General features: G+C 46.4%; 3 protein-coding genes and 1 long non-coding RNA gene across 5 annotated transcripts; 2 read left to right on the top strand and 2 right to left on the bottom strand.

Moving 5' to 3' along the window:
• Positions 1-585: 585 nt before the first annotated feature.
• On the bottom strand, positions 586-17,703 carry VAMP7 (vesicle associated membrane protein 7). The gene is made up of 8 exons (XM_088527485.1): positions 17,616-17,703; positions 12,669-12,827; positions 9,763-9,820; positions 9,026-9,163; positions 4,846-4,936; positions 4,112-4,179; positions 1,258-1,350; positions 586-867 (listed from the first exon to the last, which is right to left on the bottom strand). The coding sequence occupies exons 2-8, from the start codon at positions 12,812-12,814 to the stop codon at positions 799-801; spliced, it is 663 nt and encodes a 220-aa protein (XP_088383611.1). The 5' UTR covers positions 12,815-12,827; positions 17,616-17,703; the 3' UTR covers positions 586-798.
• Positions 17,704-17,736: 33 nt separating this feature from the next.
• Positions 17,737-22,856, top strand: LOC104574260 (DNA-directed RNA polymerases I and III subunit RPAC2). The gene is made up of 5 exons (XM_088527484.1): positions 17,737-17,814; positions 20,028-20,125; positions 21,068-21,144; positions 21,758-21,840; positions 22,652-22,856. The coding sequence occupies exons 1-5, from the start codon at positions 17,776-17,778 to the stop codon at positions 22,697-22,699; spliced, it is 345 nt and encodes a 114-aa protein (XP_088383610.1). The 5' UTR covers positions 17,737-17,775; the 3' UTR covers positions 22,700-22,856.
• A 1,938-nt stretch (positions 22,857-24,794) lies between these two features.
• On the top strand, positions 24,795-29,284 carry LOC148594179 (uncharacterized). The gene is made up of 3 exons (XR_015913536.1): positions 24,795-25,249; positions 26,405-26,592; positions 29,211-29,284. It is a non-coding gene; the product is annotated as an uncharacterized LOC148594179 (long non-coding RNA).
• On the bottom strand, positions 26,933-37,433 carry LOC104574255 (endothelin receptor type B). Of its 2 annotated transcripts, XM_088527483.1 has the most exons (8): positions 37,401-37,433; positions 33,733-34,272; positions 31,583-31,695; positions 30,840-31,044; positions 29,967-30,116; positions 29,158-29,291; positions 28,471-28,579; positions 26,933-27,709 (listed from the first exon to the last, which is right to left on the bottom strand). In XM_088527483.1, the coding sequence occupies exons 2-8, from the start codon at positions 34,240-34,242 to the stop codon at positions 27,560-27,562; spliced, it is 1,371 nt and encodes a 456-aa protein (XP_088383609.1). In that variant the 5' UTR covers positions 34,243-34,272; positions 37,401-37,433; the 3' UTR covers positions 26,933-27,559. The 2 variants fall into 2 exon arrangements, with proteins under 2 accessions (XP_088383609.1, XP_010219807.2); XM_010221505.2 differs by lacking the exon at positions 37,401-37,433 and having other exon boundaries at positions 33,733-34,232.
• Between the last annotated feature and the right edge of the window lie 23,515 nt (positions 37,434-60,948).

Genomic DNA, 60,948 nt, shown 5'->3' with positions numbered 1-60,948 from the left:
GCCATATGCAGCCATCTCCTTTACTGTAAGGATTTAGCTACAAATTAAGGGCGGGGGGGGGTGGGGGAGAGGGGCAGTGAGGATGAAGGAAGCTATTTCAAAGTGTTGAGGTGATCCAATACCCTTTCCTGCTAACTCCAGGAAGATCTCCAGAAGAGACACTTCTTACAGAAGCAGTACTTACATCTTACCATGCATAAGCCTCTACCCCAAGCCTCTTTGTTATGGCCAATACTGCACTAGCACCTTTGAGCTCTCGAACGCTCCAGAAGGGCCACGTGCTTCCATGCACAGCCAGGTGTGCAGAGACACTTGGGTCTCTTATTTGTAAGAGACAGAAACCCACTCAACTCACATCTCATCCCTTCCCCTTGTTTGGCTCATCCCACCCTGAATTACTTTCCAAGGCCATCCTCAGGGGTAAGACAGCTGCTAGCAATACTGTTGTCCACTTAACACATTCACATGAAGTGCAAAGCTGCATGTACATATGGGCAAGCATGCACACACTTCAGAGCTGGCTGTACTCCCCAACCCAGCTGAGAAGGTTGTAGTTGGGACAGAAGAACAAAAAAATCCTTCAAGTAATTTAAAACAGCCCATTCTTGAGGTTACAGCTGCACAGAAGCAGGGACTGTTGGGCCTGTTTGGGTTGGTAAGGCAAAAAAAGTCTGAAGTCCAGGAGGGATGGAAGAATGAGAAGGTGTCAGTAGTGAAAGATTAAGAGTTATTCCGTAGGTTGATTCTTCACACTCCTGTGATTTTTATCTTCAACTGACCAGCACCAGTCACCTCCAATTACTTCTGTACACAGCTTGGCCATGCAAGCCCACCACAGGCAGCTGATACAATAATATAGATGATTACCTGGAGAAAGAAAACACTTTAGTAGGGAATTATACTTCTATTATTCAGTCAACTGCTCGTTTAATCTGGCAATTGAGACAGGTTTGGAAACCCCAAGCTACCACCACCAGTAGCGTACTGGATGCCCTACCACACAGCATACCAGTGCCTCTTCCTCCACCTCCCTGCAAGAATACAGGGATAAGAACTGACCTCCAGCAAAACAGGAGGGCCCAGTGCTGCCAAATATTTTATATACACACCTAGCCGACAATTGTGCTTCAGTACCCTAAGATGATTTTGCCATTCACATTTATTCCAGGTTGGAGGCACACCATCATGAAAAAGCTACTTCTGAAGCTACAAAACAAGACATGTTTTAAGACATATATTATCATAGTCCATACTTACAATTGATACAATGATGATTATGATGGTAAGCTTGAGGTTCTTCATACACATGGCTCTAGCAAGGTTCCTGCTGGTAGTTTTGAAGGTAACTGACTACAAGAAAAGACAAAACATCTATTTAATCCCTGAACCATCTGTAAAAGTTGTTGCATCCCAGGCAGCTAGAAAAGGAACAAACTCTTTGCCAGCCTCTACCTCCCAGTAGCCTAGACAGGCAATAATGGCACTAAGCAGGTCACTTCACCCAGTCAGATGGGCATTTGAGTCCCATTTTCTTTTAATACAAACATGCCTATCTGCTACGGTTCTCTCCTGCAACTACAATAATATAAAACAGAACAGGCATTTTCTGTGCTATTTCAGGGGCAAGATAAAGACAAAACATAAGAATAAGTCCAGCAGAAACCTGACTTTATACCTTCCTAGAGCCTTACACACCAAAAGTAAACACAAGACAGTTGAGCCTGCAGGCTGCTCATAAGGATTAGTCTAGTCTACCTTAAGCTACCTTTGGCTGCTCATTTAACTTGCAAAGCTTTGGAAATTGGAGTGTTTGGTAACATTTATTGAACTACCAATCTAACAACCAATGAAGAAAGCATTACAGACAACTTTAGTACTGTAAATATACTTGACAGGAGGCAACTCACATTTCTACCTTCTGACAACAGTTCCATTGAGGGTTAAGTGACGAGTCTCTTAAAACTAGAATTTATCTGCAGTATTGTGCTCATCCTGTTCCAAGGTCTGTTCTCTGTACCCTCTAATTTCACTCACTCAGAGCCAAAACAGGCTTTGGTCACCAAGTGACCTCAAACACTTATCAGGCTCTTGAGTATGAGTACAGCTGTTTTCCACAGGCTTTTCCCAAACAGCTCATGCAGTGAGGGATCTGCCCAGACAAAGGCTGCAAGATACAGGCCAAGCCAACTCAGCAGCACACTCTGCTGGTTACTTCCAAGTTTTATGGCATATTCTTCACCACGTCTCCAGACTTTGGACAAGGGTACAGCAAACAGAACTGCACCTCTGAGACTTGTATTTTTGACTTAAAGCAGACTCTCATGCTTAGTCTCTAACTTTGGAGAGATTTCTCTTTATTCAGCTGGGCAACTCCCTAGGCGTGGGGGCAGGCTGCTGGATATCTCCACTCCATTACCCCAGTTTGGACATCATAGAAGCAAACCTCATCTCTCCTCCGTGCTATTTCCTCCACAGGACAAGACTACTTCCAGCAAAATTAGCACCAGCATGCTCAGTTCTCCCCCCCAAAAGGAAGTCCTTGCTATTGTCCCTGGCAGAATCTCACTGCCTTGTTAATCTGGAGTAATAATATGGTAAAAGCTTACACAAGAGACAAGAGGAAACTGTTATGTTACTCTCCCAGGGTCAAAAGCTGCACCTCCTCAGATGTTCTTACCATCAGGTGATAAAATAATTCCCTCTAGGAGCATATTTACTTTCTGCACGATTTTCAAGGATCAAAATTCCCTGGGATGGCACATACATGGCCTCAGCCCTGTTGCTGAAAGGATTCCAGGCACTTTCTTTCCCTAAGGCATTAGCCTGGTGTCAGATTACTTGCCAACACCTGAGAAACTGCTAGGAACAGCCTGGCATGCTTCATGGACATGGTTTCACATCAAGAAGTGGTACCTCCTCTTTCAACTCCATTTTGGCAGAGAAAAAAGTAGACCTGTTCAGATTAACCTTCACCTCCTGCCTTAAGAATAGGTGTAGGCACATCCTTCAGGAAACAGCCTTCAAGCCCGAGTGAGCACACCTGCCTACATGAAGCCTTGCTGAAAAACCCAATAGCTGGGAGACAGTATTCCCTGCTGAGCAGCTGCAGGCATCTCTCCTACATCTCTCAAGCAGGATTACTTTCTGACAGCTCAAAGATGCTTTAAATCTCTAAGAGCCCCACAAATGGCATACGGGCAGTCCACTGGGCTCAAGACTGCCTTCTGAGGGCCAGGTGCCAAAGGACATAGGCACTACGCCAGGATTCTGCAAAGAAAGATGCAGAGTCAGTTCTAGGGGGTTCAAAATGAAAATGTAAAAATATAACTCTCTCTCTCTATATATATACATATATATATATATATGTATAGGCCATTTCACTGGACAGAATATACAAAACTTCATTTTCGTTATAACTAAAGCAAACTTTTTCAGCCTTTTGTTCCTTACAGAAAATGCTGGTTTGTTCCACCTAGACTCTCTAGCTTCTGGAGCTTCTTGGGAATTTATTTTTATTATTTTTATCATCTGCATTTGCTCTTCTTGGTTAATAAACCAAGACCAGTTCTTCAAGTTAAAAGTTCTGAAGCTGAGTTCAGAATAGGCTGAGAGAGAAGCTTTAGTTACCTTCCTTAGCTTCCTATAACTCCAGATGAAGGATAGGTTTTCCCTTTACTATGCCCCAAGAAAATCACCCAAACAAAAGCAACAAGAAACACCACAGTTTCTGCATGCAATGTGATAGAATAAGTTGGTTGTAGCAAACAGAAGCAAGCAGCAGGAGTCAGCTGAGCTGGTCCAGGGAAACAGAACATTTTGCCAGCTGCACATCCTCACATTCAGCACCAGCATTCGTAGAACAGGGAGCAAGATGCACAGGATGCTTTATCTCTTTGTTCTGTTAAGAAGCTGCAGAGCTAGGATGCAACTTGTTAAAACACCCCCATGGAAGGAGCAATAACAAAGAACTTGTGTTTGACATCTTTAGATCTAGGTGCTTCAGTGTCTGCTCTGTCTACAAGCAGCGCTAGGGCCTAGACTTGGCATCTCCTGCTCATCAATAAACATAACTGAGGCAGTGCTACTATTTCTAAGCTTCCCCCCAACTTACCGAATCCACAAGATTCTCTGTTTTATCAATCAGCAACTCCAGCTTCTCTCCTCTTTGTGCCACTAGGTCTGGGAAAAAAAAAAAAAAAATCCAAGTCAGTAAGTAGGTAGAATCCCAGTGCAAACAACTGCTTCCAACACCCAAGTCCAACTATAAGTCAGGAGCTTTTGGCAATAGCTTTTTTTACTTATTAGATATAAAGCAGTCCTCAGCCTGTCAGTTTACCAGGCAGCAGTGCTTAAGGAACTGCTGTCTCTTATCACCCAGAATATATTTTTCTAGGAAAGACTCCTCAAGCTTGATCAGCTCCAGATCTAGCCTTCCATTTTAGTTGATCAGACTTGTTCAAACATTAATTAAGGAGTCATTCTGATAAAGTGAGTTACTAAACAGCACTCTCCTCACAGCAGTTCTTATCCTGCAGGAAGGCCAAAGTGACAGACCAAGTCTGAAGCGTGCTGCATCTCAAAGGCTGTGGAAGTTCACAGACATCGCTCCTTACACTTGTGTGACACAAGTGAATGCAACACAAAGAACAGCTTGCAAACTTGGAGCTCTTTCGTGTGTACCAGGACATATATACAAGTCAGAAACCCCCTTAGCCCTCTTTTTTATTTTATTACATGAAGACAGCAGGCCAGACTACCATCAGCTGTGCTCATGATAAAGTCTCCCTGCAGGACTGCCATCCAAGCCTAAAGGAACTCCACATGTATGACAAAGCAGCCAGATACCTATGTTTCGAACCATGATTCCTTTAAGTTCGTCAACTTGGGCTTGTGTCTCTGCCACCTGGTCAGTACCCTTGCTCTCCGAGTGGTATTTCTGTAACAAACAAATAGTGAAAGCAGGGATCTCTGGCATAGGACTTTAAGAGGACAAAAAGGGGAACTCCTGGTCACTACAGAAGAGCACAGAGGACACAAGCTGGGGATCACAAGGTATGAGAAGTAGGTAGGAGACCCAGAAGGGAGTTCCAGGTCACCTGCTGGTCACACATGCCCATCTGCTCCTTCAGTGCTGGAGTTGCACATTTGCCAGGTGCCTGCAACTTCCAGATGACCCAGAACTTTTAAGTTTAAGCATTTGGCAGCATTGCACAGCAAAGAGGGATGTTGAAAACAGTTCACTAAAGCCCTGGGCTACAGTCACTCCTGTCCTCACACATCGCTGTGCTGCCTTCATAAAAGTTGACAGCTTTTTCACAATCAACTTAGCATTAAAACATGTCAAAAGAGCCCCACAATTCTGCAACAAAAACAGAAGTGAAGTAAGAGAAGGCTGAGAGGGGATCTGATCACTGTATATAAATACCTCAAGGGAGGGAGTGAGGAGGATGGAGCCAGCCTCTTTTCAGTGGTGGCCACTAATAGGACTAGACATAGGACATCCACAAACTGAAGCATCAAAAGTTCCACAGGAACTTAAGGAAAAAATTCTTAACAGTGAGGGTGACAGAGCACTGGAACAGGCTGCCCAGAAAGGTTGTGGAGTCTCCTTCTCTGGAGATCTTCAAAACCTGTTTGGATGCAGTCCTGTGCCACGTGCTCTAGGTGACCCTGCGTGTGCAGGGGGGTTGGACTAGATGACCTCTAGAGGTCCCTTCCAACCTTAAGCATTCTATGATCCACCATGGTAATGTTAGAGAGAGTCTTGGCATAGATGAGGAGAGCCCATGAACTGGAAACATCAACCAGGCAGTGTCAGAGACAGATTGATGCTGATGTACTCTACCAGTACAGGACTGGTTTTTAAGTTACTGCTCAACACAGGTTCTTTCTGGCCAAGGATTGCTAGTCACAGCTCCTATTGCCTTGCTCCCTTGAGGGAACCCTCAGTCAGAGATACAGGTCTCTATAGCCAGACTCAGAGTTAGGCTCTTGCCTCACCCTACCCATGTAGCCACTGCAGTCCCATCTGGTGGGGAGGCCCACGAGAACATCTGTATTTTATTAAAAATCAGAACAGGCTTGGTGAGCTAGAGACAAAAAGTAGATTAAGTGTTTGGACCTCAACCATCCATGGGGCTACTTGCACCACTTTTTTCCCCAAATAAGTGTTCAGTTTGCATCCATTGCATCTAACAGCTCCTTCAAACCATGTCCTCAGTGATTTTTCCCATTTTCCAAGGGAAAGTATGAGAACTGGCACGTTATCAAAGCTAGTCATTAGTTTTATTGGAAATGGAACCCCCTTTTTCAGGATTATCTGTGATACACAGTAGTAGCCTGATCTCAGGAGTGCTATATGATCTCTTCCTCCATGCTCATTGTCACACTAGTGACACTCCTTGAGTTACACGGATCACCCAGATAAGTCCCGTTCTTGCACCACATGAAATGTCTGCTCACTAGGGCTCTAATCTCAGCAAGTTTTAACACCACTTCAGAAAACAGCTTTCTGTCACCACTTGCTATTATTAGTTGATGCCTGGATTTCTATCAATATGCAAGAGCTAAGGGAGACAGCTCTACTCAGAGTGCTGAGAGATGGAAAGACTGGGATTTTTAGCAGAATATCATGGCTCTGAAGACTGCCTGGCTGTTCCGATAAGGCAATTCCTTAAGCTCACTCCTGCTCACATTTTGACGAGTCATCACTTAAACAGTTCCAGTTTCTACCTATCAAAGACTGGCAGAGGTAAAAAAGACTCAGCCCTATTACAGACAGGGAACTAATCTCATTTTTAGGCACAAACTGATGTTCTTTACCAATTTGCCAGCTGCATAAGCCCAGGAACAGTACCTGAAGTGAACTATGTGCAGCTCTGCTCCAAGCCACCCCTGCTCATCACCATTGCCTCTGACAGGAAGACTGAGCCAAGACGAGCAGCTCTGTTACAGGGGACAAATGCAAGTCCTATATTCTCTCCCCTGCCAAATCTCCTTCTGCCCCCAATCCCTGGCTTCACCCAACACCTCAAACACAATTATTGCTGCTGGCAACTGCTGTAAAGCTTGACCAGGTCCCTCACTTAGTAGAAGGAGCACCCTCAGTCACCAGCAGTAGAGGACCTCTCAACACACACCTGGTCCATTGGACCTGTCCTTTACAGCAGGACAGGTAAAAAGCCAAACCTGCAGAGGGGTAACAGTACTAAACATCCTCACCAGCCCCAATGGAGCAAATTAAGAACCAGCTGCATCATGTCTACAGCTTGGGTTGTAGCCACCTCAAATGCAGCCTGCATAAAAGCCCCCAAACCCATATTCCAAGGCCACCTTGCATTTAAAGGTGGGTTCAAAAAAATTGTTGCACAGGTAATTATGAAGTTAAGTTTGGAGTCAAACAAGGACTAAGAATGTGTCTCAGTTTAAACAGAGCATTCAAAGCACTTTCCTGACGACTAAAACAGCATCCCATCCTGCTGCTGGAGCAACTGCTCCCTGTCTTTCCTTCTCCTCTCCACCACAAAAAAAGAAACTTGCACTGAAGGAGGACAGCGTATTGCCTGCAGGTTCCTGAGGATACTCAGCTTACACATCAAGCCAACAGTCCATTAATGCCAATGTCTGCAGTACATCTCACCTCACTGTAGAGGGCAAAAGCTGCACACTAACCTACTTCAGAAGCTCTATACATGTATAGAGTCTTACGCATTGCTGGGAATAGAGCACCTAAACCAATACAACTCCATTTAAAATTTCTCTTGTCCGGCAGCTGTAGATGTTGTCACATCTCAAGCATAAGCAGTGAGCAAAGCAATTTTTGCAAAAATGTAATGCCAGCATCAGGGCAGTATCAGATTTCTGTGGTAAATGAAGTGAAATGCAGCTCCTCAACACTTCAAGTCTGATATCAATTCTAGCCTGGCCCATCTTTCTCCTTCAGTGATCTAAGGAATCTGCATCAGCTAAAGCATTCTGAAATCTGGAAAATTTCAGGAGATTTGCAGAATCCCAGATGTGCCATGATGGCAACATTCAGACCACAGTTTTAGGTGAGCTATTAGTGGTCTGCTAATGTCAGACAGCACAAGTCTGACCACAGCAGTCCCACTGTCCCACTTACTGAAAGCCAAAATGCCACGTTGTCGCATTGCTCGGGCTGACTGCTCCCTCCTGGCCCCACAGAACATGGCTGCTTGCTACAACTCAGCCACAACATCAGCCTGCTCCTGTACCAGCTCTCTACTACATCAGTGGGCAAGAAGTCACCTCATACTATCCCCCACTCCCTGCCCAATGGCACCTTTTTCCTCACTGCACTCGTGTTTGGAATGTGCAAGACAGCTGGGAGTCTATCATGGTATGTGGCACCTGCATGTAACAACCCTAGTTTTCTTCCCTCCTGAAGAGGCTGCAGTGCCTCAAGCATGTTCTCTATAAGCTTCCAGTTTGCCACTCAAAACACTATGAGGTAAGCGTAAAAGCAGCAGCAACGGGCAGTTTGTGATCACTAAATCCTCAACCTTGAAGGTTAGCTTGATTGAAATAACACTATGCTTTTCTCCAGCACTTCATGGCAGTGATGACTGGACTACGCAGTCAATGTGGAACTAGGTTTGAGACTTCAAATGTTCCTTTAACATCTAATCGCAGTTGAAAGGGAGCATGGCACCAAGTCTGAAGAAATTCTCTCTGAAAATAACCAAGTTCAGTAGCTCCACAAATAAAGGTTCCAGAAGCACAAGGAGTCTAGTTTGCTACATAGACGTGGCATGTGCTGTCTTCGATGCAGAAGTTCAGTTTTTGCAGCTACCTGATCTGAACAGGGAATGATTTCACTATTGACCCCAAATCCTTTACAACCAGCAGAGTGGCTCTGCTATAGGCAACATTTGGGAGAATACTACCAGACCCCCCTGCTTTATATCTAGGCTCTAGCCTGGCACTTTGTGTCTGAGTAAGGAACAAGGAGCATTTACAGGAAAAAGTTTTGGTTATTAGAGAAATCTTGTTTCACAGAGCTCACCAGTTGTGCAGCTAAGACACTCGAGAACTCGCTGTTCATAGCGTATGGAAGGGCTGTTTGTGCTCTTGAGCCATAGGTGGTCTGAAACCTCTTCTTTATTTCATTCAGGAAGGTGAAGGCTCTAGATCGTTCAAAGTCCTGGAAGGAAGAGAGCACATTCACACCCACTGCTGCAGATAGCCAGAGCTACATCAAGTCACAGGGCTGTTGGATAATGAAGCATACAGGGTATGTAGGCAATTTCAGAGATACTTATAATCAGCTCTCAACAGGCATGCTGTGTGTAACAAACTGAACTACTTATCTGATGGTTTTAATGGCAAACAGATTTTAATCTTGACTTCCTGGACATTCATTAGCAGCAGATATTATTGGAGTATACTTTGTACTAACCCTAGGCCTCCGCAGACAGAGAAGCTTTCAGCACCTCCAGAATTGAGAAATATTGCACATATTTCAGTGATGATTACAGACCAATTGCTATACCTAGATTTTCCTGTGCTGGGACTGCTGACAGACTATGCCAAAGTAAGAGCTTAAACTCAAAGCTAACTATTCAAAAGCATCTGAGGCTTAGATTTTGGAGGCTCTTGCTCATGTCAGTCAAATGCAGTAGCTCCAAAGGAAAAAGTAATTTCAGATTAGCACCTATTACTGATTTTCACTGACACAGACACAAGGAAAACTAGTTCTTGCAGACAGCCCCTGTGTGCAAGAGCCATAACCAAAGTACTTACATCATCTGTGATGCAGAGGTATATAATCCTGTCTTGACAAATGTAATGAAACAGGTAACTGCAAAGAGAAAGGACAAGTCATTTGGAGCTGCCACAGGACTGATCTTGCCAAAACACTGGTATCTGTGGAGCCTTAAAGACTAAAGAGTAGAAGACCAAATTCCAGGTGCCCTGCAAGAAATCATGCAGATGCCATGAGTGATGCCCAAATATCTTTGTTCAGATACATCTGGATTCCTGTGATCTACCCTGAAACAGAGACCACCTCCATGTCAAAGAACCACTGGCCTCAAGCCATTCACAGCATTGCAGAGCTTTGTGGGACAGAGTCCAAAGCTACTTCAGGTCCACATTTCCACCAACTACTTGTAGAAAAAACCCTTGATGGGATTCCAGGGATAACATTCACATCTAACCCTAGTCAGTAGGTACACAAACTTCCATACACTAGGCAACATTATCTGCATTTGCTGTGAGTGAAAATATTATTACTTTGATGAACCTTGTTCATACAGTAACTTGCTGCTTTAACCTTGTTTATGGGACTGCAGTATTGGACTGCCAATAGTTTTCATGACAGAGATGAAAAAAGAGCAACTAGACCACAAAATAAATTGGATTGATCACGCTAACTCAAAGTACATGGTTACATTAACTCTTCACAGGAAGAGAGGAAGAAAAAAAATAAAATAAACCACACACAAACATGCATCAACTCAGATGCAGATAAATCCAAATCCGAACTGAGTTGACTGATTTTAGCTATTGTGCTTTTTCTTATATTGTCCCTCTGTTATCTAACATGCCCTTGAGGTACTCTTCCAGCTATTATAGGGGGTCAGAATAGAAAGAGAATTACAAAAACGCCACATGCGTACTTTAAAAGCACCATGCATCTGCTCACCTTAAGATTTATAGGCCTTCAAAGTTTCCCAATAAGCAGCAAGACCCTTTTGCAAACTCCAAAATAAAGCCAAGCTAATGCACACACTGCAAGCAGTTGCCTTGCACAGGTCCGAGGGCTCTGTGCGGTAGTTTTCAAACTCAAGCTTAGTGTTATATAAGTAGCTGAACACGGGAATAAGGCTCACAGCATGTCAGGGGGCTCTGATAGTTCTCACGAGAAAGCCTCCACATCTACAACTATTGCCGCTCCTTCCTGGAAGGCGGGAAGCAAAGCTTATCAGATAGCACCTTAGAGAATACCTAGGGGTAAGAGGCAGAATATCCCCAAGAACTCTGGATGCAAGAAGGCTAATTTCCCTTGGAGATTATGTAAAGACTCAGGCAATCTTCCTAAAAACACTCCTTAAATGGAGTACAAACTCAAGTATTTTCCCTGTTGCAGAATTAAAGCAATAATCCTAGACAGGCAGGAAATCGGGCGATTTCCCCATGTTTAGGCTTCGGCTCTGGCAAAGCAGAAATATCCCTGCAATCATATAGGCAGGAAGAACTCTTTGAGCTCACTCAGCTTCTCCGTTTCAATGACTCCTCCAGATATCACAGCTGGGTGCAAGGAGGGAAAAGAGCATTTAATAAACTAAAATCTTGTATTCGCACAGCCGGAAGACATTTCCTGCTCCAAACTGTTCATGTACATGCATAAATATCTAGTCCTCACTCCACACAGATGACAGGAACTGTCTTCACCTCTCCCAGAGTGAATGCAGGATAGAGTTATTCTAACTGAAGTTGTTGTTCTCAAAATGCTTAGAAACTAATGCCAAAAAGGAGACTTGCCAAAAGAGGCTAGTTTTGGAAGAGGCCCTCTGGTGCCAAGCTTATGCCCAGAGCTGCAGAACAACATCAGTACATTCTAGGAACACAATGCAAATCAGAAAAATCACATCACCAACAGCAGTGAACTTTGTCACTTTTATTGAAGCCTGATTGAGGAAACACTCAGTAATGAGCAAAAGATGATACATTTCATCCACAGCTCACTTTGCAAGTATAAACACTCACTGCTGCCTCTCAGTGTTCCCAAAGCATAGCACTCCTAAAACTCAACTTTGTAACTGGCCAAAGAATGCCTTGCTCTTATAATTACACTAGAACAAAGATTCAGCATCCAGAAAAAACTTACCATGATGCAGGCATCACCTTCTTAAAACTTCTCTGGGATTTTTAGTGCTCTCAAACCAGGGAAATGTTCAGAAAGACCATCCATCAACAGTATTTTAAATCCAAGTTCTTACCAGTGAAGCAGGCAAGCAGAATTATGTTTTCAAATCTTAAAGCACTGAAAGCAATTTAACATAACAGCTTGGACAACATCTAGAACCCAACCACAATGTCAATTCCAAAGACAGAGCTTAAATGGGACTAAAAGCTTCTAAACTAGTCTTTCCTCTACAGTTCCTTCTCTGGTTTGTACACCAGCACACGATGCATTTACTTTTAGGTGGAGCAAGTTGGTACAGCCTCAAGAGATGTTACGTTTAAACCCTCATTCCATCAACTTTGATCAGGACCGTTCAGAGATCTGTAAAAGCCTGGGAAAAAAAAAAGTTTGTCTGACTGAGTTCGTGGTAGCTCAGAGTCACTCTGCAAGATACTGGCAACCTGATTTATCTTCAAAGAACCACAAGTAACTGGAGAGGAGCAAAATCTTTCTCTCACAGCCTAATGCCGTGTCCAAGTCTCAAAAGCCAGCAAAAGATTCCACAAGCCAAATTCCAAACACCAGCAAGAAAAACTCCAACAGCCATAGCAGAATGCTTTGGAAACTGTATCCAGTTAGAAAAGTTGATTTCAACTGCCTCCCTGCTTATACTTAAACAAAAGTCAGTGCATGTGCAGCCAGCATGCCAACGTTAAATATGTTGTAAAGAACTAAAGTGGGCTAGACCCTCACGATATGTTCAAGTTTCTCCTCCTGTTTCCAGAGGAGCACTACTCACTTCCCATGGGAGTAGGTCAGTTTGTTGTTTTCGGATGGTATCTTAGCCAGGATCTGCTCTGTCACCTCCAGGAAGTTTCCTCCACACCAGGCATGCTTGGCAAGTATGGTTGTGCCCCTTGCAACAACAGCAAACAGGATAGCCATGACTTCTTACTACCTGGAATTAATAAAAAAGAGAACATTAGATTTGCATTATTTGGCAGAAGATATGATCTTCTTATAACATTAACAGTATTCTCTCAGTTCTCAGCACAAAAGGATGGGGCATAAGCACATTCAATACATTCACCATTATCAACAAGCCCTCTTCCTATTCTCATTTCCTCTTCTAAGTCATGTACAGGATGACAGCAAGACTGCACTAATCTCTAGTTGTTTTTTATAGCTAGAAGGTGTCCTACAGCCAGTGATCGCATAGCCAGATTCATCTACAATCTACCTAAATTGCTAAACATTAGTATATTTTCAGCTCTCCCACTAACCCTGAATATTTTGCTTGTTCTCCTTTGAAGAAACTGCCTGCAGTCAGCAAGCTACAGCTCAGAAAGAAAGCAACTGTCTTGCAAATACGTTAACAGGAATTAATTGCACAGACAAGTGCAACATCCCCAACGTATGATTTCATCTTGATGGGCATCAGAACCAAGACACTCTTAAAACAGAAGTAGGTAAGTTACCACCTGCTTAGAGTCACACCACACACATTCAGTTTTTATGGTCTAGAAACACCAACTGTGTGTTTTCAAAGACTTCTGTAAAAGCACGTAATCTGCCTTTTTTCAAGGAAGACAGTGCATTTGTAAATGGATTATCCATAGTCGCACATTCTCTTCAAAAAGGTGACATTCTTGCTTATGTATTAGACTGCACAGATGATTGAATGCCTCTAGAGCTGGAAAAAATGCATGCTATCATACCAGAGGGCACATTTAATCAGCTTGGGCATCACCACATTAAACTGCTCACAAAGTCAAGACTTAAAATGCAGAACCATATGTTGGGTTGCAGTTGTGACATCCACTCAGCTGATTTCAGTACAACCATAAGCCTCTTTACTGCTTAGAAAAGACTTAGAGTTCTGACCTTGCAAAGAAATCTTATTTTTCACTTTGCACTTGATACCGCCCATCTTGTTGTGTACAGAAATGTCCACATTCCAGCTGGAAAGATTATACAGCTATTTCAATGCAACTGAGTAACTTGGAAGCTTCTCTACAAAACAACAACAGGAGTGAAGCACTGACTTATCTTTAGGATACAAAGACTGCTCCTAAAAAACCTATTAATACAGACTATACCCAGTCACTTTCCACCCACCCAGCATTGACTGAAATGACCTCTTGACTTCAGTGAGGCTCCCTGTATCAGCCATCAATCCTAGCGAGCCTGTGCAGCTCTTTCCTCAACATCGTGCAATTCAACTTGAGCTGAGGTATAACACAGCATCACAGAAGAGATTAAGTAAGAAGGGCAGAACTGTTAACAAGACCAGGAAGTTATCATATAGTCACCACTGCACAGTCCTCACTGCTGCAACACTCATGGTTCTCCTTTTACCAGCCAGAACAGCTTCAGGTTTAGCCATCAGTGGTCAGAACTTCCTAGAGGCATGAGAGCTCAACATCTGAGGGCAGGAGAATAAGCTTATGGACTTCCATGGATATGCCACAACCTTTAACTCAGCCACATGAGAGTACTCAGGTATTCAGAACTGGCATTACAAAAGGAAACAGAAAGCAAAGAATTAATCTGACAAGTAAAACAGCATAATAAAAGCTCTCCAAGGACACTGCTTCAGAGCAGAGCACCCAACTAAACACACGCCAGAAGGAACCAACAAGGGAAGTTCAGAGCATCAGGAAAGGGAAGAATGAACACACAACACAAAGCCTCATATCATTCAGACATGAGTTTTCAGATAGCGGTTCTGCTCCCCTCTGACCAGTCAGACAGCTAAAAAGCATCAAACCAGAGGGCAGAAGGAAGCCCCAGAGCACGCGGCAGCAGCAGTTGCCTGAAAACACATTTGCTTCTTTCGCTTCCTCCTGGCTTAGAGCTGGCACTCTTCAGACCTGCCATTGTGCTTTTCCTGTCAAGGACAGGGGACATCTCCCTCATGAGAGCACGAAGTAAAGTAATGCAAAGCAGCACAGCTACACCAACTCACAGCCTCAGACCTGCCCTCTGTCATTAAGTGTCTGTCACTGCAGGAGAAAGAACACGTTATTTTACAACTAAAGATCAGAATAAGAACTGTTCAGAATGATTATCCTTAAGAATTTGGACAGATATTGTTTAATTTGATATAATAAGCACAATTAGCGTCCACCTGAAGATCACAGAAGTTGCAGAATATGCAAGAGCAAAGATAAAACGGAAAGCATGTAAGCAAGAAAATAAAATTCAGCCTGGAAAAGAGATACCCACAGAGTTGCAATTATTCACTATTTTGAATACAAAACCTTGAGAACAGGTTCTACCAGAAGGAAGTATTTCTTCACATAGTTCTCCAACGTACTCAGAATTCACAAAAACTCTTCAGAAAGAACAACAAATTTATAGAAAAAGAATCACTACTAAACAAGTACCAGCCAAACAGCTGATCACTGGAGGTTTTTTTGTTTGTTTTTTAAATTAATTCTTCCACCCTTTCCGAGGCTTCCCACTAGTCACCATGGACAATACCAGGCAGGGTCAACCTTTGGGCTGACTCAGTGCAGCCATTCTTAACAAACCACCACTTACTCCAGAGAAGCTCTGTGGTTTTCCAGGGATAAATACTATGAAAAACAAGTAATTCAACCAGCAGTGTGGAAGGTCAGGGAAGTGAAATCCACAATCTAGCACCAACAGAGGTTGGCCTTGGATTGCCTTGGTTGGCCCTTGTAATGCCTTGGATTTTGTGCTGCTCACTCCCATCCATATGGTGAAGAGTCAGCAGCTACACAAAAGCTTAAGGTACCAACATTATCAGTTGAGAGCAGGAAAAGCAGTCAGACATCAGTGATTTTGATGCTTTTAGTCTCAACCTACTTGTAGCTCTCCAAAGCTTATTTCTTGGAACCTTCCTGAAGAAACAACTGCTTTCATGCAAATAAGCTGAAGCAGAACCGAAGCCAAACAGACTCAACAGGCCAAGTTTATAGGCAAATATGAAACCAAACTAGACCTTGGATAATTCAAGTTAAAGACCTACCATACCAGAGACAAAAGCAGCCCAACAAGCTGGCTCTGATCTTGCAAAAAATTCACGCCTTCTAAAACCACACAACTGCTGGTGCTGGTTTCTCCTGATGAAAGGGACAGCAGCTCCTTCTTCTGTCTAACGAGGGCAGTGGGAAGGAGAAGTATCTTCCCCATAGAAATAACCATGTGTGTGGGGGCGGGAAATAAAAAGGCTAAGTGCCAACAGGTATGCACAACTGATCCTACCCAGGCTTAAACTGTTCCCCTATAACTTACTTTTGTTTTGTGTAGTTCAAACTTCTAGCTATAGTTATTTACAGGAATTTAGACACTTTGTCCTGTTTTTTCACTTACTCAACACCTCTTCAGCATAGTACTTATCTCTTCAGAAGCTATCAACAGCAGTTCTTCTACCAGCAAGGACCTGTTGAGCAGCACAGTTCTAACTAAGTACCTGCGACAGGGATCATAACAGCTAAACAGGAAAAATGAATGTAATCATGTCTGATCAGAGCCCCCAAGGAAGTCTGCAATGCTCAGCCAGCCCAGCCACTAAACCAGAGTAGTGTCAGCATCCAGCGAAGGATAAACAAACACAACTACGCCTCTTGAGCAATCATGTGACTGCTAGTATCCAGAAAGCAGCCTTTTCGCACGGAAATGAAGGAACGAGATGGGCACAAAGGACCAGCTGTAAAACGAAACCAAAAACAGCACATGCACATCATCTGGGAAGCATCAGAAGTCTGCCACACAGCAGCTAACCTCAGAATTAGAGCTCGCAGAACACACCGCTATGTGCAAGCCCTCCAAGGACACCTGACAGGCTTGCCCATAAAAACCTGCAGCATCGTAAGAGTAAAACCACACAGGTCCAGTCTTCAAGGGGACTTTTACAGTTTCAGCCATCAAGACTCCAAACATAGCAGACTGCCTATTATTTTAATGTGACTTGCTTGCTTCTCTGACTTTGCAGACCACAAATAAACACCCCGATGGCAGCTAAGATCACTGGGGCAAGAGGCCAGCCGCGGGAAGCCACCCTCATCAGCAGTGCTCCCCTTACCATCCAGGGGGACTCACCTGGACTTCTGGACCAAAACACTCAAACCTCAGCACCCGGTGACAGAGCAATCACTGCTTTTACCTCCAGAAACACAGGCACAGAAAGCAGGGGGACCTCACATTACTCTAACGCTGTAACGAGCTTACACGTTGCAACCACAGGAGCTGCAAGAAGGTCATTTGAGCAGTGGTAGAGGGCAGCCAGGCTTCCCTTTAACCCTTCACTGCCTTCTCCGAGATGCTATTTCTTTGCTTATTTCTTGCTCCCAAACATCTCAGGAGGATGGAGGATACTCCAGCTGTTAGCCCACGAGCAAACTTGGGCACATTAAGCCCAGAACACGCGTATTTCAGGGCCCGTTTGGGGGATACTTAGCGCTCTCCTTGCACGTAGCTCTCTCTGGTCGCTCCTCAGGGTCATCACCGGAAACATGGGTCATTAGCCAACATTAATCCCGCTTCTCCCCAGGCCCGTCACCCTCCCGGGGAGGTGACACCGCGGCTCGCCAGTAGGGTGACGCTTAGCAACAGCCACAGAGGATAAGCGAGGGGAGCTGCCAAGGCCTCAGAGCCCTCCCCGCCTGCAGGCCCAAGCCAGGCCGCTCCCGGGAAGGCTCCGCGCCGGTTCCCGCGACCCCCCTCCCGCCGGTTCTCCCGAGACCCCGGCCCCCTCCTGGTGCCGGTGCCCGCTCACCGCCCGGCGCGGAGAGGCCGCCGCGCTCGCAGGCGCCGCCGCCGCCACCTGCCGCGCTCCTCTCCGCCCGCCGCACGCGCACTTCCGCCGCCGCGCGGCCCCCCGGGAGTTGTAGTCGCCGGCGCCGCGCTGCCTCCTGGGAGTTGTAGTCCGCGCCGCCATGTCGGAGGAGGACGAGCGGAGGGCTGCGCTGGAGGTGGTGGGTAGCGGGGCGGCCTCGTCGCGCGGCTCCCGGGCGGGCGGTGGGAGCGGGATTGGGTCGGTTTGAGGCGGCTGGAGCTGGAGCTAAGGGCGCTGGAGGCCGCGCGTGGGGTGGAGGAACCTTGTTGCCTCCTGGTGTGTGAGGGAGCCTGGGCCGCGGAGCTGCTCCCAGGGCACGTGGCTCTTTTCCCCTGAAGCGTCAGAGAGCGGCCGTGTCCGGTGCGAGACAGCGTGACTGCTGGGCCAGGGCCTTCATAAAGGAATCTGGGCAAGGAATTCCTTCCTAATAGAGGAATTCCCCAGGTTCCCCACTGCAAAATATGGAGTTAATGTGCTTTCCTCTTTTGTGCCTGGCTGCAGCGGGCAGTTAGAAGTGCTGTGTGGATCCCTTGCTCCACAGCGTTTTTTTTTTTTAATAATTATTTATTTTATTTTATTATCCCAAAGGAAGGATAATACAAATACAGCTGGCTGGGTCCACCTGCAGCACGGCTGAGTGCTGGATTCATCACTGCAGGTCATGCCTGTTGCCGCTCGACGCGGAGGTGCGGGGCAGTGGAGACCCTGGAGCAGCCCTGAGCAGTGCTGGGGTTGTCTGTGAGCTATGGAATATGGGACAGCTCTGTGCTTAGGCTTCTCACCCATCCTGTGACTGAATTAGAGGTGTGCTGCTCTCCCAGAGAGCTCAAATGCATCTGTCTTGTGGGGGTGCTTGAGATTTTGGCGCATGCTTGGGCACGCTCCTAATCCTGTGACTGGATGCAGGGAGCAAACTGGACTGGGTGAGCACTCGGTCTGTTCTTGCCTGAGACTGGAGAAAGAAAACAAGTTCTCAAGTACTAGTGGGAATATTGATCTTAATAAATACTTTCTTGGGGGCCTCATGGTAGGACAGAGTAAGGTTCTGTGAGAAAGAGGGAGGAAGGATACTGCGTCTAGAAACTGGAAGAGCAGCAAGGTGCCACATCCATGCCCAAGTGACCTTTGGCAAGTCACTTACGCGCTGTCTTTGTGCACCAGGGGAAGTGGTTTGGCTACTGCCTTATTCTCCCTGTCAGTGAGACTCACTTGATCGCAGGAGTGGAGTGCAAGATGCTGGGGGATGACAGGCCATATCAGTCCAACGCCTCCATTGTCACTATAAAGTTTCTGCGTCACCTCTACCCTTTTGGGATGGTTCAGTGTGGGGAGCCCACCCTTCCTGGTGCTGTGGGTCTGGCAGGAGGAGGAATGGGGTTGCTGTGGGGGGTTGCTGCGTGACGGGAAGCGGGAGGGCTTATAAATCTCCTGGAGCAGTCGGGACTGGCTGCAGGCAGGATGTGAAGAGTTCAGTGCTCGTCTGGGCCTGGCTCCAGGCTTAACCTTGAAACCTCTCTCTGCTGCTGAGAGAGGAAGTGGTTGGGGGCCGCGGGGGCACGACAGGCTCCATGGTGGCTGCGCTGAGCCTGGGGAAGGGTCAGGGCTCAGCAGCCCTCTGACAGCCCAGTGATTAATTAAGTGGCTTGCTGGCTTTGCAGAGGATCTCGAGCGAGCTGCTCAGGAAGCGCTCGCTCAGCGCGGTGCTCGCGGGCGCTTGAGGAGGCAGGTCAGTCACGGGCTTCTTTTGCTCTCCCTCGCATGAGCTGAGCTGTGGTTTCTCTTGGCCCTGGCACCAGTCTCTGCCACTCTGAACAACCCCCCAGTCATGTTCCTAATGAAGTGCTGTGGTAAGTAGGCTCTCCTTGGACGGCCTGGCCCTCTTAGGGCTCGTAGGCAGTTGTTCCTGTCTGGTGCAGTGGTGCTGGGGGAGCTCTTAGAGTGTGCAGGCTGCTACGTGCAATTTCAGTGCATTCCTGATTCTTCCCTGAGAGGACTGCCCTTCTCAGGGCATCGCCCGGCTGACTCCTTGAGAGACTTCTATGGCTTCCTGATAATGAATATTTATCTTTCATTAAATTGTGTTTTATGACTCCCTGCATCAAAGACAGATTCCTTGTCTGCAGGTAGCTAGCAGCATATGACCTGGGCTCACACACGGAGTGCCTCCAGAGCAGGCTCTGCCCTGAGAGCCCAGTTTGCTGAAACAGCATTGAATATTGTTTTCTCGGCCCATTTTTCTTTATCCTGATGCAGCTCGTTTAGTTGGACACAGTAATTTATTCTTCGCTCCAGGCTTGGCCTTTATTACCTCCAAGTACCTTACAGCATCTCCACTTTCCCAATTTGTGGCAGGTCCAGGCAGATGGGACAGACGGAAACTGTGTCACATTTGTGTTGCACGATGAGGATCACACACTTGGCAACTCTCTGCGATACATGGTCATGAAAAAGTAAGTGGAGTGGGGCCTGGCATTGTCAAGTGTCCCTCTCTCTTCTACCTTGGATTTTTCCTTACTAAACTGAATCTTAATTTTTGCTAGAGCAAAGTATTTGGTCAGAAACTGCCTCTATGCACATCTGTTAGGTTCTTTATCAGGCATGCAGCGTCAAAGGCCTTTCCAGTGCCTAATCCCAGTCTTGGACCAAATCCATGTAAGAGCATGTGGTCAGAGAGTCTCTCTGTCTCCTCCTGGGATGTGGCACCTCAGGAGCAAGGGCAGGACTAACTAGTATTAAGCAAATTGATAATCTTTCTTACTCACTTGGAGACCCAGAGCTAATGTTGGGAATTAAATACTTGTCTGCCTTCAACAAAATATGCAGATAAGGTCACACCGGTCATGTAATTTTATTGAAATGGACAGCACTGAGGGTTTGTGAAGAGTTCCTTTTAAGCCTCAGAAGAATTAGGGCAGAGAATTGAAAAGATCATCTCAAATGACAGCTAAATGGCAAGTGTCATATGAATTCCTGATACATTGTCATGATGAGAAAGGCAGCAAAATCCTTGCAAGGGGCTGTTCTCTCTGCTAAGTGCATAGATGTTCTCCCAAGTGGAGCCACCTCTGGGTGCAAAGGCAGGTGCCATGCAGCCTGCAAACCCGCTGAATAAATCCTTGTGGTGCTCTTGTCCCTTCAGCCACTTTTGCCCAGCCATATCCTTCACCTGCAAAGCTCCAGCCACAGCTTAGAAAGATGAGAAACATGAACGAGACTGCACAGGTAGTTAGTTTCCCTTCATGTACCCCTCCCATAAGACCCAGTCACCTATAAGACCCAGAAACGTCTTGAGACCCAGCAGGTTTGCTAGCTGTTGGGATTGCCTGAGCCTCAAATTCCTGAGATTTGCTTTGATCTTACATGCGTTTCACTGCTCTCTTTCTCTCCTGCAGCCCAGATGTGGAGTTCTGTGGCTACTGCATCACTCACCCCTCTGAAAGCAAGATTAACTTCCGGATTCAAACCAGGGGTATGCGCACGTGTTGCCTTTGTGCTGGGGAGCAGGATTCCCCCTGCTCGTGTCAGGCCTCAACCGTGGCTTGTAAAAAAGGAAGGAAAACACTATTTTCCTCCTCTACTGAACCTTTTTGTTACCGTTTTTCTGTTAGCCGACTATAAGGATGAGCAGTGTCCTAGCAGCTGAGGATGTGGGAATGCATGGCTTTCCTTGGTGCCAGATTGACTGGCAGCAATCACTGAACTATAGTGCAGGGGTGGAATAGATTTGCCAGTTACAGTCAGAAGTGATGGGTGCTGTGTTTCCCCCTAAGTAAGTTTGGGGTCTGGAAAGTAAAGCCAAGATGTACTGACTTACGTAGCTGCTATGACAATCCCACAGCTCATGAGCAAGTTTTTCTGCTGTCTCTGGACCAGAGGGTGGACCATGACGTTGTACTCAGTTCTCCAGCTGTTGCTGGCAGTCTGGGAGGGGAGAAGTGTGTGGGCATGTACCTAGGTGCTGGTATGAAAGCCTCTCCCTGTCGAGGGACCAACTCCTTTGCATTGCCACTATGTGTCAGGGAAGGTTGCCGAACTCCTCTGCAGCCACCTCCCATTTCACCAATGTATCTTCTTTCCCAAAGGGTCCCTTCCAGCTGTTGAGCCATTCCGAAAAGGCTTGAACGATCTGATGGGTGTTTGTCAGCACGTCCTCAACACCTTTGAGGTGAGACTGTTACCTTAAAAACTCAGAGACCTTTTCTACCTTCTGGTCCAAGAGAGGAGAGGGATATGCTGAGATCTGTTATTGGCACTGAGAGGCGTTCTAGGCACTTCAGACATGAAAACATGACAGTATTTTCAGAGGTTCTCTAGCTGACCCTGACTTGACTCCGGTTTGCCAGGTCTCAAATCACTGTTTCATCCCCTAAGGTTGAGGGAGAGGAGAAATGAGTATCTGCAAAGCCCTGTGGGTCCTCTAATGATAGATTTTTTTGTTTGAGATTCAGCAGAGGTTATAATTTCTCCATGTCTGTTTCTGCCAGATTCCCTTGTTGCTAGAGAGCTAAGGAACAGAAACTCGTGCAGGTAGTGGGAGGAAGTTCTCATGAGGCTTCTGGTCTCTTCCCTGAAATGAGAACATTTCTGAGCCTTTCCCTTCTTGTTGAGAAGCAGCACCAGTGCCAAAGCATCCCTAAGGGCATTTGCTTGAGCCACGAGAAAAATTGAGCTGCCGGCCCCTGTCATACCCCATGGATGGTCTAGGGACTACATGTCTCTAAATGATGCCCCTAGAGGTGCATTTGGGCAGAACACCCAGATGTGGAATCCATAAAGGAGGTCCTGGGAGCTGGAACTGGAGCTGCTGCATATGTTCTTGCACCAAGTATTTGGAGCTCTGTCAAAGCCTCCTCACTCCTTCCACTTTTCCAGGCATTTGGCTGAGAAGCTGCAACACAGACCAAGGTGGTGGTGCTGTTGTGTTTGAAATCCTCAGACATACACTGTTAACATTTGTCCTTTGCTCTTATTTGCAGAGGAGCATGAGGGAATACAGGGCCCAGAGGGAGGAAGAGATGCAGTAGCATCTGGAGATGACAGTCCCTGTGGATAATGTGCATAGCCCATGTGTGTGAGTGTGTGTTGAATTCCCCATGTCAAGAGTTTCTTGTTATTTTCTATGACCACTTTGAAGTAAATTTGTATTTTTTCTAATAATAAAGTGTGAAGTGTGAACCTGCAGAGGTGTCACTGTGTTTAGCTCAATGCAGGTACAGAAGGAGTTAGCCAAATGGCAGTTCCTCATCTTTCACTGTTCTGTGTTATGTCTTGCCCTCCCCCAATGCTGCTGCCATTTCTTGTCCAGCATTTTCAGACCTGTGCATGTTGGTGCAGTCTGGTGCACAGAATTCACTTCAGTAACGTCAGGCTTTTAGAAAGGCAGCACTGTCCTCTGATTTAAATCTTTGTTGTTTCCATGGCTCCCATGCAATTGACTTGAACAGATATGGCCAGTGTTCATATTTAAACATGTCACTATAAAATGATGCTCTGCTCACTTAGGGGTGAGGTGAGTAAAAAAAAAAAAAAGCTGCTGCCCTTTGTAACCTCTAAAAAACATCAGCCCAGACTGCCCTTGATGAGCAGGTCTGAAGAGTACAGCAGTGAAACCCTAGTCTTGCTTGGATTTGCTGGCAACTGGCTGAGTGGAAGCCTTTTATTAAAGTGTAATATGGCTTGAAATTGCAGGAGTTCATCTGCTCTGTGCCAGGTGTGGGAGTGTGAACCTTTCCAGTTTGCTCTGCTCCACGAGACACCTCTCTGTCTTCTCAGTGGAGGTCTGCAGTTACCAGAGGAACCCACTGACACTCAATTAAGTATTTAGTAGACTTTGCAGACCCCCTGCCGCTTGATGAGAAACACCCAGAGATTTTCCTTTCAAACACCAACATGTTTTATTAACATACGGAGAAATAAGAGAGAGAACATAAAATATCAGGATTTCTCTATAAAAACATTCTTTCAAATACAATTTGACACGATTGGTCTCTGTGAGGATGGCAGTGGGTCTATATTATCAGACAAGGTTGAGAAACCAGCTGGAGGCTGCGTTTCTTAGTATGGCTCTTTGGCATCTCTGCTGCAATAGGTTTGTCTTTCCCATATCTGTAGTTGTGTGCTGCCTTGCATGGCTGCAGTGACTTTTCTTTTGGCTAATCCTGTCTGTCTGGCCTGTTTTTTGAGGCAGAAATCTCTCCCTGGGATAAATAGGCTTTTGCATAGGTCTTGGGATCAAGCTGGAGCACATGGAGGAAGGGAAAGAGGAGCTTTGCCTGGCAGTAGTTTCACCCTGTGGCATGGCAGGCATGAACACGTGCCTGCAGACACAGCTCCATCTGTGGGATCACATAGGATAATGCAAGAAAGTAATTTCCCTGGTGTGGGGGAAGAGAGAGAAGGGAATAATTTCGAACTTGACTCTTGTACCAAGACTCAATCCCATGACTGCTCAGCAGAGGCATAATGGAGATTAACACTTTTTTTTTTCCAGAGGTTTCAAAACCAGCTGGTGACTGACGCAATGGTCACTTCCTGCAGCACCCAGGGGATGCTGTGTGCCATGTGCCAGTGACATGTTCCCTGAGCTGCAAGACTTCCTCTGTTCTGGACTTCTCTACTGGAGGAGCAAGGAAAGTTTGAATAAACTCATAACTGTGCAACTCTCCTCTGTGGAGGGCAGAGGGAATTGGCTGCAAGGAGCTCTATTTGCATTTGCACTTCCATGAGCAGCTAAAACCAGACTGCAAATGTGTTCCTCCTCTTCTGATGTTCGTTACTTTCTGTTTGGGCTGCAACTTGTTTGTCTTGTTCTTTTTTTGTCTAAGGGAGACCTCCTAACTCTGGGAAAGTGGCATTTGGATGTCAAAACAGTTGTAGGAGCTTTAGGGTATGCTTTGACCTTTGTGATAAACGTTGACTCTTACCAGTTGGGACTGGCTTTATTTTGCAACAAGGAGGACAGGAGCAACTAGTTTGCAGCTTTAAACTCATAAACTTCTTTCTCGCTTTTGCCATTTCACTGGTTGGTCGCTCTTGGCTTCCCTACTGGAAGGATGTGCAGAGCCTGATGCTCTCTCCTGCCTGCTGGAGGCACAGGTTTCATTCCAGCAGACTCCTGTGTCCCCAGTCAAGAGAACTCTTTCCTCAAGAGAAAAGTATCCTCCTCTTTCTATCTTGGCACAATGGGCTGGTCTCCACATCCCTCCCGAATCCCATTTCTAAAGAAACCTGCTCTCCTGCAGATTGTTACCCACCTATGAGACCGCCAGTGTGGACTCCCCAACAGCCTGGGCTATATCCCAGGTTTATGCAGGGCAATGAGGACCCCAAAAGAGAAAATTGTTGGCTCAACCTGTGACCTAATGACCAGACATTTCAGGTGAGGTAGACTTTCAAAGAACTCCTGTTGGAACGGTTGTGTTTCCATTAGTCACCTGTTTGCCTGACAGGAACTGACACCTCCAAGGACATCTTCATTGTGTGGCCTGTTAAGCAGGCCCTTGTTTGAAGCAACCAGTCAAGAGTTTCCAACTACTGGAAGTCTTCTGGTGATGTACGTGGCAGCAGATGGAAAGGTCATGGCATTCCATCTGGCTTTCACCACCCTCCCTTCTAGCCAGCAGCACTGAGCAGCTGCTCTGGCACCTCCTGAGCAGTCTAGACCCACTCAGAGGAGTGCAGGAGGCCTAGGAAGTACTGACAGAGGAGCAATAGCAGAGATGCTCACCTGGAACAAATCACACTGGAGCAACTAAGCAGTGCTGGTCCTGGCTAGGAGAAGACCTGCCATGTCCCACCAGGAGGCTGCTAGGGAGTTAGGCTGCCTGGAGTTGAATTTGCCAGTTTGGGATCCACTGTCTCACTCACTGCTGTGCCCCTGAAGTGACTGATTTCAAGGTCACAGGCTCCATTTGCATGGGAATGTGGACAAATGTGGAAGCATGGAGAATTCACTTTAAAAAACAAGAAAGTACAGTAATTTAAAAATTCCTTCTGCTAAGAGAACATCTGTGCTGGAATTTCATGATTTGTCATTTTTCTGCATTTACTTCCTTCGAGAAATGCAGCCAGCTAGACACTGTTAAATTGATAGGGGCAAATCTATTCTAGTAGGTATGTAAGACTGTAGGGAACATGCTGTCTTTACGTTTTTTTAATTGGTGTTTGCTAAGCCAAAAAAAAACAAAAAGGTTTGAAAATATTTAGGTTTATTTGCAGGCCTTTTCTCATCTCCATTTTTCCTTTCTCCTTGTTTTTCGGTGACAAGAGGAAAGATGGAAAGAGGAAGGAGAAAAGAAGTAAAAGAACAAAAAAGTCAGAAAAAAAAAGCATCAAAATCCTGGTTACTAAAATTTTCTCATGCTGGTTTTCCTGTCCTGTCAGCAAGAGATGCAAGCTCAATGATTTTTAGAAAGTCATGCTGGGAAAACCACTCAGGGATTAATTGTTTTAAGGAGTAAATTTGTGAAAGTTCTTTGCTGTGTTTCATTAGCTCCAGCAGCAATTTGGGCTGGAATCAGACCTTCACCATCACCTTTTCCAACCTTATTTGGCCTTGAGAACAAACATCTTTGTCCTTTTTACAAATGCCCTGAAGCTTTCAGAAGCTTTTGGCCATGGCCAAAACATACTGAAGTTCAACCTCACTGCCACCCTGCCTTGCTAGCAGGGGGAAGACCAAATCCTGACCCCCTGATCCAAACCCGGGTCACCTCTTTTTTTCCTTTCAGAGCAGTGGCCTTGCAGACAGTCCCCTTGGGAGGCAATGACTGAAGAAGACTGTGGGACTTCCCGCTGTTCAAGACTGCAGAGCAAGGCTGGGTGCTTCTTGAGAAGGGCTCAACTCCTTGATCTTCTCACTTGCATCCTGTGTCAGGCAAAGAAGTAGCTGCTTCTGGTTACGAAAGGGGCTTGAAAGGTAAGGGCTGGTGGCTTGGTACCAGCCTTATCCAGATTAAGAACTCTGCCTTCCCTCTACCGGATTTACAAGCTCTTCCATGGAAGGGCAACACTTTGGGCCACCTACAGTGCCTGGCTAGAAGGGAGCTAAGCTGTGCTTGGGGAAGGGGAAGCTGGAGCAGATGGTTTAGAGGAAGTTGCCATTAGCTTTACCAAGGATCTCTGGTCCCCCAAGACTTGCTGTCATACACACATGCAATCATTTTTCTGTGCCATACACAGGTGGGATGAACTTCATTGTCAGGAAGAGAGCCTAGGTTAGATTTCCCAGGATCAGGTAGAGGAAGGTTCCTCAGGGCAGGTTGGTCATGCAATGAGATTGAGTTGCTGCCTATCCCTCCAAATCATAGCTGGAGAATACAGGCTACTGGCTTCAGTAAGACCTATTTGTTGCCTAGGTCTTATGCTGGCTTTCTGCCCAGGGAAAAATTGTCCCATGAACAAAGAGGGAGATAATGAGAGTTGTAGTTTTGACTTTGATTTTGCTTTCTCAGCTAGAAATTGCCATTCATGTTACTCACCCTCTCCTTCCCATCCCACATCCATTTCCAAGTGATCGTATCTCAACCTTTCTTCCCTTTTTGCACACATATCTTCCCACTCAGTGTTTCCCCCTTATAGACAAATGGCTGTTAAGTTGCTTGGTTTTCCTACAGGGAAATGAAAAACCCTACACAGATTCAAATCCCCTTCTTCCCTCTCCCTCAGAGGCAACTTGAACCAGATGATGGACAAGTGGGGCTCGGAGGCCATATTCAGAGCTAGTCCTGGGGTCAGTGAATTGCTGCAGCTCCTGCCAGGCGGGTTATAACAGGAAGGCAAGAACGATTCAGGCCCAGCCAGGAAATGGCTGGGCAAGAGAAATGGAGATGTCCTGCCATGTTGTCACAGTCCCTTCTCGTCCCTGCCCTGTGGGCAGCCCATCTTTAGGAAGAGCTGTACTTGTTACTCAAGCGGGAGCTGCTACGGTCCAGGCCAAGCTCCTGCCCATTGGTTTTCCATTTCCCAAGAGAGCCCTTCTCATCCGTTGGCGTGATGCTCAGAGCTGGTCTCTGGCACCAGCAGCACAGACAAGACTGTGAAGAGACAAGAAGGTAGAGAGAGAAGTTACAAAGCTGGGTTACAGGGTAATAGAGGGAGAAATATTGCCATAGCGTTGGCAAGTCAACCTGCACAGCATTAAGCTGGGAACTGCAGGTTGCACGTTCTGAGCCCAGCTCTCCTATTGATCTGATGGGAGTGAATGTTTCAGAGTAAGCTTAGGGCTGGTGTGGATTGGAAACAAAGATCCCAGACCTCTCGGGAAATCTTGAAAACTTTGGGTGCTTTTTGCAGTTGTGTTTTCTCGCTCTTGTGGGACAGAAAATATGGGTAATGCTCAGCTGATCTCAACTCCTCCTTTGACCACAGCAGCTGGGAAGCAATTCCCATCTCTTCCCATCCCATCCTGTCTCTTCCTTTCTTAGGGCTCTGCTGCCCCTTTGAATTCTATCTGGGTAACTGGCTGGAATTTTAAAGGAGACCCACTCCCTACTTCAGTAGGAAGTAATCTCTCTACGGGACGGTGCCCCCAGCCATCAGGATGGGATGATCCAGATTTATATCACAGGGCCATGTGTGTTGAATTAGGAGGGGACTGGAACAAGGAGCATCAGCCCACGTCAGCATCTCTGAGTACATTTGTGCTTGTATCAGGCAGCAGACTCTGCAATTTGGACAGGCGTTTTGGACTTGCCCCTCTCACAGAGACCCTCCTCACTGGTGATCAAGCCCTCTGGCTTTTGCCAGCCAAGTGTGTAGTTGTCAGAGCCAGGAACTTTGGGGGGGTCGCTCCTACCTGGAAGCAGTTCTTGAATTTCCGGCTGACAAAGTAGAGAGCCACAGGATTGATACAGGAATTGAGGGAGGCCATGTTGATCCCAAAGTAATCCATCACGAGGAGGAAACTGAGGCAGGAGGGAAAAGAAAGGGATGAACATGCTGGAAGCTCACCGAGCTGAGAACAGAGAGGTTTTCCAAACTGCCTGCCCCAGGAACTTGCTTCCACAAAGAGCCAATGACTGATACCATGGAGGAAAGCACAGAGCAGCCCTCCTTTACTTTAGCCCATTGCACAGTGCTTTTTCTTGCGAGGGTCATTTACTGAGGAACCCAAGATCACAGGATCTGCTTTCCTTTGGTGTGACCATGTTGTTCTCAGACTCGCACACAGCAACAGTGTCTAGCCAGAACTGGACTCTGGTGTGAGGAGTAGGAAGGAGAGGGGAAGATAGGCATATACCATGTGGCGAGATTGTCTCACTACAGAGACCTTGAAAAATGGGAAATTCCTTCCTCTTGGAGTGTCCCACACCTTCTTTCTGTGCCTATTAGAAGGGCAATGACATTTAGGAAAGGAACCAGTGAAACAGGTAGGGTTTTGGAAGGCAACTCCATGAGTCTGACATGAACCCAACAATGTCCCTGCCAGTGCCCACAGGGGCATGTTGCCAACATGAGGGGTGCACCATGATGGGGCCCCTACCTGAGCAGTTCACATCTGTTGGGGTCCATCTGGTCATAGATGGTCTTTTTCAGGATGCGGCTGAGGTGGAGCGGCAGCCAGCAGAGTGCGAAGATCACCACTAGGCAGAACACTGTCTTGGCCACCTCCCGGCGCTGCGAGGAGAAGGTGGTCAGAGGAGAAGGGATGATGTCACCAAGCATAGGAAAGCAGATGGAGCAAAGCAGCACCTTCCCCCTCTGAGCAGGAGCCCTTCAAGTCATTTTGATCACCTAATGAGGGCTCAGTACCTCTTCTGAGACAAGGCACTGCCTATAGGTCTTCTTGGTCTCTATATCCTCATGGTACCTGGGTTGCAGGAAGGGCTGCTTCATATACATACACAGTGTTGGTGTCTGACTTCAGTAGGATTGTTCCCTAGGACAGAGGTACCTCACCCATTCACCCTTCACACTGCATTAACATGATCACTGTTCACATATCACCCTCAAAGGATCTTTCTGGAAAGGGAACAGTAAGCTATTCCTGTGTGTGTATGGTCCACTTTGACAGTGTGAGAGCAAAGCTAGAGATAACAACCATAAGAAACTGAAAATTAAGTTGATTCGTGGTATTAAAGCTAGTTGTTCTAGCTATCTCTGGGATGGGAGTTTGTAAAACTAAAGGCCCCTATACCTCATTTATTCCATGTACCTGCATTGATTTGCTGACAGCTGTTGATCTCTGTGGAGGTCATGTGTGTCCTTTACAGGAACTAGAGTATGTTCTCCCCTTCTACAGCTCTGTCCTGTTTGAGGAAATACCTGGGTTTCTGCCTTTCTGTTCCTTACCCGTTTCATGTGGTCATTCAGAGCAATTCTCATTCCATTTCTCTTGCTCAACATCTCACAAGACATGAGGGTGTAGAAGATGCCGGTGCAGACCAAGGGGAGGCAGAAGTAGAAGCCAAAAAGCCACCAGTCCTTCACGTCACGATAGAACTGCATGCAGAACAGAGAGGGACATGAGTTAGAAACCTAGGAGGAGGGTGTGTGTGCATGGGGGGGTAGCTGAGGCATGAGCTGACCTGGCAGCTGAGCCTGATGCTAACCAACATCAGACCATTCTGACACTTCTGATGTGAGAAAGTGTTAACAACCCCTGTTTTGAGTGTATATTGGATTCTCTTTCCCAAAACTGGTGTCTCAGAAAATTTCAGGTCACATGCTCCAGCACACCTCACTCCCACAGCAGCCAGTCCAGTCTTGCACTCTTGTGCAAGAGGCAACTGAAAGGAGCTTCTTTTGGCAGACAGGCAGGAAGTTTGTATGCCTTTTTAATTCCCATTCTGTCCCTTAGCTGGTCTTGTGCTAACTGTTACTCAAGCAGATGGTTCTGGAGCTGTCCCTTGATCTGTCATGGCAGTGACGTGGGTTTTGAAGCTTACTGAGATGGGGCACAGCCTTCTGAAGTGGACAGTGAACACAAGCCAGCTTAAGGTCCAGTTCCCCATTTTTTGATCCCACATTGGCAGCAAGACCGCCCTGTGTCAGTACAATGCCGGGCCTCCCTTGTTTTGTCTGATACTGCTTTCCCCACGTTCACCCTGATGGCTAGGAGAAGCCATCTGCAGAAGCACCAAATTCTGTAAACCATGAGGGAGGATGCCCCATGTGCCTGTCTCGCTCTCTCGTGCTGCAGCTCTATTTGGGCAGAGTACGCACCATCATGAAGCTGGATTTCTGCTCGGCGGAGAGCATGCACACCCACAGGTCCCGATCCCAGTAGTTGAGCTCCACCATGTCAAAGGCTATAGCTTCAGGGACTGCAAGTACAATGGCCACTACCCAGATGAGTGTCACCTCAACTGCCTTCCACATGGGAATTCCGATCCCCTGGATCCGACTCCAGGAAGCCACTGCTCGGTACCTGCCAAACACGAGGAAACACAAGAGGGAGGGAACAGAGAGAAGGAAGACAAACAACAGGAAGAGGATGATAAGATGGAAATTAAGAGTTATTTCCAAAGGCCCTTTCTCCTACCTCTTCCTCCTTAATTTCTGAACAGAAACAGACCCAGGAATCCTTCAGTGGAATGAGAAGGATCAGAAATGGGCTTATAAGACCACTAAAAGGGTGAGTGTGATAGCAGGCATCCTTGTCCTGTGTGTATCTGCCCTACTCCACTGGGAGAGGTGCCACCCATCCCATCAACCCAGCATGTTCCAACATGTCATGCTCTTTCCCTCAATGTTTTTTTGGCAATATTTGAGCTCTGTCTCCACAAAGAAGAGTCAGTTCCTGGTGGATATCAACTTTGTGTGACAGCATTCAGTGCCCTTCTTGAATTTTAGCCTGGAGTGAAAACAGGCTGCCCTGCACTCCGTCCGTTGGTGACAATGAAGGGACATGCCATGGTTAAGTATGTTCCAGGCAGGCAATGCAGCAATAGAAGTTTTTTTATTACCTGTCAATGCTGAGGGCGCAAAGACTGAGAACTGTGATGCCCACTGATGCCTTCTGGATGAACGGGACCAGCTTGCACACCTGCACGCCAAAGGGCCAGTCTTTTGCCAAGAGCTGGGGAAGAACCACAGGGTTAACAGACTGCTTTGGGAAACCATGTCCAGCTTCCCGTAATAGGAGGTGGTTACCCGCAGGGTGAGAGAAGCCCACAAAGAGCAACTGAAAGAGCTTTGAGGTTACCTCCCCTGGGATTATGCGGTGTGTGCTCTCTGGTGCTTTATGTAGAACTGGGAACCATTTACTTTCCCGAGGACTTGTAAAATAAATTTGGAAGGATGGTCGAGACACCAGGTGCTGAATCCAAACTCTGTGTGGTTTTGGATGAATGTGTGTCCTAAAAGCCTGCGCTTTAGGTCACTATCAAAAAGGAGGGGTCTTTTGTTCTCAGATGCAGCCAAAGAAGCAACATTTGTTTCTAAGTGGATTTCAAGAGGATCAGGATTTATCCAGTGGACAATGAACTTAACTTGATTTCTTGTCTTGTTTCTTCAGAGAACCAAATTGCACCCAATCTTCCCAGTTGCTTACTGGACAAAGAAACAAGTTCAGACCCCAAATGTCTGTAAACAGAGACTCCACCAGTTGAAAAGAATCAAGTTGGTCTCATAAGAAGACACAGCACAAATGAGGCAACTGGACTACTCTTAGAATCACATGGCTTATAGTTTGGGCTTCTCAAAGAAGCATCAGCTTCCCCAATAGGTGACTGGAAGGTGAGGTTCAGAAGGCAGAGGGAGATGCTCAAGTGGACTAGGAAAATCAAAAACATCAGTTGGGAAATATCAATGTATAGCTGGAACAGAGAGTCCTGTCTCTGGGGTTTTGGCCCAGTTTTCCCACCAAAAGGCAGGAAACATTAATGCAAGGACTGAGCATGGACAAAATATCTTGGCCTTTTCTTGCGTCAGCTGCAAGTTGTGCTACTTGCAGCTCTGAAATGGCTGAATGTTTCCAGACCAACAGCTTGTGTTAAGAATGAGCTGCCCTGTATACAAGGCCTTTGCTCTAATCCATGAAGGAGGAGGAAGAGTGAAGGAGTGTGGAAGAGAGGCCAGTGTTGTTGGCCACAAGCTACTCTGTTTTCTCAGCTGATGATAGGAGGAGACTCACGTGTGACTGAAATCCTGTGTGTGGATCCATGTACTGGTATCAGAGAGGACTGTCTGGCTTTCAGACTTGGCCACCTGGAGAACCTGGCAGAATTACTTCCCTCAAAAGATTTTTTGGATCTAAAATCCGTCTAGTTTTTGATGCAATTTTGTTAAAAATGTATCTATTCAGAGTGACCAGAATGACAACCATGGGTGGTGGTTCTCACAGTCAGCATATTCACATCTTCCTCCTGCTCTGAATTTCTCCCTGCTACCTGGCCTGTTTGCTCCAGGAACGCTCTAGGATTCAATTTTTGCTTTCTAGGCTGAAGATTAAAGACTTCCCCACAAGCAAAGCCGACTGAGCTCTAAGGCATCCTTCCAGCCATTCCTATAATCCTGAGTCCCCAATGATTCCAGTCCACCAAAAACTTTCTCATTTGGCAGGCAAGAAGTAGCTGCAATGGTCCAGGCACACAGATGTTGCAGCCTAACTTCTGCTCTTAACTTGTGCCTCAGGTCTAACGCCCACATTGCCCAGCCCTTTCTGCCTTGGTGTGGCATGCAGAGCTCAGGTCGACCTGCCTATTTGTCATGCACTTTTTCTCCAGCTTGGGGAGCAGTGTCTCTTAAAAAAGCGCTTATTTTATAATTGCAGCCCTTTATTCCTGAATGAGTCCTCAATCTTAGCCAGGATAAGACACATATTTGCTTGAGGCCAGCTTACTGAGCAGTGCTGGGAGAGGTTTCTCCAGTGCACAGAAAGAACAGTATTTGCTCGGCTGAAATCAATTTCGGGTTGTAATGTTATGGGACCACAAGTGATTCTCTTCCTGGGGTTTTAAATTATTAATTTATGAGCCTCCCCCTCTCCTTGGCAAAAACGGAGCTTGCAGTGAAGAGCAGAGGATGGATTTTGCCCAGGGACTGGACATGTGGGAGCCGCTCTCATTCCTGCAATTGCAAGGCTGATGTGACATTCATGCTACATGCAACTTACCTTATACACATTGATGGGCAGAGCGATGAGGATGTAGAGAAGGTCCCCAAGGGCCAAGCTAGCAATGAGGACATTTGGTCCGTTCCTCATGCACTTGTTCTTGTAAATGATCCTCAGGAGCGTGGAATTCCCAATGATTCCCACTATGAAGATGGTGCAGGACACAATGGTGTTAATGTACTTGAAGATGTGTCTAATATCTGCAGGCTTCACACACACAGGCAGCAGAGGTGCCTCAGTCTCAGTGCTCCTGGGGAGACTCTCGGAGTGGTTTGAAAATTTGACATCCTGGAAGAGGCTTGGGTGGACAAGACCGTAAGCTTGCCCTTGGCTAAGCACCTCAAAGGGAATGGTGCTTTCCTGGAAAGCCCTTGAGGTCTGGCCGCATGCCCCTGAGAAGAACAAAGTCAGAGAAGCGGCTAGAGCTGCAGGAGCTGGGATTCTCGCCATTGAAGGCTGAAATGGCAAAGCCCAGCTGAGTCCTGGTGCAGGATTCCTTACAAGGCTCATGGTATGTCTTTGCTTGGGTCTTGATTTAATCTGTAGTTGAAGAAATGGATAAGGGGTGGAAACTGGTTAGATCAACAGATCCACGTGCCATCTTTTAGTGCAATGAGTAAAGACTCAACATATCCTTGCTGGGAACCATACTGGGAAAATACCACAAGGGCTTTTCCAGAAATGCTGTATCAATACCTGACATCTTATTCCAATTTATGTGCAAAGAGAACCCCCTCTCCTTCTCCGTCTTCATCGTTGTTAATTGAACCACTTCCTTCCCCAAACCACTATGCCATTCAGCTCAATTCCTAGGGATATAAATCTCCCTGTTGTTTGCAGTTTTGACTGCTGAGCTGACCAAGGCTGGAGTAAATATCCCCTGAGCAGATTCTGCTTTGCAAGTCTCAGAAAGGGCTTCCAAACAGAACTGGACACATTGCTGCTCCACAAACACCTGTGGCTTTTGAGAGGCTTTAGGATGGCTGTAGTGTTGTTCTGGTATGATGCAAATTTACAGAAGAGGCCTTTGGATGATCCAGATATGGCCACTGGTTGGCTATGAGACCAGAGAGCTAGTGGAAGCTATCAGCATCCTGCCAGTCTGTGCATGGGATGACTTTGCTACACAGGATCTTTAAAAGGGCATTTAGCCTGCTCATAGACCTACAGATCTCAAAGCACATCCCAGGTCTTAATCTCTTAATGGCACTGCATGTTGACAGCAGCATAGTGCCATGCACAAGTGCAGATCCTCTAGATACAGCTGCATCTGTATCCTTGCATGTGTAAGAGACACAAATCAGGCTCTGTAGAAATGCCTGTGTATTTCTGGTTGTTCAGAAGACTCCAGCATAATCCGTGTGAAGCTGGGTTGTTTCCCAGTGAACCAGTCTAACCAGGCATATCTTTTTTTTTCTGTTTCACCCTGTTACTTGTGCCAAGAAATCTTTGATTGGGCTTAGTTTTTTCTGACTGTTTTACATCCTTCAGTCAGTTCCTTAATGCTTTAAGCTGTAAACAAGCTTTAGGAAGAAATTTAAAACTTATTCCCACTTGCATGTCAAAGAGACAAGAAAACATTCAAGTTCCTTCAATCACAGTTCAAACAGATCTCATGAAATGGATAATTAAGTTTTTAGCTCCATTATAGCAAGGCATCTTAAAAGTGTTTCTATTTGAAATCCTCAAGTTAGAATGGCACATTAGCTATGGCTTCACAGAGGAAAGTAAAAGATCCCATCACTTTTCAGCTTAGAACCAGCTTGCTTTTATCTGCTAAAATAGTCGTGCAGAGTCATCTTGAGTGTTCACTGTGCCTTTCATCTGTGCAGACTCAAAACAGCTTTGCAAGCTTAACCAGCAGATAGTCCCCACTGGTGTGAGCCAGAACAGACACTGCAAAGCTACCTGCCTGCCTGTGGTGGAAAGAAAGCCATTTTCAATGACTTGGAGAGCATTTAGAGAGAAGACTCGCCAGGAGAGCTGGGAAAAGCACTCATGCCTCACTCAGCTCTCAAAAATCTATAGGTCTGTAAATCCTAAGCACGAAGTTATCTTAAGACTGGGGAAACCCTCAGCCCTTCCTGTCCATCTCACATGGGGAGAACTAAGTGCCTAAGGAAGGGATGGATGGTGGGGTACCAGCTTATCACCTGGGTTAGCCAATATAAAATGCTATGGGGAGGGACTAAGAGAGGCTGCAGAACAGCTGGCTACTAAGGAATCTGGGTAAGGAGCCTCCTTCCACAAAACAAACCCAAAAACCCCAACTCTTTGGAGAGATATTGATGAAAGCTGAGGAGTCGTTAGCAGGCAGTTCCACCTACTTCCACCATGAAGAATGAAGGTCCTAGAACCTCCTCTGGGCTCAGCATGTCCCCCTAAGTTAGGTGCAGACCTAACATAGAAATCAGCGTCTGTCTGTGGTTCTCTAGGGCCAGTGAGCAGCAGAGGACAGCAGAAGAGCCTGTCATTTGGGCACCCATGCAGTCATCAGGCTGGGCTGGGGCCTTTAAGAAAGATGCTGGTTCCTGAAGCCAGAAGCTGACAGAATGGTTACAGAGCATCTCCAGAAAGCCGTGTCCTGTGCCTTTTGCTGGCTGGGCTGCTCCTCTCTGCTCTCACGGATGCAGAACTACAGAGCTCAATGTGGCTGTTCAGCCCCTGGGTATTTGGCAGAACAGCTCATGTGAGTAAGGATCACAGGACACGACTCGCTATATCCGGCCTGTCCTCTCGACAATGCAGTTGCAGAGCCATTTCTAAAAAAAAAAAAAAAAAAAAAAAAAATCCTCTTCTCCCCCCTCTTGCATTAAAACCCAATGATTTAGTAAAAAAAGGAGCATTGTTTTCTCCTGTTCAACAGCCCTTTAGCTCATTTACTTCTTCCTCTCCATATTGCCTCTCTTCTCACATATCTCAGAGTGCTTAGACAAAAAGGAGAGGATCACCCTCTGTCAGTGATAGGAAAAATGCAGGTCTGGGGGCTTGTTCACCACCCAGCAGATGTAAAGCCAACGACAGCATCACTTGACCTAAAATCCGCTCTGCTTTGCTCCTGTTGCTGATAATTTGAGGAAGTGACTGTGTGCCTGAAGTGACACCTGCACTGACTTGGGCTCTTATCTCAGTAAATCGCTTGAACACATAAAAATGATGATCATTCTTTGGCTGTGCTGGGTCCAAAACCCAGCTGAATCCCTGGAGTTATGACAGGGACATCAGGAGAATAATGCCCAGGCATGAGGTTAGACTGACAAGCATTGCTGGCCTCCCCTGCACCCTGCTTTCACCTGAAGGGTGATGTGCACAGGTAGAGGAGAAGGCAGCTCCTCCCAAGGAGGTTGCTCATCTCAACCCCTCCACTCCTTGCCGCACGTTGCCTGCCCGGAGCAGGGCACCTGCTGCACTCCGGAGCAACTTGGAGCACAAGAGCGTGTGTTCTCCTGCAAGACTAACCTCACCAAGCGCAAAAGGGACCTTTCCTGAAGTTCAACATCTCCTTCAGGGAAAATGCCACCAGTGGGGAGAAAAGAAAGCTCATATTTATATCACTTCCACACCTCTGTCCCAACCTGAACACAACCCAGAGCAGAGACAGGATTAAAGCTTTCATCTAGAAATATCCTGGACTCCTTTTCCAGCTCATGCACCCTCTCCCTACCCACCTGTTAGACCTTGCTCAGGCACCACGATCCCTTTAACATCTCACCCAGATTGGAAGCCCATAGAGGAAGACGAACATGCAAAAATTCACATTGAAGCACAATCATTTTGCTTGAGAATTAGTGCATGGAAGAGCAAAGATTTTCCGGTAAAATAAGTTACCTTCCTCGTGGCTCTGAACTTCTGATGCTCCTGGTATCAGCTTCTTTCCCCCTTATGGCTCCTTCTGTCTGAGCAGGCAGCTGAGCATGTTCTGTGGGCCCTGGGGGAGCCACAGCAGTTTGGATCCCGTGTTGGCTTCTGTGCGTGAGCTCGTGTGCAAGAGGATGTTTCTTCCTCCTGGTGATTTGCTGAGGTTTCTCTGAATGGAGCTATTGGTTTTATAGAAAATCACAGGGCTCTCCCTGCTGTGACCAATAAGCAAAGCGCAGGGCTGGGATGGAGGAGGAGGGTGAAGTGGGAAAAAATGCAAGACGGCCCCGTGAAGGAGAGGAAAATAATAAACAAATAAAACTTCAGGCAGAGGGAGGGAGGTGGGGGAGGCTGATGGCCACAAAGCACAGGCCTGCCCGGGTCCTGCCTGGCACGGCGAGGGACAGGCTCTGCAGGACCCTGTGGCTGGGCTTTGGCAGAGGGAGTCTAGCGCTGACTGCTCTTAGGGAGGGGATTCTGGAGACATCAAAGTCTGTTTTGCCCAGGCTGTGTAAAGCCAGCTGCTCCACCTGGGCTTTTGAAGATCAAACACTGAGGAGCAGGAGCTGCATGGCTCGTGCTATCTGGTTACAGCAGCTTCCGCAAGTCAGACCCACACCTGGTGCCCTCAGCCTTTCCCGGGGCCAGGTCCCCGAACGCGGTCACTGCCTCTGAGGTGCCTCGCACTGGTGAGGTGCTGCCTCGTTCCCCCCACCCCGGTGCTATTGGGAAGGAGTGTTGGTGCAGCAACACTACATGAAGTCAAAGTAACTTTGTTATAGCACCGCATTTTGGGGCTCTTTTACCCCCAAAGCAAGGACAGGAAGAATGGGTTCGGGCTGTTTCCCAAACCATCCTATCTGTTTTTTGAATCGCTCTCAAGTTAACGAGAGCTTTTTTTTTTTTTTCCCCTTTTTGTTACAGTGTTGTAGATCCGAATGAAAAGTAAGGTTTTCAGCTTGCTACTAGACTCAAAAATAGGAGAGAGATCATGCCACACTGAGCATAAGCTTCCAGCTTCCTCCAGCTGGAGCAGATTCCTCCAGCTTTGGATCCTGTCTCTGACAGTGTCCAAAAGCCTTGGTCAGGAGAAGAGAGTGAGAACTGCAGAAGTGTGTGACGTTTTCAAGACATTCTTTCAAGACATTTAAGCTGCTTATGGACACGCTGAGCTAGATGTGGTTTCTGTGTACCCAGTAGCTCTCAGTGGATTTGTCTTCTCTGAACTTCTCCAACTCCGCTGGGAATCCATGTACACTTTGACAGATCACAACAAGCCACAGCCAGGAGTCTGACAACTGATGCACACCAGGTATAAAGGACTCTCTCCCTTGGTGTTTTTGGAAGCCCTGTTTGCTAGATCTTGCTCATATCTCAGTTCCCTTTTTCCAGAACAGAAGTCTAACTCTCATGTAGGAAGCCATCCCATTGCCTTGCTCATCATTTTTTGCCCATCTTTGAACTTTTTCCAGTTGTATCATGCAATTTGCATGCTGTTTTATCTTCAAGTTATGATCTCTTCTAATCTCTTCTTATTTTGTCTTTCATTACCATTTTTAAATCCTAATTGCCAATTAAGCCTGTCTGGCTTTGGGAACATCACCTAAAATGTTTTGTCATTTCTTCTTTTCTGCTTTTGTTCTTTCCCCTTTCTTTCCCCTTAACTGACACGGCTAAACATTGGAGCATTTTCAGATTTTTTAAATGTATTTTTAGATAAACTCCGAATAGATAAAATGCCCCCAAATCATGCATCAGTTTTGTAGAAGTTATTTTTATAAGTCTGCTGCAATTCTCTTTTGTAGGCAGACTCCTGTACTGTGTGTTCCTTTTGTCAGCCTGAATACAGACAGTTCCAGCTTTCATAGTGGGAAAGCACCAAATACATGACACACAAATAATTTTGATTTATCAAAACTGAGAGGGCAACAAATTGCTGCCGTTCATCCTGAGGCGAGGGGAGATGTAGGCTGCCTGCATAGCTGACGGCGGGGAGAGCTATTCATAGCCCTGCCGAAGAACATGTTTCCATGGGAAACACAGTCGTTTTGGTGCTTCATTGCAAACTGCTCACTGTTATGGCTGAGCAGATCCCAGGCAGTGCAGCTCAGGAGAGCTCCTCACGCATTTGGGGTCTGCAATTCTTCTTGTATCTCAAGGAAGTCACTCTGCTCCTGGACCACCACAAGGCTGCTGAGGTTAGATCCAAGGTTTTGGCCTAGCAGGCTCCTGTACAATATCTTTACGATTCCTGTTTGCTCTGTGGAGAGCATTTATTTATCTATTACTCTCTAATGGAAATGGCACTTTGACTAAAGCTGTTTTCAGCCCCAATGGTCATTCCTGAGCTTTGATAACTACGTCTTAAAACATAGTTTACTAAACCTTTAACCATTCAGTACTCTGAAGACACAGAACAGTGTACTATGGATGCTATTGCAGATACTCCCTTGCAACTCAAACTTCCTTTGTCCTGCGGGTCTTCCTGGCTTCTTAAAATCCTGAACTAACATCTAGTTTCCTTGACCAACATCTAGGGGAAAATGCTTTCAAACCTTGGCACTTTCCAGAGGACAACTGATTGTATTGAGTTCACAGTGATTCCTTCTGGTCTGATTTGTTTTGTTTTGTTTGTGTTTGGTAAAGAAGTAGGGTTTACGTGACTGTGCCGTCTCTTATTCCTGCTTCATCTGAGATGTCAGACATCTCAGAGAGAAGTTGTTTTCCACTCTATTTTCTGAAAATCAGCAGCACAGAAGAAAAGAGAAACCCAAACCAGTATCCCCCGTGACTGAGAGGTCAGCAGAGCGCAGCCGCTGCCTGCTCTGGCTAATGGCAGCTGGCTCGTCACTTGGGGCGGACGTGCTGGCCAGCCAGTCTGCACCCAGAAATAACCCTGCAAACACTCTGCACTCTCCAGTGATGGGAGCGTTCAAGGGTAAGAGCACAAACTAGTCAGAAGCCAGGTTTAGTTTGGTACATTATTTATGGACAACTTTGTTGTTCTCCTGGGAAAAGATCCAGCCAGGCTGTGATAATGACCATGTGCCACTTTGCGCCTTGTTAGCAAAAGATTAGGGGCTTAGATGTTAGAATTTGGAGTGTTCATAAAACAACAATTTCTAAATTCTCCCTACAGTGACTCTTCAGCCCAGTCGATCTGTAATGCACCAAACACCAAGGAGAAGTCTGGAAGTCCAATCTCAACAAACCACCTCAGACTTAAAGATGGAGAGTAACCAATGTGGAAGAGGAATTTTTTCAAAGATACCTTTGACACAGTAACAAAAAAGTCCCCCTTAATGTTCTTGTGGCGTGTGCAAGTAAATCTTCTGTGATTGAGAGACATTATTTCTTTTTCCTTGAAATGAATTACAGTTCTTCTTAAACTAGGTAAGAACACAGAACAGATTATACAACTCTTTAAGGAGCTGAGAAAAGAAGAAAAAAAGTAGTGCTGAAGAATAAATAGAGCTAAATCAAGGAGGAACATATCTTGAAATGACTTCTATTTTCTAGAAGAAAAGAGTATGAGATCATGACAACAGAGATAACAACACCCAGGGGTGAAAACTTTTTCAGGATTGTTGCTACTGTTTGCCAGGCAATGCAATACAGGATACTACATTTGCCTTGGCTGCTAATTGGCTGCTATTCTTTTCACAGGGAATGTAAATGAATCTGTACAGTATCTCTTCTATTTATGAGAGAAAAACAGTAGTTCACAATAAAATATTTTAAGGTGTAAATGCTGTTACACTGCTTCAGAGAAAATCTGAGTGGATCCAGTTCTCCTATCAGGGCTCGAGTAAAAGAACTTTCATGAGTGGTTTCTGATGCAGGTTTTCGAGTTGGAAACTTCTTCAAAACATAACATCTCTAGAGTGCCTGCTACTTATCTGGGAACCACCTTCAAGAATGCATTAGACTTGGAAGAAAACTCCCTTTCATCTTCAGATGTGGCACGAGATACTAATAAGAATTTGGCCTGACTGTACTCAGTTTTTCCTGGCAGGTTCTTTCTCCCAGTCAGACTGAATGACCCTACCAGGGTGGAAACATAGGACTTTGTCCCCTGAGCTATGGCCTTGGGCTTGAAGGGCACAGCCTGCCTTGTCAGCAGGACGTTTCTGCATCATGTGGATGCTCTCTGTACATCTGTGGGCTGGCTGGACCTCCAGTCTGAGACACTGGAGTCAACAGATTTTGGTGCTTGGTGGTGTCTTTGAAGGACATTAGGAGGTGACCTCTGATGATTCCCTGAGGGTCTATCTGAATCTGTCCCTCCGCACTCTTACATTTGTAAATCTGATAAGGAAATATGCACCTCCGAGAGTTCATTTCAGCATAGGGCACAAATAGAGATTAACTGGTTGCTGCATCCTCTAACCCTTTGCCCTGCTCAGAGGGTTACAGCATCTCTTTGTCTCTCTTCCCAAAATATCTGAGTCTGCATGGCATCTCTCATCTTGGCCTCGCTAGGGAGGTATCCTGCAGCCCTATTCTGGGACAGTCACGTTTCTCCATATGACAGAGGAATGAATGGCTGTTCTGTTTTGTTGGAAACATAGGACAGCTTCAGCCCCTGTGAGAGACCCCCAGGAAAATAACAATCTGATTGTACAGTCAACCAGGGTCCTCAAAACACAATTCAGTCTAAAGGCCGATGTTAAAGATCTCTTAAATTTTTAGAATTAAGCAGCTACTTCCAAATTAAGTCATGGTACAACTCAGCAGCATCCATATTCATGCAGTCTTGAAGACTTCAAACTTATAATAAGTGTCCAGGGCTAGAATTTCCAGATAAATAACAGCTTCATGGCATCTCTTGCACTGACTATGAGAGTGCTGTGCCCTGAAGGTACAGGATGCCGTGTGTGCTGAATCCATATATGGATTTCTGATTCTCTATTTTCTAGGTCTGGTTGTACAGGAATCCACCCTTTTTTGAGGCTGGATCCAAAGTAATTGAAAGATCATATAGACCTAGTATTGTACCAAAGTCCTTCCACCTCCTCCCTCCTTTCTTGGATTTTGAGCCATGACCCTTCAGTTTCACAGATGTCTTGTCAGGTATAAATAATTTGACTTTCTGCTGCCACTTGTGCTTAATTGATTCCTGAGCAAGCAGCTTAGAAGGCAACTTGGCAAGGTTTGCCAGGCCTGTACACTGCAAACTCAAAAATACACTGAGTAGGAGATAACTGATATTTCGTCTTCATGCTGTTTTTAAGACTGGCTGATTGATTTGCAGCCTTGAACTAAGGTCTCATTTGGAAATCAGACATACACCCAGGTCCTTGAGAGAGCATCTGGATGAGATCCTGTTAAAGACCGTTGTCGATCTGTTAGTGCTTCCTGCTGCTCTTTCAATCATGTCTATTGAAAAGAAAGATCATTTCTATTAAGAAAGATGTATCTTTCTATGGATAAATGAAGTTCCATGGCATAATCCTATCACAAGAAAGCACACAGCTTTTATTTTTAACTGAGTTGCTAGAAGGATACAGAGTGCAAAAGTATCTCTGCAGCTAAACTTTCATGGTTCCGACAATTAATTTTGTACTCAAGATGCAAAGGTGTGGAAAAAAATCATGTTTTTTTGCAGTAAGTGTTGCTGTTCATCTTCTTCATTTATCCAGGGCTTATCATCTGACATCACCTTGTTCATCTTAGCATAGACTTTGGATCACTGAGTGGTATTCTACCTTGACAGCCTTCTGCTCTTTCCTATCAGCCAACCTGTCTAAGTCTATATGCTGCTCAGTTATCGCACAGTAAAAGGCTGATAAGTAAAACCTAAGAGCAAGGACTTTTCATGGCAAAGATCCTGTGTCTAAGGGTCGCCAAGAGAGGGCTACTATGATGGAAGAGATCAGGTCAAGACTAAATGGCAAGGCTGAGGTTGACAGTCTAGGACTATCTGATGTGTGACACTCGGTATGTCGAGTTTAAGGTGCTCACAGAAAATGGTCAGAGTTAAATGGAGTTTGTGCTTGGACTTCGATCTGAAACCCTCTTGCTCATCTGGAGGCAATCCATCCTATTACATGGCTTTGCTTGGGAGCTTAATTTTAGCCTTTTAAAACTGCACCACCACAGTAAGGCAAAGTCCCATGATACGGTGTCACAGCAAGAAATCAGCTTGCTGGTGGGACCTGTTTATTGTTGTGCTTTGGAGATTAGGATTTCCATCCCCCATAGCCTTGCCCTTTGTGGGGCCATGTTCATGGTTCTCTAGTCAAGGTCACTGTAACAGCAGCCTTTAAACCATTGGTAAAGAAAAAAAATAAGCTTCGTTTCTGAATCACTGACTTTAACCTACAACTAACCCCCAAAGAATAATTAGTGCTCTGATTTTTATGTGGGATGGTATTCTAGAGGAATCACATCATACAGATGCAATCATAAAGCAGAAAAAATCTCTAGAGGAATCACTGAAGAGGTTCATTTTGTACTCCCATAATGTGTGGACGCACAGAGTCATCTACTCTCCTGCAAAATGGATACTGATGTTTACCATGATGCAAATTCAGGGCTAGGGTGGACATAAGTGTTAGCGCCCTGAAAGAACCACAAAGCCTTAATGACCCTGACCAGCCCCACCTGGGGCCTCCATGCACACCATGCCCATGGGCCCATTCAGTATAAATGCTGCATTTCACCTCAGCCACAGCCATTCCCATCTGTGGGCATAAACCCTGTTGATCCAAACCTGACCCATGGACTGTCTTCCTGGCTTGACCTCGGGACCTGCCTCAACACTGTGAATCTACCTGATGATTTACTTCTTCTCTCTTCTTTCTTCTGCCTTCCCACCCCCTTATGGTGTCTCGGTACCTTTGCATCTCTTCCCACTCTGTCCTTGGCCTCACCTCATCTCCTCCTATGGACTCTGGAACACAACGTGGTGCAGAGTTGGCTTGACTACAGGACGCAGCTTAGTTTGTCCAGCATCACTTTAAATATGAATGTAATTAATCCTGCAATTAGCCAGGTACTGTATCTTCTGTTTATCTTGCCAAAGCTGGCATCTCCTGTACTATGTCAAGTGCTCCTGGTTGCCTGAGATCCCCACACCACCGGCTAAGATCGAGGGCAACACTAGGAATAAATGTGCAGTAAAGCAGGGCTGTCTGGAAGGAGGATGCCCCTTTACATCCGTTGAGATGGATGTGTGGTGAAATAATCTTGCTTAGCGCACACAGAGAATTGGGACTTTTCCTTCCTGTTGTAGGGAGGGATGTGTCAGAGGCATCTCTGCACTGTAGAGCCAGATCTCTGCTGTTCCCACGAGCCCATGCTGACCCTGCACTTGATGTATTTTTGCCTATAACACTCTTATCAGCTGCGGCCAAACAAAGTCAAGCTGGCTGGGGATGACAGAGCCTTTTCAGCTCTTGACTTCTGAGACACAGAGTGATTGAAGACAGTAACCAAAAGAAGGAGGGGAAGTTTGTCAGTTCCTTCTCTTTGAAGGTTGCTTATTATATCCTAGTATCAAGGCTGAGGAGCTATGTGTGTATGAATTCCTGTTCAACACGGGTTAAGTTGGGACTTTCTATAATTGGGGGCCTCTCCAGTTCTTCAGATGCCCTAAAACAAGGCCATCCTTGCAAGCCTTATTGTATCAAGGCTCCAGATAATTCTCTACTCCTCATGGGTGGAAAGAGCCTTCAAGGACCGTAGACATCTCTGTGCTCCAAAAACATTGCCAGAACAGGAGCGATGGGAGGATATTGCTCCAGATCTTGATGAAGAGTGGAGGGGTTGTTTTTCCAGAGACCCCACAAATCCTAAGGTTTCTGCCTAGACACAGACAAATATCTACAAGGCGTTGACCTGGTGTTCCGACACACTTTGCATTGTCAGTGAAACTCAGAGGCTGTGAACTGTGAGTTGCCATGCTGCTCTGTAGGGAGGAAACTCTATATCAGACTCTATATCAGAAATTATGTGACAACAGTACCCTCTCTGTATTGCATCTAGGGTGGATTTTCTGTCAGAGCCTTTTGGAGATTTGTTTTAATTTTGATTTTCTTGATTTCCATCAAAATTAGAATTTTTTTATGGAAATGTCTCAGGTCTGGTAATAATGCTCCTCTAGTGTCACTGGAATTTGCAGTCTGCTGTGCGACTGAATCCCACATCCTCATGCATGCAGCATGCAAGTGAAATAGGCCCCAGGTTCACGTACTTACTCTGTCCACTTTGGACCAGGGATTTAAATTGGCATTTTCCTGACATGGAACTGTGTCTCTAAATGTCTCCCTATTTTGTTTTCTGCACAAAATGAAAATGTGCCAATAAGACAGAAAGAGGAAGTGCTTGGTGGCTGGGCACAGAGCTGACACATGGGGAACTGGGGTCAAGGTCTTTGGTCTGATTCAGGAAAAGAACTTGTTTGCCTGATCACTGTCTGTTGTAGGCACTAGGTCTTGGACATTTGCTTTCCAGTTGGGTGAGATTTGCCTTTGTAATTTTGATGTTATTACACAAAAGTCAACCTGTTGGCCGCCCAATGCAGGTAGTCAGGTAAGAGGTATTCAGGCCAGAAAAGTCTGTGGAAAATGAACAAAATCTCAGGGAACCGAAAGAGAGTAATCCCTGAGCAACCATAAGAAGAAATCCTCAGGTTTCCTTGGAAAGACATGCCTGTGAGGAGGCCTAGAGAAAGGGCAGGAGGGATTGTGGGATATCAACCTATTTCCCACAGAGAGAATTTGTTAAACACTGATCCTAACAGTCCTAGAATGGGACAAGTCTCTCTCCGTGCTACTCCAGGCTCCTCAGTACATTGATTTTAAGGAACTAAGCATTAAAGGAGCTGTAGGTAGACAGAAATGAGGCCTCATAGTAAAGCAGTGTGAATTTCTAAGTGCAGTCCCACCTTTTAGGATCACTTAACAAGTTAATAAGTTTCTGAGAAAAGTTTGGAGAAATGGGTTATTGCCCCTGAAATAATTGCAGTGAATTATATAAAGATTAATAGCCTCTTCAAAAAGAACCACTAATATAGTTTTCAGGCTGACCTTTCCAGGAACGGGGAATGAGGAAACACAGTGTGAGATGGATTGGATAAACAACATGTAATTTAGATTCTTTAAAATTGGGGGGAGAGCAAGACCGATGCAATTCCCCACACTCCACCCCCCTTGCTGTATCCCACACATTGCTGGCAGTTCACCAGCCAGAAAGTCAGGAAGGCTACAGTGCAAATTGCCTCATAACTAGGAGATAAATATATTGGAAGGAAGAAAAACACAAGTGTATGTCATCTCACTGTTTGATAGAGGCCATCTTCTTGCTATAGTCTGACCTTTGCTTATCACTGAGGAAAGTGAGTACACAACCAAGGAGGAATTCAAGGAATTCTTCTTCAAGGCCTTTACATCCAAGAGCAACATGCCTTGAATGAGCTGCGGTAAACATGTAGAAATCATTATAGTGAGGAAGCATTTCCATTTGCAGGAATCTTTGTGTTTGACTTAAACCAATCTTTTCCAGAGAACTGAAACACTCAAGAAGAAATCGAAACAGGGATGGCTGGATCTGAAACAAATGTTCTCTGGTCATGATGATGTGGAACAGCCAATGAGACAAAACAGAGCTGTAAATTGGAACCTCTTGTAAACGACTTTCCTGCCAACACCCCCACAGGGGCAGTTGTCTGTTTACAACAGGGGTAAGAAGTTTTGTGTGTTCACAGCATTAAGTGTGTGTGGAACCAAGGCAGTGTCTTGGAAAAGGTACTTAGCCTTTGTCCTGATAATATTTAACAACCTGGTAGCCAGCTCAGGGAAGAGCAATTCATAGGGACAGCTATATGTACAGAGTGTCTAATTTACAACCAACCTGCTCCAGTGCATGCTGGCGTCCAAAATATCCTTCAATATCAGACCTTCTTAAAAGAAAAACAGGCTCATCAAGCTGACCTTGCAAATCCCACTGCCAGGAGAGGATCTGGCCCTTTCATTAAGATATTTGCAGTGAGTGACAGCTCTGGCAGAGGTGTGGAGGTGGCTTTTTACAGCACTGCCTGAGTTTCATTACTCTGAGCCTGATCCCTGAAAGAGCCACCACAGAGCAGCAATTAGATGTGAGACTGAAAATGAGTTTTGCAAAGGAATTGCATCACTGGTTGGCTCATGCCAATGGGACTCTTCAGGATGACAGCTAAACTCTTGCAGGTAGGCAACTCAACGCCATGATATATGACAGTTTCTTTGGGCCAGACACTTGAAATTCATGTCCCAAAAATGGATTAAGAAAGCAGAGAGTTGACACGAACCCTCTAGCCCTAATTAGTAGCTACATGCTGCCACAAAGTAATCCTGGAAGAGAAGGTGGAGAAAGCATTTAATATGAATCTAGAAGATTGATTTTGTGAACTGTCAGTTCATGTCTTTTGAACTATCAGTGCAAAAACTGATCCATATGACTGTATCATTATAGTCAATTGAAAAAGTACCAAAAACTTACTTGGACAAATGAAATATCTATTTCTGTAGGTTTTTTATTTGTTTGTTTGTTTGTTTTTAATTTAGCAAAGCTTAAAGGCAATATTTGAAATCACAATATTTTATAGACTTTCTACCACCTCCTCCTCTCCAGAGAAATGCTTTATTTTGAAATAATATTGCTTTGGGGCAGATTCTTTATACATATTTTCATAACAAAAAAAATGTGTAGAGGTCATGGTTAGCTAGCAGCAATGAAACATTGAGCAGAAATTAAATATTTTTAGCAGAAAAAAAAATTCTAATTAATTTTTCCCCCAGTTCTGCAGATAAGAAATATGATGTTCTTGGAATGTATTGCAGTCTTGGCCTCATAGTCCAGACCTTATGGCAGATGTGGATACCCTGGACAGGATTTAAAGGAAGGCTACAAAAATGACCCAGTGATTGTCTGTGTTTCTGCTTAGTATTTGACAAGTATTTATATTCCCAAATTAATTCTTTTAAATCTTATTTCTTGGGGAAACTTTGAGATATTTGATCTCAATTTGACTTGGAATGAGAAACAGATCTGAAATGTTTGTATTTCCTCTAGAAAGGGGAATTCCCAAGCTTTAGGATAAGTAAGAGAGGACCCTTTGGATGATTTAGCTGCAGTGGTCTTCAGGGACTTTCTACCAGTGAGTAGGTTCATGAATGTCTATTCAAAGCTAAATCCAATTCACTCTGCATCTCTCACAGATTTCCAACCTCCTCCTTCCTCTTAAGGATATGAGCAATTCTCCCAGACATGCAGCCTTCAGAAACAGCAAACACAAGTAATTCTCCACCCAAATGTCAGCTGTAGTTTTGGTGACTACCCAGTCTCCTGGTACAATTCGTCATTTCAAATATCGTCTTCTTTGCGGGCATACTGATAACTTTAGCAGCCACTAAGGCAAAGGTCATATTTTAGGTCTAGTATTAGCTTCCAGGTTCTCTCAAAAACAACAGTAGATACCAGAGCTCAGTTCCTTTCTGAACTTAATGCCACTAGCCTCCAAACTCCTCTTCTGAATTTGCTAGCAATCCTAAATGTCTCACTCAGGAGATTTAAAGCTAGCAAGAAGAGTGGTCAACTATCTTTGGGAGCTTCATGCCAGATAGGATTTGCTGAGAGAGACAATGTGAAATTAGCCCCCCAACTCAAGGATAGGTCAAGTGACATGAACATAAGAAGAGGCTCACACAAAGTTTTTATCATGCTGAACTAGAACTGGAATAGCAGTAATAGTGAGGGGTGGGAGGGAAAGTTGTATTGTAAATCAAGGATGGCCTGGAGACAAAACGCGGTCACGCGTGTTAGGACTGACTAGTTTCATGTGATGCTTCTCAATGGTGCCTCTGTGCAGAGGAGACACTGGGTCTCTGTGGAGTATTGCACATCTCAAGGGGGCTGCTGGGTCACAAGCAGCGCATGTGACTGGAGACTCTTACCCGAACGTGGGGCCCCACCATGGCCAATCCATCCTCTTATCCGTGGAGTTAAGGACAGTGTCTGTGGGGACATCCTGTGTCAGAAAGCATCTCTGAGCTCCATCAGTTCTCACAAGCAGGAAAATGAGAGAAGGAAAGAAAGAAATTTTTTGGTAGGGCTCTATGCTAAAACTGCTTCCCAAAGTCACAAGTTATTTAGGCTTTAAGATACTGCTTTCTGGGGAATTTGCAAGCTCCTGCACGGGACAGCCCTTGCAGAATGGTTCTTGCTGCTGTGGAGTGATGTGCCTTCTGACCCAAGAAACGTGGGTGCTCATCACTGGTTACACACAGTTTACCTTTGGGATTTCAGACAGGAAAATTGCTTATTAAGTAATTGTAATCTTCCTATCCTGTAAGAAATCATACCCAGCAGGGAATTCAAAAGTCATCTAGTCCATCCCCTTGACTCCACCTGCAATCAGCTCTACCTAACCCACAGAAAGGGTTTGTTCATCCTGTTCTTACAGTCCCCCAGGGCTGGAGATGCCCCAGCATTAAGAGTGGGGCATCAAATGCTTCAGAAGCCTTTGGGTTGGAAGTTTTCCTGCAGGAGGATGAACACTACCAAATCTGAGCAACTCATTTGCCTCTCCAGGAGCAGATCCCCCGGAGTAAAATCCTTCCTTCTCTATCCAGCCAGTGGAGGGACAACCAAGTCTTTGAAGGTCTCAGAGGGAGATGCTATCTGTTTAAATTTGGGCAAAATTCGGAGTTAGAGGAACTGAATCCCGGCTTCAGCCTCCTCTCCTGAAATGAAGGGCTATTGTGGGCTGCTGTCTCCAGAGTGGACAGAGAGAATGGGTTATTCTTCTTCTCCCTGCAAATTCTCATTTCCAATTTAAAGAATTACTTCCTTCTGCAGAGACTCTTTTTGGGCTGTTTGAAGGCACTTCTATCCCTGCATTTTCATTTCAGTTGCTCCTCATCTTTCTTGAACTGTGATCCTCCAGACTGGACACCATCCCATGGCTGAAGCCGTATGGATACTGAGTAGAGCAAAAAGATCTCTTCTATATATCTTGTCTGTTGCACTGTTGTTAATACTTTACAGTGGGGAAGTTAAATTTTTCTCAGTCTGGGACATGCAGCCAGGCCCCTATTTCCCACTTGCACAGTTTGCTATTTCTGACATGCTGCTCCAGTCTGAGGAAATGCCAATGCCAGCTGAGCAGGATAGGATTGCTGCAAAGGGACGTCACTCATGGAGTGTCTTGGGACTGAGATGAATTCCCAGTACTTTCCACTTCAGGAGGTGAAAGAAAGAGTAGAATAATAATTGCAATAAAACTCAGGAGCCTAATTCATCTCCCTGAACTTTGATGGGACAGTGGCATTGAGCCAAGGGTGAGCTGGGTCCTGCCTGTTTATTTTTTTTAACCGAAAGCCAAGACCATCATGCCATTTTTTTTTTTGAAAGAAAAGGTTTGTTTCTGTGTCTTGATAATTAATATCCTCTGAGAGACACCCAGAACCCATCTCTGGGGCCCATAGTGTTGCAAAAACATGGAAAGGTTAATTGAAGGCAATGAGAAAACAAGAATCCAGGCTTTAACCTTCTTGGTCTCCCCTTGTTATGCTAACAGCATGGTGCAGGCAGATTTAATGACTCCTCATTACCCTGCTACCTAATTAACCTTCTGCCCTGAAACACAGACAGTCCAAACAAGAACCTCCTTGCCTAGGAACCCATTCTGTTGATAGCCCCTGAGGTTAAAGGAGACGTTTCCAGCACTGCCAGACTCAAACCCCTGTATGGCTTCCAGATGATTCACATTAAACAGAGAGAAAGTGCAGTGAATTGGTATTTCCAATCCTCATTACATCAGCATGGCACAGGTTGGCTTCATGACCGCCAGCAGCATTTGTTAAAGGCTTATCTGCCTGCCCACCACTCCTGGTACCGAGACAAGAGCAGAGTAGCTCCCAGGGAAAGCTGGCACCAAACTGGCACTGGTGCAGACAAAACTGAAGCTTGCCACTTATAAGCAGGCTCATGCCAGAGACAAGGGTTGCATGAGGTCCAGCGAGGCCTTGTGCAACCCTTGCATGGGTTGGGTAGAGTTGGGTTTTCTGCACCTGCCACCACAGGGGGAAGGAATGGTCATCTGCCCTTCCAAGAGGAATCTTCTCTGTTAGCAGCAGCAGCAGCTGTCACTCCAAATGCTGTGTCTCATTTTGCAAGGTAAGAGGAACAGCTGTCAGCTGGACTGGTTAACTAAGCAAAAGATGATAGCCACTGCTTCTGCTGGATCAGCTTTGCCTTCCTACCTCAAATGCTGGTGGCAAGTGAAGCCAAGGTTGCAGTTTGGTCCCTGGGCATTGGGCTTGCATGCATCTGATTTTCAGATGGAAGTTTTGTCCACCTCACACCCTTAGGAATCAATCCTACAGCGGCAACTGTTCTGGGTTTATTTTAGCTGATTTCCATCCCCAGTTGAGTCACTGTCCCAGTCAGTTCCTCAGAGATCAATGCACCCACCACTGGGTCTCTGATACCCAGTTATGTCATCAGCTCTGCTGTCAAAAATTCTAAGGGCATTAATAGTACCTACCAGTGCTTCCAATGTGTGGGAACACAGATGAGATCAAGCTCCAGCATAAGTTTGTTGTTGCACACAGTGATTTTCACTGGAGTCTCACTGCAATAAGAAAGTGCCTAGTGCTGTTTTCCCATGTCTGCCAAGGTGACAGAAACCAAATATAGCTCCATGTGCTCTGCAAATCGTGGAGGAGATGCACAGATCTCTGCTTCCTACAGAGCAGTTAGGAGCTGACATTGCTTGGTGGGGCCTGGCTCTATGTCTGTGTGATGAAGGTTACGTTATCTGTAAGAATGCCGAGCTGCTGAATATAAAACCTGTCTGTTCTTGCCCGTTGTTATGAAGCTGTAGCCTTTTACCTGGTATTCCTGTCTCAAACATGTCTATGAGTGCTAAGTAGCAAAGAGCACAGAGCGATGTGGCCATGCTCCCCAGCAGGACTGGTGAATGCCTTGGTTCATATTAGCATTCCGTCTAGGAGCAGCTGGGTGACCATGGAAGCTTTGAGACAAAAGATGGGCAATGGAGGGACAAGGAGCAGGAGCAGAAGCATCTCAGTGGGCCACAGTCCTGTGATGGGAGAAGAATGCATAAGTTAGAACTCCAGAAAAATAATGTCAGCCCAAGCCCTCCTTGAAAGTGCAATGATCTATAAGGCTTATCTCAGCTTTATTGGCAGTGCATGAGTCTCTTCCTTTGATGTGTCAATGAACTGGAAAGGAGAAAGGACTTGTTGGAATTCACTCTCCAGAACAGATGCCTGAAGTTCAACTTCTGTCAGAGCCGCCAGTTTGCTCATATCCTGTCTCTCCACATGCAGAGATACGGGGTCGTTGGCAGGGGCTGTGTCTGTGTGGTGTGTCTGTCTGCAGGCTGAGCATGGGGTGCTGCAGCAGTGTCACGGCTCCTCGCGCCTTTGGTCTCACTCCCTTCCTGGAAACTGTTCGTCTTGCTGCTCCCAAAGGCTGGGAAGATGACTCCCAGGGCCAACTGCTCGGGGAATAGCAGCAAACCCAAGGATCCTCCCGTGCTGCACTGCAGGTGGATAGGTGGGTTCCCAGCTGACCACCCCACCACACACCTCCAGCCTCTTACTTGTGTACACTGGTGGCAAGAGAGGAGAGGACACTTGCTGGAGTGTGCAAGGCCACATGGACCCTGACAGTGCTTTGTCAGGTGGCTTGACATGGCTTGGTGGTCTCTTTTATGCAGTCAGCATATATGCAGTTCACAGAGTGTTTCCCCAAGCTTTTTTTTTTTTTTTTTTTTGAGATACTGAGCTAATATTACACCATGGAACCAGAAGGTTCAGGGAACTTAACTATTTTTCATCTAGAGTCATTTGTTCCAAAGCTGGCTCTGGCAGCACAATGTATTTCCACCTTTGGGATGTACTCTCATATCATACCAGAAACATGAACATTACTCTTGGCTACCTGTTCTTAAGGGAAACATGAAATACAGATGCAATCCATGTCAAGATTGACTTGCAAATTGGCTATGTCTGTACTAGTAAATCATGGTGCTAATGAATATTCCTAGGTGCCATAATACAGCTGTTTGGTCTCCTAGGTCGATATGGTGGTCCCTGGCCTTGTTTCAGCCTGGGACAAGTATCAGCATTCAACCAATTGGCAGGTGTGGTGTATGGAGCTGGTACGGGTCCAGAGCATGCAACTCGGATACCAACCCTGCTGCGGGGTTCAGATGTAATGTCCCTGTGTGGGCATGGTGAGGTGCTGGGATTGGCCACTGCTATTGCTTGGTGGCATCTGGGCAGCTGCACTGCCTTGGGCATCCCCATTGAGATGCCACCATGGAGCAGGCACAGACCCTGTGTGCCAGTGTTCTTGGTAGGGCAGTGGAGCCCAACTTCTCTAATCTGCAGACAGTGCCAAGAATGGTTTCTTCTAGACCCAGAGTGAAGCTGAACAAGGTGAAGGGTCTGGAGGGTGTGCAGCGACTGCTGTGCTTCCTGAGGAACTGGTTGCTGTGCCAGCAGTACCAAAGTGCTAAGTCAAAGTGAAGCACTTGGGAAGACTTTCCTCTTCCTTTCCCATGAAGCTGGAAGAGCTCATGCCTTTGTGGGCACCGGAGTGACTGTGCGAGGAACCACTCTCCCTACCCATGCCCTAGGAAGTAGGATGCTGCCAGGGCTATTCTGAGACAACTGCAGTTTATTTTGGCCCTGACATAACTGCTTAGGTCACCACCTCCCTCAGGTAGTTATTTTCGGTCTCCCTGGGAATTGACTTCCTGAAGGACAAAATGATGTAGGAGGGAAAAGGAAACTTTACTCTGTGTTGCTGAGCTCAGAAAAGATTTCTGGTTGCTTCTTGGCCTTTCCCAGGGGCAGTGGTGGCAGAGAGCACTCTGGCTGCACTGAGCCAGAGCAGTAAGAGTTGGGGAGGAACGTGCCCTGTAAGGACCGTCAGGACAGCTCCTGAAACACTGGGGCAATGGGAATGCAGTGTCACCTGGTGATCATCGTAGTCCCTTGGCTGGGGATAATGGACTGGACTCAGCTTGCTAGGGCAAGAGGACAATGCCCTCACTGTTAACATAATGGGTTTAGGATACCAAATTATTTGAGATAAGGGGGAGTCCAGTAAATTCACTTTGCCTTTAGGTCACTGGGGTCACTATGGAGAAGGAGGGACTGCTGTGACTGCCTCTCCTTGGTGCACAGGCAGTGGGCTGGGTAGGCTGGAAGAAGTCCACCCCTCCTCCTCATCTGCAGCCCTGGCTGCCTCCCGAGGCAAGATCTCACCAGGCTTTTGTGTTCCTACAAGGCCGTTAAGCAGCCCACCATATCTGAGTGCCAAACACTTCTCTAATGCATTTATCTTCTTAGCATCCCTGTGGGGCAGGGCTGATAGGGAGAAGATGGCTGCTAATTACACAGTTAATCACAGATGCTAATGAGCATTTGCATTCTTTATCAGACCACTGCCACCCTCGTGGGTATAGCAGGCAGAGATGCTGTGATGCAGCAAATCAGTGGTGGCTACAGCCTCATGTGGAGATGGCCGTCCACCAAAAGCTCTTGCTTGCTAGTGTCACAGAGACAGTTTGGCCTAGACCTTGGGCTTCTCCCTCTCACCAAGTGTGGCCTTGTCCTTCAGGCAGTCTCACTCTTCTTGCCACTACTCCCTGTCCCAGGTGCTGGGCTCCCCATCACCAGGGCTCACGTTTTCCCTAAACATTTTCCCATGTTAGGAAGTCAGAAGGTAAAAAATATTTAAGTTGAAACAGTGATTTTGTTGGCAACTGGATTAAACCTGAAGGTTTCAAAAAGGTTTTGGCATCAGTTCTTGACCTGCTCACAGTTCATGAAGTTCCTAAGAAAACCCTTCACACCTTCCTGGGAGCTTTCAAAACTTCTACAGAAATGGAAACTCCCATTCCTTCTACTATAGACAGCTGCTAGAAGAAGATGAAAACAGGTATAAATATTAACATATGATTTGAAGAAAACAGTCAGCACTTTTAGGCTTTTAATTTTGCTTCCACTTTCCTTTTTAATAGTGTTTTTGACCAAGGGAAAAAAGAAAAAGTTGAAGAAACCAGTCCAACATAGGCTTTAAAAATCCAATGAGAATTGAAATGAAATGTGGAGCCAAGATATTGAAGTATGATGGCTTGGTAAGTGTCTCACCTGCCACCTGGCAAGATGTGCTGCACCACCCAGGCACAGGAACCAGCGCGGCTCTTCCACATGGATCCTCCAGCCTCCCATGCCCAACTTAGCCCGTGCTGCTGCCGCGCTCCAGGCGCAGGGACAGGGACTGGACTTGGCCAGGAGATGGTGCTGGTAGGAAAGTGATTAAAGACCTTGCTCCTCGCTGCTTCTGCCAGCAGAGAAGAGTTTAGATTTGGATTTTTTTTCACCCCCTCCTTTCTATAAGAACCGTTGTAAAAATAACTCAGCATGTTTAATGGTCCCAGCCTCACCGTGCATGGCCCACAGAGTTATTTATTACATCCAGCAGGTTACTGAGAGCTCAGCTTGGTAACTCGAAACCCACGAAGTGGAAGCTGCTTCTGGGCAGAGGATTCTCTGGGCGACTAATGGAAGCACAACCCTGATTGATAACGGTTTTACATTTATTTATTTCTCCCCCGGATCCTTCTCATAACATCCTCGTGCGTCGTCTGTCCGCGCCAGGCTGCCTGCATTGCGGTGGCTCTGGGGATTCCCCATGAGAAGTAGTAAACTGTGTGGAGGGGTGATCCTGGGGAGGGTCTTCAGGGAGGGCTCCATCCTGGAACTGTTTCCTTCTGCGCCGGTGTGGGCACAAGCCCCAGGCAGCCTGGGGAAGGGGAGCAGAGTCTGCAGTGCTCGGGCTCATGGCTCTCCAGCTGTTCCTGCCTGCATGAGTGCCACCATGGAGAGGGCTTTTCAAGTTGGTTCGCACTTGTCCCCTGAGTGGGTGGACAAACTGAAGCGGAGGGAGAACAAGCAAACACCATCTGTGGCTGAGAGGAGGAGAAGACCCGGGAGTCTTGAAACTCCAGCAGGAGGTTTGAAGCCCTCTTGACTTGCTGGCAAAGGACCTTTGCAGATGGCCTGAAGGATGAACTCATGGAGCTCCAGGACCATGCCATTCTCCACAGAGCAAAAATGGACCTGGTCAGATGGTCTTCCTAGGAGGGTCCAGTGTGCCAGCACGTGTTCAGCACTGTCCTTCCTGAGCAATGTCTGCAGCAGGCTGTGAAGCTGCACTGGTGTCTCTACTCCCTCTGGTCACAGCTGTTCACACTGCAGCATCTCTGACCCTCCTACCCATGCTGCCGGCACGAGATCCCAGCTCCTGGTGCAGGGGCCAACCTGTCCTTGTGCAAAGGTAAGCGGAGGAGAAGTCAACAGATACTGAAGTGAAGCTCCTTTCCTCTCCCCATCTGCACATCTCTCCAGGCTTCTTGGGACCAGGAGCTTGTGGCAACCTGCTCTGGCCTGGAGCACTCTACGGTGCTGATGACATTTAGAGATGCACTTCAGAAGATTGTTTGGGATGAAATTGGCTGAATCCCTCTACTGGGAGAGATTTAGCTAACTAGGTGCTAACTAGGAATGCAGAAGTCTCTACCTAGGCATGTAACAGAGAAGATGAAGAAATTGGACAGCAGTGAGGATTGCAGCTATTAGTGGCATCAGTCCTGCATGCTTTTGTGTTCAGGCAGAAATAGTTCTGGCCTGGCTAGCGGCAGGAATGTCTCATGAGCTGCTGATGCCCGAGTCTGCACAGAAACAGGAAAGGCAACGTCTTGGGTGAACAGACTTAAGAGGAAGGGGCTGGTGAGCTGCTTGCAGCCTCCCAGCGCTCTGGATAGGGCCTGAAGGAGCAGAATGTCTCTTGCCAGTATAACAGGATTTTGGATGGGTCCCTGAAAAGGATTGCTTTGCCAAAGGCTATGGTATGGGGACAAATTGCTTGTTCAAGCAATGCCTGGGTTTACCAACATCTATCGCACCTGGAGGCTGGTCCCTGCAGAGTGCTGCTCTGGTTGACCTTTCATTAGCCCCTCATCTTGCTTTGTCATCTTGCTTTGGTGGGTCTGTCCTCTGAGGGGCTGAAGGGGAAGATGTAAAGATATATACAGAGATGGATTATGGAGCCTCCAAAACAGGTAAGACTTGTGTCTTTGGCCTTGAAGACCTTATGAATGAAGGTGGCTTCAGCTGCTTGTCCAGGATCTGCTGGAGAGGCTCCAGCACTGCTCAGGTGCTCTGTATGGAGCCCGGCTGCTTCAGGGGCCAGGCTGGGCTGAACTCACCACCCCCAGTGCCACCTTTCTCATGTGTGCACTGTGGACCCACGAGCTAGGGGGTCTGTCCCTTCCACAAGGCTGTGACAGGGTGGTAGAGCAAGGGGCTGGAATTTATTCTGAGCTCGTCAGAGAATTAAACTGTTATCCTCTAGGGCAAGGATTTATGCTCATGGCTTTCCAAGCCCACTGCACAAGCCAGGTGCGCGGGTGGGAGATACTTGCAGGTGCTGTGCTGGATCAAAGGGAGCTGGGACAGAGGGACTGGTCCTTACATGTGACTCATGGGCAGGGGGTCAGGGTCCTACAGGACTCCTGTCCCTTCTGGAGGGGGATACTCAGTTTGGACATCCTTTCAACTGCAAACCCTCTCCACTGGGATCCCAGGGCCTATTATAGACTGATTAAATATTAAAACAATTCATTTTGTACTTAAACTGTTCCGAAGGCTCCTGCTGACGATGACTTTGAAGTCTGCAGTGAAAGGGTTTGCTCTCGTTTTCTGCTCTCCCCCCGCCCCTCATCCCCACCTATCCTTGGGCAGGAGGGGAGGACGAGCTGCTCCAAGGTCTGGGTTTCCCAGGGCAGAGGGGTCTAATGAGAGCAAAGCTGCACTTGATCTCTTCTGCAAGGACGGCAGGTCTGCCCCTGTCTCCGTGCCCCAAGAGGTGGGCACAGTGCAGGATCTGCTCACTTCTGCAGGGAGGACATCCAGGTTAATATCTGTGTGCGATGCTCCCTCCAGCAGCTGGAGGCTGGTGTCAGGCAATGAAACCACTTCACGGATCACTGCTGGCTTGAGAAGCCTTGCAATGTCCTAGTTCTGGGTGGGAGTAAGGACAAGGCGTGTTGTAGATGCAGCTGGGGAGAATGGTATGTGGCTCTTGCCTTCTACCAGCTGTCCCTCACCCAAAATACTTGGCATTGCACTGAAGGAATTGAGGAAGGGGACAGGTGAAAGGCACCTAGGCATCAGGAAAACCCGTTATTGTCCCTTCCTAGGGGTGGGAGAGCAGGGCTCAGTTGGGACTGAGTAGGGGTTGGCCCCCCAGCACTGAAAGGATGCTTGGACATGTGGTGGGCTCAGGGCTGGATTTCAAGGTGCTGCTCGGTACTGCCTTGTGCCAAGTCAGGAGCCAGAGCACAGTGGTGTGGGAGGCCTTGGTCTCCTCTGCCTGCTGCAAATGAAGGAAAGGTGAGTGGCAAGAGACAGCTTCCCTCTCTCTTCCCTCCCCCTTCCCAAGCCCCATCTTTTACATCTGTTGTATGTGAAATCCAGCAAACTCTCAGCAGAGCTCATTACTCACAGCCCATTGCTCTGAAGAGGGCCGAAAGGTCCTGCACGTAATGATTTGGAGGTGATTTGTATTTAAGACGCTTGGCTTTCAGATGCTGGGGGAGGGGAAATTAAATAATTGAAAGCTGATGGGGAAGGGAAGGTGAGAGCCCCAGACAGAGGGAGAGGATGGGAGTTTCTCATGGTCTAGAGGGCTTTCTGCTCACCTGCGTTGGTGAGGTAAGTGGAGGTGTTTGAATGCTCCTCACTGAGCTCCTCCATTGCCACGACAGACCTGAGGACGTCTCGGATGGGCTTTCTGCTCCCACCTGCTGCTGGTGGAAACACAGGGCTAGAAACCTCTGTGCTCAGGTGGTCATTGAGGCAAAGTGGGTGAGAAGGGATAAGCCACAGCATGCTGGAAACTGCAGTGCTGCCCACAGGTCTGTACATGGCAAATTGTGTGGCCTTGAGCTATGCAAACATTGTGTCCCACTAGTGAAAATTTTCAGTGTGTGCCTCACAGAGCAATTCTCTAGATATCAAGTCAGAAAGAGATCCCAAAGGGTTGATCTCTCATTTTTTCAGGTGAGGAAATTGAGGCAAAAGGATGGCAATTAACTGCCTAGGACAGGGACTGGTGGCCTTGATGGTGGCCACTTGTCCAGAAGCTCAGTCAAGTGCACTGATCGGGGCTGAATGTGGAGTCTAGGCAAAGGTCCTTTTGGCCTATTTCTTTCTCTCTCTCTCCCTCCTTTTTTTTTTTTTTTTTTTAAAGCAAATTACTGTCCAAATCACCAGTCTGGTTTGCTTCTGTCTAAAAATAAGCCTAACTGAAAACAGCAGGTTTGTGTCAGGGGAAAAACTCATGCTGGTTGCTCATGCTCAGCTTTTTATAGCTGGGTTGTGGACTCGTGGGGCTCTCCAGTGACAGTGGGTGTTAGTAGGGCCTGAGTATGATACCATCTTCTCAGTGTCCTCGGGCCCTGGGTCCCTTCTGCTTTTGAACTCTAGGCTTCATTCCCAATGCCTGTTTTTAATTCTGACCCAAACTAGTGCCTTGCTCTGAGGCACAGAGAAAACCTGTTTCTGAGGCTGGGAAGCCTCAGATACCGATATCCTTCCCAATGCCATTACAAGTAACCTCACTCACATCAATTTTCCAGTCCCCAGGGACATGCAAATGGCCCATTAGACAGTGCATTAGGGCTGGAGAGGCGACTTTTATTTAAATCTGTCAGCCTAAGATCTAAGAATCAAGTCAGATTAGGCTTCCTGATCCTGAGCTAACGAGTCAGAGATGGCTGGGGGAATGAAAGTCAAAAATCAATAGCCTGGGAAGATCTGACAGTTTTACACGTGCCATCCATGTATTTACCAACTCTATACAAGGAGGAGGGAAGTTTTAGGAGCCTCCCCTAAAGTCTGATGTTTAACCCTTGTGGAGTCTCTCCTATGGTCTAGCTTTATTCTCCCTGATGTAGGTCCATTTTCTCATAGCTTGCTCAAAGCAGGTTTATTTTATATCTACATCCTCCCCAAGCATCACTTTTTTTTCCCAGAAAATATGTCCTGGATTTATCTGATTGCCTGACTATCATGGAAAAGGAAGAGAAGGGAAGGGAAGGGGGAAGAAGAAAAAAACCTATTTCATTTAGCTCTTGAAGAAGGTGGTATCAGCTCAAAGAGGACTTGAGGTTCCATTGCCCCCAGGCTTCTTCCTAGGTTAAAGTGTCTGAGAGGGAGACATAATGATTCTCATGCTGGAGGGCCGGGTCAGACAAGTGCTAAAGTC

This window comes from Tinamus guttatus, unplaced genomic scaffold (genome assembly GCF_059628265.1).
Source record: "Tinamus guttatus ecotype Peru unplaced genomic scaffold, ASM5962826v1 Tinamus_guttatus_pri_ptg000287l, whole genome shotgun sequence".
In the NCBI taxonomy this organism is placed as follows: Eukaryota; Metazoa; Chordata; class Aves; order Tinamiformes; family Tinamidae; genus Tinamus; species Tinamus guttatus.
Note: the sequence above shows the minus strand (reverse complement) of the source record. Positions and strands in the feature narration are given on the sequence as shown.

Excerpts from the sequence above, each read along its gene's own strand:
- LOC104574255 (XM_088527483.1), bottom strand. The coding sequence starts at position 34,242 with ATGAGCCTTGTAAGGAATCCTGCACCAGGACTCAGCTGGGCTTTGCCA. Across the intron at positions 31,696-33,732 it reads TGCCCATCAATGTGTATAAG|CTCTTGGCAAAAGACTGGCC; the intron begins GTAAGTTGCATG and ends GTTCTTCCCCAG. Across the intron at positions 30,117-30,839 it reads AGAAATCCAGCTTCATGATG|TTCTATCGTGACGTGAAGGA; the intron begins GTGCGTACTCTG and ends TTCTGCATGCAG.
- VAMP7 (XM_088527485.1), bottom strand. The coding sequence starts at position 12,814 with ATGGCTATCCTGTTTGCTGTTGTTGCAAGGGGCACAACCATACTTGCC. Across the intron at positions 9,164-9,762 it reads ACCTCTGCATCACAGATGAT|GACTTTGAACGATCTAGAGC; the intron begins GTAAGTACTTTG and ends TCTTCCTTCCAG. Across the intron at positions 1,351-4,111 it reads CAGAGAATCTTGTGGATTCG|TCAGTTACCTTCAAAACTAC; the intron begins GTAAGTTGGGGG and ends CTTTTCTTGTAG.
- LOC104574260 (XM_088527484.1), top strand. The coding sequence starts at position 17,776 with ATGTCGGAGGAGGACGAGCGGAGGGCTGCGCTGGAGGTG. Across the intron at positions 17,815-20,027 it reads GGAGGGCTGCGCTGGAGGTG|GTCCAGGCAGATGGGACAGA; the intron begins GTGGGTAGCGGG and ends AATTTGTGGCAG. Across the intron at positions 20,126-21,067 it reads CGATACATGGTCATGAAAAA|CCCAGATGTGGAGTTCTGTG; the intron begins GTAAGTGGAGTG and ends TCTCTCCTGCAG.